This window comes from Nannobrachium achirus (assembly GCF_963921795.1).
Source record: "Nannobrachium achirus genome assembly, chromosome: 2".
Lineage (NCBI taxonomy): Eukaryota > Metazoa > Chordata > Actinopteri > Myctophiformes > Myctophidae > Nannobrachium > Nannobrachium achirus.
In genome coordinates this window covers 28,936,005-29,008,093 of record NC_137811.1, presented here as the reverse complement: position 1 = coordinate 29,008,093, position 72,089 = coordinate 28,936,005, and the positions used below count along the sequence as shown (strand labels likewise).

The 72,089-nt window shown below is 40.6% G+C and overlaps 3 protein-coding genes across 3 annotated transcripts; all 3 read left to right on the top strand.

Annotated features, from left to right (window-relative positions):
- Positions 1–23,239: 23,239 nt before the first annotated feature.
- Positions 23,240–42,520, top strand: LOC308297511 (cell adhesion molecule CEACAM5-like; the record flags this gene model as incomplete). Its single annotated transcript, XM_080740935.1, has 7 exons — positions 23,240–23,276; positions 27,749–28,036; positions 28,509–28,772; positions 34,318–34,593; positions 36,890–36,940; positions 41,809–42,090; positions 42,258–42,520. 7 exons carry the CDS (start codon positions 23,240–23,242, stop codon positions 42,518–42,520), a joined length of 1,461 nt encoding a protein of 486 aa, XP_080597061.1.
- A 12,624-nt stretch (positions 42,521–55,144) lies between these two features.
- On the top strand, positions 55,145–60,419 carry LOC308297508 (cell adhesion molecule CEACAM1-like; the record flags this gene model as incomplete). The annotated part of the gene is made up of 4 exons (XM_080740928.1): positions 55,145–55,391; positions 57,022–57,210; positions 57,852–58,057; positions 60,402–60,419. 4 exons carry the CDS (start codon positions 55,145–55,147, stop codon positions 60,417–60,419), a joined length of 660 nt encoding a protein of 219 aa, XP_080597054.1.
- Positions 60,420–67,271: 6,852 nt separating this feature from the next.
- Positions 67,272–69,405, top strand: LOC308297502 (cell adhesion molecule CEACAM1-like; the record flags this gene model as incomplete). The annotated part of the gene is made up of 4 exons (XM_080740906.1): positions 67,272–67,596; positions 68,013–68,288; positions 68,796–69,044; positions 69,332–69,405. The coding sequence occupies 4 exons, from the start codon at positions 67,272–67,274 to the stop codon at positions 69,403–69,405; spliced, it is 924 nt and encodes a 307-aa protein (XP_080597032.1).
- Between the last annotated feature and the right edge of the window lie 2,684 nt (positions 69,406–72,089).

Sequence of the window (72,089 nt, the reverse complement as noted above, 5' to 3'; positions counted from 1 at the left end):
TCACCCACATGTTCAACCCAGGTTGAAGATGGTGTATAATTGTTTATAGTTTAGAACCGCCTACCTAATAAATGGACATACAGATGTGGAAGGTGAAGAAAATATTGGAAGGATCATGTGAATACTGACCTCTTGGATTTTGTGCATCACTGCTCCTGCTTGGGTCACAGGTCTTGCTTCTGAATAATAAAACGCTGTTAAGATGGCAAATAGCAAAATTGATGATACTCATACATCATAAATCAAGGCAATATTATAATATAGTAGGTAAGCAGACATAATTCACATTACACTCTCGCGCGCGCACACGCACACAAATGCGCGTGTGCGCCCGCACGCACACACGCACGCACGCACGCACGCACGCACGCACGCACGCACGCACGCACACACACACACACACACACACACACACACACACACACACACACACACACACACACACACACACACACACACACACACACACATGTCACGGCTGTGCCAGTGATCTGTTGTTCTGCTAACTTTCATAAATAAAGCAGCTAGCAGCTGCAGTTGTGGGTGAATCAGTAATATTCTATATATCTATTGACAATGTTCAAGTTTGATTAATATCCATATCAGACAGCTCACCAATCAGAACAAGATTATATAATAGAATAGAATATAAGAGAATATAATACTTACCCCCTTGTCCTTACAATGAAGAACCCCAGAACTATCACAGCTATAAAACATGCAGCTGTTATACCAGCAGCCCCAGCAGCTGAAATGCCACCAGTTAGATGTGGATCTGAAAGACCTACAGTAAAAATCCCCATGAAGGAGCTTAATTATAATAAGTACAAAATAAAATAATAATAATAATACGGAAAGGAGGTTTTGAAAGGACAACAATACCTACTGTATACAGTAATTAGTCTCACATACTGTAAGACGATCAGAGATCTCTGCGTACTTACTAATAGGTCTGGTGACATCTAGAGAACATTAAATAAAGTGGAAAGAATTCTGAGATTCGCCAATGCAAAGACTTTAGCTTGGTCCTTCATCAGGTTTGTTTTTCAAAGCAGTAGGCATACTGTAGGTTTGTTAGTGATGGTTTTCTCTGCTGTGCAATCCCATTCCCTCAGACATATCAGGAGGAGATCTCTGATTGTCTGGCTACACAAGACGTTGTTCTGTGTACACCACCGTACAGCAGTAGTTTTCTGTTTTGTCACATACCTGTAACAGTTAACACATGGTCCACTGTTTGGCTGAGTCCTGTGACATAGTTCTTAGCAGTACAGGTATACTTCCCGGAGTCAGCGCTGGTGCCAGATGGTATCACATACACAGCTTCTTGTATGTCGGTCTGAGTTCCATTGAAGAACCAGGTGAAGCTTGCACATGGTACAGACAGAGCAGAACAATAGAGCAATATGAAAGCATCAATATGTGAGGAAGTTGGTCCCACAACAGTCACCCTCTCAGGTCCATCTGCAACAAAACACAACAGTCACTAATTTTTTTTTCTTTTCTGGTGAGACTTACTTAATAAGGTGTTAGAATACGCTAAATCAAGCAGGGAAGATTAATATCTACATTCCATTTTTTGTGTTTTTAGTGTCCCATGAGGTTGAACACATTGGATTATTTACTCACAGCTGATGAAGAGGTGTACTGGTGGACTGATTTCACTACTGGCGGGATTGAACACATGACACCTGAACGGCCCCTGGTCATAGCGGGTCACACTGACTATGGTGAGAGTGGAGCCTCCATCACCAAGGTGAACTCCCTCACTGGGTGTGACCTCAGAGCTGCCATTCAGCCACAGGTAAGAGAGGGAGGAACCAGAGGACACAGAGCAGGTGAGGACTGCTGTGTCATTTAACTCCATGTAGTTTGCTGTGTTGGGAGTTATGACTGCATCGTTGACTGGTGCTATTGATGAAAAAGATAGGGGTTTTCACTGTGCAGCAAAACATAATGCAGAGACCTCTAATTAAACAACATAGAGCCAAAAGCAATTGCAATTCAATTCAATTCAAAAGAGCTCTATTGGCATGAGAACATACGTTTACATTGCCAAAGCAAGTGTCACAAATAAAACTAGAAGCAGTGCTCTTCCGAGCACAGGTCTCCACCAGGCCATGCGTCCTGGTGGTGCTACTGTATAATAGGCCAATGTAAAAAGGCTGGCATATGTTCTTCACCTTAGACCTTTCATGGCAATCGGACACTGCATGCATGATTTGAGGCTCTGTGTTCCAAAAATGTGTTTTGCTAAAGTCTACCTGCTGGTGGCGCTATAACAGGCCAACTTGAAAAGGGTAGCATTTGTTCCTTGACATAGTGGGAACATGTGTGGCAAATTTCACGGTAATCGCAAGCTGCGTTGATGATTTGAAGCAATTTGTTCAAAAACTGAGCAATCCTGCAAACTTTGGAAGTCAATATTAGCCAATTAGGATGGAATATGAAATATCAGACGGATCCGACTTGATCACATGACTATAGAGATACTGTGTACCGATTTGCATGATTTTTGGATACAATCTCAAGGAATAATAGGAAAAATTGTGTTTTACATAAGTCGGCCTCCTGGTGGCGCTATAAAAGGCTGATGTGAAAAATGCAGGGAAAGGGTTTTTCCTTGGCCTCTAGGGAGTGCGCTTACAAAGTTTGAAACTGATCGGTGGAGTTATAGGTAAAACCACAAATCGGCGTGTTATAGCGCCACCATGAGGCTGATTTCAAAAATTTGAAGTGGCATTTCTTCCTCGACCTAGTGGGAACGTGTGTGCGCGATTTCATGATAATTGCACTTTGCGTTTGGGATTTGAGGCATTTTGTTCAAAACGGCTCAATCCTACAAACTTTGGAAGCCAATCTTAGCCAATCAGGATGGAATATGCAAAATCGGACAGATCCGTGTCAATCACATGACTGTCGAGATACTGCCTACCGATTTGTAGGATTTTTGGACAAAATCTGTAAGAGTAGTGCACATTTCCCATTGTTGTTTCTATACGAATACATTACTGACATTACCTTGTCCTCCTCCCATAGGCAACCACGGAGTGCCCATAATGCTGACTACGAGCAAACGAGCAAACAAAGAAATGCATGGCAAGGAGCGAGGACGGAGCTCTGTTTAAATGCCCCGGCGCTGCATGCCCCGTTTCCCCAGCGAAGCCTAAACTAACCCTGCCTCATACCTACTTCGCTGGCCCTAGCCTAAATCCCTAGCCTTAAACTTACCTTACCTGGCTCGGCCCAGGAAGAAGACCTGATACCGAACGGGACATTGTTTATTATTTATTCGTTATATTATTCTCCTTTTCCTCATTATTTATTCATTGTTTACCCTTAAGAAAAAGAAACAAGAAATAACTAACGGTGCTCACCGTTTTTTTTTTTTATTATTTTTATTGAATATCATGACAGTATCTACTTACTATGGCTCTTCAGATTTGTAGATCCATCCATCACTTCGTATGAATTTAGTACAACCCGGAGTCTGTATTCTCCATCGTCATTAACAGTCAGATTTCTGAGCTCCAGTGATGCAGTAGTTGGATTCAAGGTGATCCGGTCTTCATAATCGGGATGTGCATCTCCATCAGGGCTACCAGCTGTTATTACTCTCTGTTCTGTTCCATTAAAATAAGTCCAGTCTATTAGTAAAAATGGTTGGTCTTGTGGACTTATTGTGGTGTTGATCACCACACTCCCTCCCAGTTCTCCATTCAAAGTATCTGGTAGAACTCCTGATCCATGGATTAAACCTGGAGGACATATGTTACAGGTTTAGGCAGGATTGATCATAATTGTGGGACAATCAAGCAGATAAGAAAACGGGCACATCTTGTCAGTACCGGTACGTCCGTGATTCTGTAACGCCTCAATTCTGTTGACATTGTGACATCACGTGACATCACCTCATCAAAGATCAAACCCATGGATATCCATACATGGAGATGACTGGATCATCACCTAGATCTCCATATATGGAGCTGACCTCTACATTTAATTCTCAGATGATGCCGTTTGGGCAACCACACTAATAGAATCCCTTTTATGCCCATGGGGACAAGGACTGAGAGACAGATACTGCAAGCACAGACGTACATGTCTGGGGTCTCACAGCACACTGTTGGTTCTACTTCTTCTTCTTTTGTGTATCATCGTCCTTGATGATTGGTTGAGCGATCTCAATTTATGGGCATAAAAGGAATTGTATGTACAGTATGATGTCAGACGTCATAGGACTTTCACATAATGAGTAATGGAATAAGCATGTCTGGGGTCTCACAGCCCTCTGGGCCGTGAGACATGCCGTTACTTCCCTGGCGTTACAGTACTTATGCAATGTACAGTTGTATGAAACAACATTTTGTTTGTAGAACTGCCAATCCAACCAATATGCCCATATCTCCATATAGGGTATCATATCCATATATGGATAACTGGTCAGATATTATATATATTAATAAAGGATAAAATAAAATAAAAATCCATATATCAGCATTCTCAGATGATGCCCTATTAGGGGAACCACACTAACATAATCCATATATGGCCGCCCTTACTAGTATATATTTCAATATTTGTGTATTTCTGACATGCTATCTTGTAGCTCACTTACAGTGAATTTTTATGACAAGAAAGCAGGTTAACATATTTCTGATATTAAACTTCAGATAAAATACACAAAAACAAATACACAAAAATAGCCTACACAGTAGTTAGATCGTTATTGACACAAAGTAATTGTCAGTTTCCTGCACACTATTAATTCATATTACATTTAATTACTAAAATGTTACAGGCTAAGAGACATTTTGGCAAGTGAAAACAGACAGGGCTTTTTAGTTCAATATTCACTTACCTGTAAAAGCCAAAAGCACAGGGAGCACGAAAATAAAAAGTAAGGAAATCATCTTCCGATCAGCTCTGGTGGCAACAGATGAAAGCGACACAATCCTGTATTGAGGAAATACATAACTGTGCACCTCACTGCCTCACTGCCCCTTCCACACTGTCAAACTCATGCATTATCTCTCCCTCTAGTGGTGAAATAATCTTGTCTTCAGTCTAGAGTCTTCAGAGCAGGTAGGCACTATTTTCTTCCAGACCTGCTGCAGGGGTCTTCAGAGGGTCCTTGAGGGGATTACTTGAGGGGATTACAGGTGGTCCCCAGCTAAATGATGTGTGTAATGAAATGGACTTTAAGGGGATTCCAGACGGTACGCGGTCACCGCCTGCTAGTAATTCATTTTCAATGAGAGGCGGGCGGCTATTTCGTCCGCGCAGCGAAGTTTAGAGGCGGCGAGGCGAGCGGGCGCAGTCCCGTGAAAATCCCCGCGATCGTGCTCGTTTTTTGCATGCGTACGCGGGCGGTGAGAGATGGATTGTGTTCATCTTTGTGAAATACCGCGCAGCGTTTACTCAAAGAGCGAGTGTGTTTGTGTATCACCGCGGCGCGGTCCTCGCAGATCCAAGCGGGAGCCCCGGCGGCAACCGCTGTCCGTCTGTAGAGCGCCATACTGTATATATCTTTAAAGGGGATTCCAAACGGTACGCGGTCACCGCCTGCTAGTAATTCATTTTCAATGAGAGGCGGGCGGCTATTTCGTCCGCGCAGCGAAGTTTAGAGGCGGCGAGGCGAGCGGGCGCAGTCCCGTGAAAATCCCCGCGAGCGTGCTCGTTTGTGCATGCGTACGCGGGCGGTGAGAGATGGATTGTGTTCATCTTTGTGAAATATCTGCGAGGACCGCGCCGCGGTGATACACAAACACACTCGCTCTTTGAGTAAACGCTGCGCGGTATTTCACAAAGATGAACACAATCCATCTCTCACCGCCCGCGTACGCATGCACAAACGAGCACGCTCGCGGGGATTTTCACGGGACTGCGCCCGCTCGCCTCGCCGCCCCAAAACTTCGCTGCGCGGCTGAAAAAGCCGCCCGCCTCCCGTTGAAAATGAATTGCTAGGAGGCGGTGACCGCGTACCGTGTGCAATCCCCTTAACTCTTGAGGGTGTAAATGAAACCAAATGGACCCTTACAGGTCTATTTGGTTTCATTTTACGCTTAGAGAGTTAAATTATTATTTAATTTTTGTTTAACATCTGCATTACTTAATGTATGAGTTTACACTATTAGAGAACATAGAAGAATTATTATTTTGGTCAAATTTGCCTGTTAGCTCTCATAACATCAATACAGCATGTGGGGAAAATCTTATCCAATGATAACAAAATATTAAAATGCAGAATAAATAATGGACCTTGATATGAAACAGGTTGAAAACCACTGACTTAAACATTTAACTTAAATAATTGGATGATATTGTGTTGATGAGTCCTTGCTTTTATTTGTAAATTACTTATACAAATGGATGTATTTAGTGATCCCAATTTGTTTTGGCCCTCACAAGTCACAATATCACCATTCACCCCTTCCATTCAGAACATGGCATATTATCCTCCAATATCACTCATGCCATCCCATCTCTCCTTCAACCAACAAGTAACAAGAGTTGTCCAATCGTGTTACTTTCACAGCTTAGAAATATTGCCAAAATAAAGTCCTTCCATTGTTCATAACTCTACGCAAGATTGTTAACAAATAGGCCTACTAAGAAGCGTGGCTATATCAGTCTGGCTGCCTGCTGTCCACTGGCTGCTTGTGAGCTTCAGAAGCTATTTTAATATTTTACTATCACTTTTAAAGCCCTACAGGCTCCCAAGTATATTATGCTGGAGCCCTTAATAGGGCACAGCCTTAGATCCTCATGGCTCTCTTGGCTCTTGGCTCCTGAAACCTGCCAATCGCTACTGGAGGTGATCTGGCTTTTGCGGCCCGGGCCCTATAGGCTTTGTGAGGATCTGAGACTAGCAAAATTAGTGCTCTCCTTCAAATCTCTCAATCTCAACACACAGTACACCTTTATGTTAAGTGTTTTTCTTAGGACTCCAGTATTTGACTTTAATTGGTACCTCTACTGCAGTAGATCGTTTATTCTGTTGATAATGTTTTGTTTTTTTATTGCTTGGTTGTTTGTTGTGACAATATCATTTTGGCCTTATCAACTGTTCCCTTTTGCGTTACAGATTAACTTCACAATTAGGTCACAATTGGGTCACATTGAATTTTTATAATGCGCTTGCATTATTGCCTGTTATCAGACAATAAATTGACATCCAGAATGTGGTCAGTGTGATTATATCAACACAGCGTCTGATATCTTTTTATATCAATCTGTAAGGGTGGTGGATATCAAAGGATACATGGAACGGCAATTCTGATTTAGTCATCACATGATTCCATCTGTATTATATTTTTATATTGAAATTATGATCAACTCAGTTCTGCGCTCGTAGATTGTCTAGTTTTACTATCCATCATAAAACTAATTTTATTGGGCTTACGTGGATAATTTAAGAGGTAGTAACAAGGGGGAATGTCAGGGCACTCTATACTCCTCACTGTGACCTGGTGCTTTGTGCCTTAACTCTGCATTTGTCATTTTTCATTTTTGTGCAGATTATCTGTACAAGAATCTAAGCTTTCATATGATGTAGTATCATTTGTTGAATTTGGAAAATATTTGAAGACGTTATGGACATATGAAACATATAAAAACCAAAGATGTGAAAAAGCCTTTTGAAAACTAGAAACATTTTGACACCTCTGGCCAGCCAGAAGTGGGTGAGACAATGGGAGGGACAATAGGTACTTATTTACACCCCTAAATCACTCCCTCCAAGTCAAACCACCCCCACAAGTTAGCTGTCAACGACCTAAATTAGATACACTAAATAAACTACATTTAAGTACAGTATTTAAGTAAAATGTTTAGTTATTTGTACTTTAGTTGAGTATTTAAAAATGTCAGTAATTTTACTATACTCCACTGACCACTACATCTCAGAGACAAATATTGTACTTTTACTCCACTACAATTATTTTAAAACTTTACTAGATTTACATTATTATTATTGCAAAACATAGCCTACATTATACCCACTTCAAATTAGCAGATCTACAAGCTCACAATGCGTCAAGCTTGTAGATCTGCTATTTTCAAATGGCCGAATTGTTTTCATTTTAAGCTCTCAGGAGTTAAATTAGTGTTTAGATCTGCATTACTTAATTTGCAATTAGTCAACACAATTAGATAATGTAGAAAATGTGTTCTTTTGATTAACATTAAACGATTATAAAGTACAACAATTACATTTGAAGTTAAACACAAGCCTGTTTTGGTTTCTATTTACTGTGCAAGGCTTATAGCCACCCACTGTATCCGCTACTTTTCTGGCAATTATTGTAGTCTTCACTTGTATAACCCATAAAGAACTGATTTGTATTTTACACTTAACGCCAGAGTAAAATGTACCTTTATTTTGTATTATATAATATGAAAGTGACTATAGACTGCATATCGTTGCTGTCGGGCAAATCTCCATATTTCATCTTTTTGTGTGTTTTGTAAATTAACAGCCTACTTGACTACAGTGCATCAAAAGTAGCAGATCCTTCGAGCTTGTCAATCTGCTACTTTTGCTGTTTTTGAATTAGAATCCTTAAAAGTAACAGTTTTGGACCCGACAGCGACGGTGCTGTACGCAGATGTGACTTATAAGGATTGGAATGTGACCTGAGGGCAGCATTCAATTTCATTGGTCCTCGCGCCTGGCCAATCAGTAACAGTTGGAGGCGGGGCGGGAGGCGGGTTCAATGCAATTTTGAATTGTTCAGCGGCAGCCATCTTTGTATCACAGTCAGTCAGTCAGTCAGTTAGTCTGCTCCTGCTGCCTTCAGTGAAAGCCTGCTACTGCTTCAGTGCAAGCCTACTACTACACTAAACTATTAAAATCTTCACTACTCTCTACACTGCCTAAGTATATTGCTTCATCTGCAAGGTAAGACTTTTAAATATGAATTTGTTGATGTTTGCTAGAACTACATTTCGAAACTTTCATTAGGCTAAGGTTTGCTAGCTGACTAACAAGGTGTTGATTTCATTTAGCTAATGATAGCCACTGTAGCTTAGCCTTGTTACCATAGATAGTCTGCTATGTTGAAACTAGCTGTTCAAACTCTGCCTTGAAATGCAATGTTATTAAATAATTTTCAAATGTAGCAACCTAGCAGGTTGCTAATGTTAACATTTTGAAACATAGCTAGCAAAATACTGTTGTTAGCTAATGCAGCTTGGCCTTGTTACATAGCTACTCTGTTGAAATTAGCTGTTCAAACTGCCTTGAATTGCAATGTTATTTAAATCATTTTGTTGTGTTGAGGCGCCTCAGTGCGGCTGCAGAGTTCATGTGCAACCTCTTCCAGAGAGAGATAGAGACATTAGAAACTAGTGTCTCTATCTCATTGCCCTCAGAGCAGCATTTTAACATTGGTCTATGCATATCATTTAAGCTGCCCTCAGACCAGCATTGAATAACTGCCCTCAGAGCAACATTTTAACATTGGTCTATACATGTCATTTAGGCTGCCCTCAGAGCAGCATTGACAAAGTGCCCTCAGAGCAGCATTTTAACATTGGTCTATGCATGTCATTTAGGCTGCCCTCAGAGCAGCATTGACAAAGTGCCCTCAGAGCAGCATTTTAACATTGGTCTATGCATGTCATTTAGGCTGCCCTCAGAGCAGCATTGACAAAGTGCCCTCAGAGCAGCATTTTAACATTGGTCTATGAATATCATTTAGGCTGCCCTCAGAGCAGCATCTTAACATTGGTCTATGCATGTCATTTAGGCTGCCCCCAGAGCAGCATTGCACTTTGCATATCATTTAAGCTGCCCTCAGGGCAGCATTGACAAAGTGCCCTCAGAGCAGCATGTTAACATTGCTCTTTGCATATTATGTAAGCTGCCCTCAGAGCAGCATTGACCAACTGCCTTCAGAGCAGCATTTTAACATTGGTCTATACATGTAATTTAGGCTGCCCTCAGAGCAGCATCTTAACATTGGTCTATGCATGTCATTTAGGCTGCCCTCAGAGCAGCATTTACAAAGTGCCCTCAGAGCAGCATTTTAACATTGGTCTATGAATATCATTTAGGCTGCCCTCAGAGCAGCATTGACAAAGTGCCCTCAGAGCAGCACCTTAACATTGGTCTATGCATATCGTTTAAGCTGCCCTCAGAGCAGCATTGACAAAGTGCCCACAGAGCAGCATTTCAGCATTGCAATTTGCATATCATTTAAGCTGCCCTCAGACCAGCATTGACTAACTGCCCTCAGAGCAACATTTTAACATTGGTCTATGCATGTCATTTAGGCTGCCCTCAGAGCAGCATCTTAACATTGGTCTATGCATGTCATTTAGGCTGCCCTCAGAGCAGCATTGACAAACTGCCCCCAGAGCAGCATTTTAACATTGCTCTTTGCATATTTTGTAAGCTGCCCTCAGAGCAGCATTGACAAAGTGCCCTCAGAGCAGCATTTTAACATTTGTCTTTGCATTTCATTTAAGCTGCCCTCAGAGCAGCATTGACAAAGTGCCCTCAGAGCAGCAATTTAACATAGCTCTATGCATATCATTTAAGCTGCCCTCAGAGCAGCATTTTAACATTGCTCCTTCCATATCATTTAAGCTGCCCTCAGAGCAGCATTGACTAACTGCCCTCAGTGCAGCATTTTAACCTTGCTCCTTGGATATCATTAAAGCTGCCCTCGGAGCAGCATTGACAAAGTTCCCTCAGAGCAGCAATTTAACATAGGTCTGTAACTTTGACAGTGTACAAATGGAACCAAATGGACCTGTTAGGGTCCATTTGGTTCCATTTGTACATTGGAACCAAATGGTTCCTGAGGTCAGGTTGCAGCGGTTAACAGCAGCAGGCTGTTGCCGTTCTGGTGTGAACAGTTCTTTGCACTTTTGTTTTTGTAAAAATGTTTCGTGTGAACTTAATTCCACTCTCATACATTCATATAGGTTGACGGAGGAGGGGGTTCAAGCATCAGACTGCTGAGGACCTTAATCACCAACAGCAGACTGCAGGGAGAGCATACAAGACCATTCTTGGGCCAAGTCCCATTGTACTGTTTACGGTGCCTGACGAGGTTTAGGGTCCAGCTCCCATATCCTGAGGTCCCCCTACAACTGCATCCTGACGGGTGGAATCATCGTGTGGTACTGGTACGGGAGCTAGTACTGCTCTTCAGTGTGGTCAGCTTAGCGAGCAGTTGGAGGTTAGCTTCCTTCCCTCCAGTCACTATGTGGCCATTTGTCTGTGGCTTATGTTTGGCCAGATTAATTAAACCTTGTTGTCTCTCCAGCCTTACTAGGACACCTGTTGATTGAAGGTTGATACTTCATAATTCCATTGTAATGTAAATAAATAGTGTTTGCCCTGTACATGTATGAATAGTAAAAGAGAATGTTACCATGAAGCAGCAAAGAATGTTTAACATGGGAGAGAAAGACAATGTTACCAGATGCAATAAGACCAGTATCTCTCTCTCTCTCTCTGTGTCTTTCTGTCTATTTGTACACTGTCAAAGTTACAGACGTGTAAGGGTCGATTTAGACCCCCATAAAGGAACATAGAGAGTCCCTGAAATACACTTTGAGAACCACTGTATAGACAAATTTAAGCAGCTTAGTTTTTTTTTTAACCTTGAACCTTGGAAGAGGAAAGAAGACAGCTTGACAATGACAATGTTGTGATATGAGACTATTGTCCGTACTGTAACAAAATGGAATGTTTGAGAACAACTGCTCCAGTGAAGTAAGTGAGGTTTGAGTGTTAATAGATGTTTTAAAACTATAATTGATTTAAAATTGTAATTCTGGTATGACAGTTGATTCTGATGTATTTCTGTGAACACTGTAAATGACCACAATGTTTACAATAAAAAAATGATTTCTATCATTTGCATGCTTTATTGGGTAATTGGGTAAAACTATAACTTTAATATAACTGACTCCTCCTCACACGCATGAGAAACATTGCTACACAAAGCACAAAAAGAGTAATGTACTGTAAACCTTCATTATACCGATAATTATTGATAATGGCTTCATATTTATACTATTTTGCTAGAATACTGATGTTTTATCTATAACATACTGGTCGTGCTACTGATTTATCTCTTTGTTATTATCTTCCACGATAATAGGTATTACAACAATGAGTATATGAGATACTTCAATGGTTTCCTGTGTAAATAAGCCAAGTGCTTTTCTATGATCTCCTTTTAGTTGACCTTGTACCAGTGAACTGTACCTTCATGAAACTGTACCTTTTCCTATGCAAACCTCTAATAATCAGTCCAATAGGACCCCCATAACTCTGAGGAAGATATTATATTATGGTCTGTCTGTCATTCTGTCTCTCTGTAACACTTCATGTTCCATATACTGTATGGGCAATAATAACGTCAATGACAGCCCCACAATATTGGACACTGTCACGGTCCTCAATGCTGTCCTAGTTTAAAACTTTATAAGGACATTAAAGCATTGATCAACCCAATTATGGAAGAGGGATTAAAACTGGGTAGGGTTTAAGGGGTTAGCCAGTTTTGTTCAATATACAGTATTGATGTTTGCTTTATTTACATGAGAAAACATACATTTACATTGCCAAAACTGTTGACAATGGGGAACATACTGTATATACAGTTGTCGGGGGTACAGCAGTGTGTAAACAGAGCTATGTCGCATTGTGTCCTTTAAAGGTAGCAGCTCTATTTCATATTGTGCAGCAGGTCTAGATGATAATCCATGATTTGTAGTCCTTAGGGTGGTTGTGTTCCAGTCTCTAGTCTTCTTTTATCGTCATTGCTAACATGATGGTCGTATTCAAACTGGTTTAGCCTCCATCATTCTATATACTCATACTGTCAGTCAGACAGCTAACAGTCTGACTTTCTAAAGTGTTTAGAAACAAAAAATAACCACATTATCTCTATATAATATGGGCCTGTACAGAAGCATAGGGATGAAGCAGGTCATCCATAGAAAATCTAAATATTTGGCACGGAGAAGGACAGGTCTTTGCCATGGACACATTTGTCCAGGTACGGACATATTGATGACCAGGCCAGCGCATAATCGAGCTTGGTACCCATAAGAACATGACTCACTCATCTGGTCTCAGATAACATATCAGTCTTTGGTAGAACGTATTATGACCTTAGGAGACTACAGTCATTGTTGGCTACACTTGCTTTGCATCCCATCTATAAAGCTTCACAAATATACTTACAATGCATTTAATCTATTTATAATGCTGTATAATTTGAGTAACTAAAATCCAAAACATACTCATGATACTTTATAAGGTAAAGTATCATAATACCTTACTAGTAAGATGCCCTAAGGGCGAGGGCACGTGCAAATGGTCGTGTGCACGCACCCGCCTGGGTGACTGCTCAGACTGCAGACTGCTGGGCACTGGAGCTTTGGCATAGGATCAACTTTGACCGTCTGACATCATAGAGAGATAGAGATTGACACATATGGGCATTCCCAGATATGGGCTCATGTGGTCTATTTGCAAGTGTCTTGCAGTGTGGCCATATATGAAGCATGCAGAATCATTATTTAATGTTTTCAACACTAACTTTAATACAAATGATAGAAATCATTTTTTATTGTAAACATCATTTACAGTGTCATACCAGAATTCCAATTTTAAATCAATTATAGTTTTAAAACAATTATTAACACTGAAAACCTCACTTCACTGGAGCAGTGGTTCTTAAACATTCCATTTTGTTACAGTACAGATAATGGTCTCATATCACAACATCATTGTCAAGCTGTCTTCTTTCCTCTTCCAAGGTTAAAGGTAAAAAATCTGCTTAAATAGTCTATATCAGTGGTTCTCAAAGTGTATTTCAGGGACTCTCTAGGTTCCTTTATGGGGGTCTAAATTGACCTACAAGTCTGTAACTTTGACTGTGTACAAATAGACAGAAAGACAGACAGAGAGAGAGACTCGTCTTATTGCATCTGATAACATTTTGTCTTTCTCTCCCATGTTAAACTTTCATTGCTGCTTCATGGTAACACTCTCTTTTACTATTCATACATGCACAGGGCAAACACTATTTATTTACATTTCAATGGACTTATGAAGTATTTTCAACCTTTAATCAACAGGTTTCCTGTAAGGCTGGAGAGACATTCATTCTTTCATACTTTATTACTAACAAGGTTTAATTAATCTGGCCAAACATAAGCCACAGACAAAAGGCCACATAGCCACCTAGTCCAGGGCATGTAGTGTTCAATGTTTGTCCATTTGGCTGATGGCAGCCAGGAAGAATGTACTTTTGGAGCGGATGGAAAGGCTAAGGTACCGCTTGCCTGAACAGAAGTCCCCCACAATCTGTTCAGCCTTGGCCATGCATCGCCTCTCATATATTCCATGGAGGAAAGGAAGCTAATCTCCAACTGCCCGCTGAGCTGACCGCACTGAAGAGCAGTACAGTTCCCGTACCAGTACCACACGAGGATTCCACCTGTCAGGAAGGATGCAGTTGTAGGAGGACCTCAGGATATGGGAGCTGGACCCTAAACCTCGTCAGGCACCGTAAACAGTACAATGGGACTTGGCCCAAGAATGGTCTTGTATGCTCTCCCTGCAGTCTGCTGTTGGTGATTAAGGTCCTCAGCAGTCTGATGCTTGAACCCCCTCCTCCGTCAACCTATATGAATGTATGAGAGTGGAATTAAGTTCACACCAAACATTTTTACAAAAACAAAAGTGCAAAGATCTGTTCACACCAGAACGGCAACAGCCTGCTGCTGTTAACCGCTGAAACCTGACCTCAGGAACCATTTGGTTCCAATGTACAAATGGAACCAAATGGACCCTAACAGGTCCATTTGGTTCCATTTGTACACTGTCAAAGTTACAGACCTATGTTAAATTGCTGCTCTGAGGGAACTTTGTCAATGCTGCTCTGAGGGCAGCTTAAATGATATGCAAGGAGCAATGTTAAAATGCTGCTTTGAGGGCAGTTTAAATGATATGCATAGACCAATGTTAAGATGCTGCTCTGAGGGCAGCTTAAATGATATGCAAAGAGCAATTCTGCTCTGGGGGCAGTTAGTCAATGCTGCTCTGAGGGCAGCTTAAATGATATGCAAAGAGCAATGTTAAAATGCTGCTCTGTGGGCACTTTGTCAATGCTGCTCTGAGGGCAGCCTAAATGATATGCATAGACCAATGTTAAGATGCTGCTCTGAGGGCAGCTTAAATGATATTCAAAGAGCAATGCTGCTCTGGGGGGCACTTTGTCAATGCTGCTCTGAGGGCAGCCTAAATGATATGCAAATAGCAATGTTAAAATGCTGCTCTGAGGGCAGTTAGTCAATGCTGCTCTGAGGGCAGCTTAAATGAGATGCATAGACCAATCTAAAAATGCTGCTCTGAGGGCAGTTAGTAAATACTGCTCTGAGGGCAGCTTAAATGATATGCAAATAGCATTGCTGAAATGCTGCTCTGAGTGCAGTTAGTCAATGCTGCTTCCGAGGGCAGCATACATAATATGCAAAGAGCAATGTTAAAATGCTGCTCTGGGGGCACTTTGTCAATGCTGCTCTGAGGGCAGCCTAAATTATTTGCATAGACCAAGGTTAAAATGCTGCTCTGAGGGCAGCTTAAATGACATGCATAGACCAATGTTAAGATGCTGCTCTGAGGGCAGCTTAAATTACATGCATAGACCAATGTTAAGATGCTGCTCTGAGGGCAGCCTAAATGACATGCATAGACCAATGTTAAAATGTTGCTCTGAGGGCAGTTAGTCAATGCTGGTCTGAGGGCAGCTTAAATGATATGCAAATTGCAATGCTGAAATGCTGCTCTGTGGGCACTTTGTCAGTGCTGCTCTGAGGGCAGCTTAAACGATAGGCATAGACCAATTTTAAGTTGCTGCTCTGAGGGCACTTTGTCAATGCTGCTCTGAGGGCAGCCTAAATGATATGCAAATAGCAATGTTAAAATGCTGCGCTGAGGGCAGTTAGTCAATGCTGCTCTGAGGGCAGCTTAAATGAGATGCATAGACCAATCTAAAAATGCTGCTCTGAGGGCAGTTAGTCAATGCTGCTCTGAGGGCAGCTTAAATGATATGCAAATAGCATTGCTGAAATGCTGCTCTGAGGGCAGTTGGTCAATGCTGCTCCGAGGGCAGCATACATAATATGCAAAGAGCAATGTTAAAATGCTGCTCTGGGGGCACTTTGTCAATGCTGCTCTGAGGGCAGCCTAAATGATTTGCATAGACCAAGGTTAAAATGCTGCTCTGAGGGCAGCCTAAATGACATGCATAGACCAATGTTAAAATTCTGCTCTGAGGGCACCTTGTCAATGCTGCTCTGAGGGCAGCTTATGTGACATACCAAAGAGCAAGAGCAATGCTGCTCTGGGGTCACTTTGTCAATGCTGCTCTGAGGGCAGCTTATGTGACATACCAAAGAGCAAGAGCAATGCTGCTCTGAGGGCACTTTGTCAATGCTGCTCTGAGGGCAGCTTATGTGACATACCAAAGAGCAAGAGCAAAGCTGCTCTGGGGTCACTTTGTCAATGCTGCTCTGAGGGCAGCCTAAATGACATGCATAGACCAATGTTAAAATGCTGCTCTGAGGGCAGTTGGTCAATGCTGCTCTGAGGGCAGCTTACATAATATGCAAAGAGCAATGTTAAAATGCTGCTCTGGGGGCACTTTGTCAATGCTGCTCTGAGGGCAGCTTAAATGATATGCAAAGAGCAATGCTGCTCTGGGGGCAGCCTAAATGACATGCATAGACCAATGTTAAAATGTTGCTCTGAGGGCAGTTAGTCAATGCTGGTCTGAGGGCAGCTTAAATGATATGCATATACCAATGTTAAAATGCTGCCCTGAGGGCAATGAGATAGAGACACTAGTTTCTAGTGTCTCTATCTCTCTCTGGAAGAGGTTGCACATGAACTCTGCAGCCGCACTGAGGCGCCTCAACACTAAAATGATTTATATAACATTGCAATTCAAGGCAGTTTGAACAGCTAATTTCAACAGAGTAGCTATGTAACAAGGCCAAGCTGCATTAGCTAACAACAGTAGCTTGCTAGCTATGTTTGAAAATGTTAACATTAACAACCTGCTAGGTTGCTACATTTGAAAATGATTTAATTACATTACAATTCAAGGCAGAGTTGGAACAGCTAGTTTCAACATAGCAGACTATCTATGGTAACAAGGCTAAGCTACAGTGGCTAACATTAGCTAAATGAAATCAACACCTTGCTAAGTTAGTCAGCTAGCAAACCTTCTAAATGTAGTTCTAGCAAACATCAACAAATTCATATTTAAAAGTCTTACCTTGCAGATGAAGCAATATGCTTAGGCAGCTTAGCGAGTAGTGAAGATTTTAATAGTTTAGTGTAGTAGTAGACTTGCACTGAAGGCAGCAGGAGCAGACTAACTGACTGACTGACTGTGATACAAAGATGGCTGCCGCTGAACAATTCAAAATTGCATTGAACCCGCCTCCCGCCCCGCCTCCAACTGCTACTGATTGGCCAGGCGCGAGGACCAATGAAATTGAATGCTGCCCTCAGGTCACATTCCAATCCTTATAAGTCACATCTGCGTATTGCACTGTAATTCAGGGAGACAACAATAGATGATTTCTTGAAGTTACCAAGAAATGTATCTACCGGTATATGGGTCAGTGACGTGACGCCCCAAAAAATGTGTTTTTAAAAAAACTTTAAATTGCAGGCATAAAAGTTATTTACTTTTGTTCTACTCTCTCTCAACCTTATGGAAATACATTTTGTTTTTAGATATTTTATTGGAATCAGACTTTATTCAGCAGTTTGTTGTACTTGTGCCTAAAATCGTCATATGGTGTGACATGAAAATAATTGTTCATAAAATGAAAATGGAGTACATCCTTCTTAAGTTACTCACTTTATCAAAGTCCTTTATCATAACTAACCAGTGATCCACTATAGTTTTTTGAAAATTAATTATATCTGTATATTTTTTTCATAATCGACACTCTGTGTGAGGCCCATGTTCATGATCTTACAACATATTTTAAATGTATTCTGTCAAAACTTTCTCTAAAATTACACAAATATTTGTGACTCTTCCTGATAATATTCTCTATGTAATCCATAAACATTTTTTGGTTTAATCATTAATAAAGGTATGATTTTTCACTATTTGGAATGTCACACCAAATGATTTAGTGTCACACCGTATGATCATATCTTCATGTGTCAAAGCAAACTGTGTTTTAACCTACCTATTAGTGAGTACTGAACTTTACTGATTGATTAAACAATTACCCAGGATAACATGGCCTTAATATTTCTGAACAGGATATTATTGTAGGGCTTTAACATGGGATAAGAAAGAATTGTAGTAGTAGATGGATGATGAGGATGTGCACAGGAATGCTACGCACACCTAAGTCTTCTGCCGGCCCACGGCAGAAGGATCCTAAAGAGACAATAAGGCGCATAGCCACACTTGGAGCCAAGGCAACATTTTATTAACACCAATTAGTGGAAACAGAACTCAGCATTCAGGTAAATTGCTTTTTTCCGAAGTCTCCTGAACTTGAACACAGCATTTTGTGTTGAACAAATGTAATTAGGAACCATGACATTACACCACATCTCCACTAGCTAAAGAGTGCTGGGTTGCGCAACTCCGAAAATAGCTGATCTACAAGCTCTCGCAGCACAACGTGTTGAGAGCTTGTAGATCAGCTATTTTCGCTAGTTTTGTCTCGGGTCCTACCTTAACACTGTCCACTGTCCAGTCCAGTGAGTGAAAGTACAAAAGTATTAGATCAGATTAGATTATACATTTAGACTGTATTGTACATCAGCCAGTCGTATTTGGTGAGGGTAGCAAACCGGCTGCCTTGTTGCGGTTCTGCTATGCCACAGACAACCTCCTGCTCTTCGTAGAAAATGCAGTCTCGCCCCTTTGGCTCCTCTCTCCTTGCTGGGTCATTGTTTAGTTTCTCCCTGTACTTTCTCGTTCTCTCAGCACTTGTCATTTTCCAGCTGACAAAAGAAAATGGAATGTATAGTTTAAGACAAAGAGAAAATATTGTTTAGATTGAAACAATATGTTAAGGTTTCTGTGAAGGGGTTTCTGCTCTGTCTGATGAATTTGAAGTATCACTGAATGAAGCTAAATTACATTTTATGTAAAAATGTTTAAAACAAATGTTTAAATGTACAAAAGAAACATGGAACTTTGTTATTTATTGTTATATCTGTAGTTAAATACAGTTTCTACCACTTTTTCTAGTCACATGTTCAAATACTGGATTCTGATTGGCTAAATTCCGGAGGTTATGGCAGAACAACCGCCGCAGTTGTGTGAGGACGAGATCAATGCGCCTCAGTGTACATCCGGGGACTTCAGGAGGTAGTCGGAACACCTTTCCCCCAACCAACATATGACGGTCGTAGCGGTCCTATGTTTACTAACGTGCGTACGACGTCGCCGATTTATTTGGATCCAATGCAATCCGCCAACTTTAAAGCCCCTTTTCTCTGAACCTATGCCTTTCTGGAAGCGAACAGCCTCTATTTACGGCCGGAACGGTCCTTCTAACTGACGTTAGCTTAGCTGTATGCTAGACATCTTTCTCTGCATGGAGTTGGCGTCATCTGGTGGTGAGTAGAAGATGTTGTTTGTGGAACTATTTGCTGTCGTCGCGGAAGTTTTATAGGCAATAATGATTGTAACTTAATATCCTTGCAAGTTACAACTATGTGTTTTCTTTCATGTATACGGAAAAAAGTGGTAGAAAAGCTATTTACCACTCGGGGTCGGACATTATGCTCTGATAATGTCCTGTGTGAGGCTTCGCCTCGTCCGATCACCCCCTCACACAGGACATTATCAGAGCATAATGTCCTCTCACTCGGGGTAAATTGCTTACATAAATCATATGGTGTGACAATCAAGTCATATGGCGTGACAAGCAGACATGTCACACCATTATGATTAAGTGTCACACCATATTACGTTTTCTGCATTTAGGTTTACCTTGAGGCTACTATGTACACATTAGCATGCTAACAGCATGCTAGCTATAACAAAGCAACCTAGATCTACATGGAAATATGACCAAAACTTCAAATAACTTAAGCTTTTTTTAATGAAAAGGTGTCACACCAACAGACATCCAAAGTGGTGAGTTTGTCAAAGTTTCAACAAGATGGCATTTCATGAAAATGTTAAAATAATAACTCACCTCAGACACCTGTCTTGCAGTTGTGCTGGGAGTGCTGAATAGCCTTACAGAAGAAGGACCTCTCTAGCCAATAGGTGTCCAAATAATTGCCTGTTTAATTTGTCCAAACTAGTGTCACACCAAATGATTTTGGTTTGGGGGACAAAATGTTTTTGATCAGAAATGACTGAAAACATTATGCTTTGACTTTGAAAAGATATAGGCTCACAAATAGATTTTTTTTTAGCCTAAATTCATTTTCAAATGATTTTTAGCAATTCTTTTTCTTAGTTTTATTCAAGTTCCCACTTTGAGAAACAAGGTCAGGACAGTCACACCATATGAGTTTTGTCATGTTTGGTTGAAAATTCTGAAGAAATGAGGAATGAAATGTTTTAATCTTGAGTAAGTTCACATAAAGCTTAATGTCCTGCACAATATTCAGAAGGTTTTTGACAAATATATTTTTTATTTATACATGTTTGACACCGAGGACAGCGAAAACGTTACGTCACGTCACCCACCCATATGTTTTCACATACACATACAGGGGTCCACCCTATGTCCCCCAGGTTCTATGTTCTACACAGGTTAAAATGCACCAGGTTAGCATTCACCAGCGTTAGTTTTAGGTTAAGTTTAGGTTTAGGTTTAGGGTTAGGTTTAGGCATGGTTTTACTGAGATTAGGGTTAGGGTTATGTTTAGGTTTAGGTGGTAAATGGGGAACATAGAACCTGGGGAACATAGAACCTGGGGATATAGGTACGGTCCCCACATACATACACGCACATGAAATGTTTCTGTATCCTTTCTCCACCGGATGCAGTGTCCACACACGCCACGTTTTAGTTCTGTGACACTAACCTTTACACACACTGTCTAAAAACCACAAACACTGGTTTCAGGCTGGCTAACATTATTGTCACTGAATATAAGTAGCATTTCCTTGTAGCGATCCCAGGAAATGGCAAATGTAACGCTCTCTGTGTTAACGGCGACTGCTTCTCAAAATGAAACAGCCAGCGCTAGTGCGAAGCTAACGCTATAGCGTATCTCACAGCTCAGCCTCTCGTCTGTAGTAAAAAATAAAGCCCCACCGTTCGCGAAAGCTTCTTAACTTTTGTGAACATTCTATCCAAAAGGTAAAGGTCCTATACCGGTCTCTCATCTGTTTACTTCTCAAGCGTGAAAGAAAATCGAAGCAGCGTGTTGAAATGAAGAGTTTATATCGCTCATTTTGTCAGCCAGTCCCATGTTTTTTAGACATTCCGGAAGTTGCGGACGCACAGAAAACGTTACTACCTCCCCTGGTCACGTGGTATAGACAACAATTAATAGTGGGGAAAATAATGCACTGGCTGGGTCATACCAAAAAATGAGATCCTCCCTGCTTGGCACTCAGCATTAAGGGTTAGACTGGGCACCGGGGGTGAATCCCTGCAGCATGCTAGTGTTGTGTCCAGGGGGTGTACTTTTACATCAAGCTGCTTCACGCTACAGAAACAGGAGATATGGGCTCCTGCCTCATGGCTCGGCAAGGCTTACTTTATTGTTTGGATTGAAATGAAACAAGTTCAAAATTTAATGTATTTGACCAAATACATTTAGAATCGCTATTCGCTATGCATACCATGCACTGTAATACATTATTATAAGCATAAGGTACTTACTTAAAAATACTCACAGCTCTTTATAACAATAACCAGCACATTATAAAGCATCTATATCTACCGGACTATATGGATCAACAATAAATCCACCAGACAAGCCAATTGATGAGGGAAGGCCAACCGCAATGACCAGTGATGCTGCTGGATCCATCCTAACCCAACCTCTGACCCCTAGCAGTGACATCACTCTTCATGACAATAGAGAGTGTTGTCCTTCAGTGCTGTGAAGAATGTGAAGCAATGCATATATTGTTTTGGAGTCAAGTCAAGTTTATTGTAGACCTTTTTCCAGAGACATGCTGTGTAGTTGCGTTGTCGCTGTGACTACTGCAGCTGTGACTACCGCTTGGAGAAATCGGTCTAGGTCTCAAAACTGGACCAAAATCAAACAAACCAAGCCAATAACATGCCTACTGAAAGATTTTCCAAGTATTGAAGTTCACTGCTAACATGCTTGTATTATCTGTCAGCTAAACTCAAGGTTTCCCCTTGAAGGGAACAGAACTTTTGGGTGTAGATATCTCTCTGCATGGGCCATGGCCCACATCGGCTGACAGTAACACAATTGCAAGGCTGCATTTGAGATAGTCTTTACTTCCGAACTTGAGAGTAGACAAAGTGGCCGTTGGCATTGTGCTCGTCGTAGGTAGGAGGGGATGACGTCCCTCCTCTGGTTCTGCTGTTTGCCCTGACCTCGGCATACTCTGTGGATGAGATGCCCAGACACACACACGCACACTGCCTGCAGTCCCCAAACTCTCTGCGGCCTTGATTCTAAAATGGGCCCATGTGTGCAGCCTCTCTGGCTCTGCAGTGCCTACGTTTTAACAGTGGGCAACAGCCGGCGACTCTAACGATAGGGAATGTAGGAGGCCCTTATCACCCTGCCCTTCAACCCTCTACAGTACTCACGCATGCACACAAGAGCAGCTACTGTACATAAGGAAAACAAATGTATTGTCTAATCGCTAATAAGTCATCCATTTTTAGGACACAATAAAAATTTGGCCTTATCACTTATTTTCTTTTTTGTTACTAAATAACTTCACAATTAGGTCACTCATTCTCAGTTCTCAGTTTCTTAAAAACAATGCAAGTGTTCTGCTATCAGACAATAAATAGACTCCCAGAATGTGGTCAGTTTGATCATAGCACAGCAGATGTCTTCTTTGTATCAGGGTGTAAGGATGGTGGATATCAAAGGATATAAGGAATGACAAAACTAATTTAGTCATCACATGATTCAATCGGTATTGTGTATTTTTATATAAAAATATTTTGTGAGGATCAACATCACATTGACACACACATACTCAGTTCTGTGTCACGCATACCTGATACCCACAGAAGAACAATGAAAATGCATGTGGTGACCTTCTTCCTGGCATTGCTTTCAGGTGAGGACTTTTCACTTCATCAATAACAATAACATTATACATGCAGCACTTGCTGATTCTTTCATCCTTGTTTGTAAAGGGTAAAATAAATGAATGCTGTTATATTGTTTGATAGGATGACTTACAGTAGCCTACGACTTCCAATACTTTCAGATTTGTCTTTGTAAATGATTAAATACATGTCCAGCTATACAAAAACAACTTTGTATGTGCACATTTTCAGTTACCTTTAAATGTAATGGTTTGTAATGCAGGAAGATGGTTCCAATAAATAGCTACAGTACATGTAACATGTGCACTTTGTCAGAATCCTGCCTAAAACCTGTCAGTTGTTTTCTACAGGTTTAAGCCATGAAGCAGGAGTTCTGCCAGACAATCTACTGAATGAAACATTTGGAGGCAGTGTGATGTTCAACACAACAATACATACGCCATTTGTATTAGTAGATTGGACTTTTATTAATTATGAAAATGTTGTGACCACAATAATAATCTCAACTAGTACAGATGCAATTGTAATAGGATCAGGCTATGAAGACAGGATTACCTTGAATACAGCTCCTGTATCACTGGTGCTCAGAAAGCTGACATTCAATGACAGTGGAAAATACAGAGTCAGTGTTACTCTGGCTGGAGGAGGAAAACTGGAAGGATCTACCAATATGAATATCTACAGTAAGTATAATATTCAAAGTTCTTGCATCACTGACATTATAAAACTCTTCTTCTGGGCTATACTTTGGCTGTTTTTGCCTACTTTAGATTTTCCTTTAATATACCCACATTAATGTTTGGTATCATTATTTAGAGCACAAGCTAGTCTACTATATATATTTGACCCTCACTTTGACATACACACCATGTTGGACCCCTAAACATACATAAAAACATAAAAACCTTAAACCGATTTGAAAAAGCACAATCATGCTCAGCTTTGAATTGAAGGTGGAAGTAAATATTGGTTGGTTGCACATGTGAACATACAATAGTCAAGTTATAGCATATGTTGGCCTGTACGCATACGTATATGTAAACAAAAACAAAAAAAGTTTTTTTCTCAAATCATCATCACCTATGTGACCTAATTATTCATTTTACTTTGACATACTTTATCAATGTATCGAACTTTAAACACCAAAAGCCATAAAATTATATTTGGAAAATACGATTTTACTTTCATTACTTTTCATTCATATATCTTCCAAATGTATGTACATCTACCTCTTAATGACTGCCTCATGTATGCCTGCATTGCCTAGGGTACATGATTATACATTTTAAAATTATCTCCAGGATATGGATAGCCTCGCATAGCCAGACAATTTCAATCACTGCAATTGTTTTTGCACCGGCAGATTCGTCTGATTTCAGGCTAGGATATAGACACTCTTATGTAGCTGACAGAGATGATTGTCTAGTGTATGATCACGCAATTTGTTCAGCAATGGAAGCCACTTGCTTTCTGAATTTGCATTATCATGCAGATTGTTTTATTTGGATTTCAAACACTGAAGGACTGAATGCTTTGTTACCCACGTTTTGTTAGCTTGTTAACTGTGGAACCACAGTAACAAGTCTTCAACTTTCAATCATTTTTGCGCATCGCAATTATTGTTGCCTTCATTTCAACTTGGAGGAAGAACTTTGGTCTTGGGTGGCTCAAAGTAGCTAACGGAGCAGGGGCGTTTTTATGGGTGGGCCTGGCAGGGAAAAAATTCTCTTTAAATACAATGTTTTTTTTGTTGTGTTTTTTGTGTGATCATCATCTTGCTTAATATGAATAAATGAACAGTACTTCATTTCATCTTTTACACTAGTAGTGGGAGAAATATGTAACAAAAAAAGGCAAATGTGTTCACTTCCGGCAGAAAGCGTGAAAATTTGCACCTAGGGGTATTTTTGTGCGCTGAATTCAAAAATTGACGGTCCCAAGCACTTTTCCCATGGGATCTGGTGGCTCTCATTCACTTACCATACTAGGGAAAAAAGACCCCCCAAAAGATCTTCTTCAAGTAGCATGTGAGGGGTCAAACTAGGTGTTTTTCGGGATTCTGAATCCATTGCAAGCATTTGTTTTGCACGAAAAACATTCCTTTCCGAGAAATGGACACAACAAAACTTTGAAAAGTGATGACTCATCACTAAACCATAGTTTGTGGGGTCCATTTCTTCCCCAAGGAATGTTTTTTGTGCAAAACAAATGCTTGAAATGGTTTCAGAAACATGAAAACCCCCTAGATAGACCCCTAACATGCTACTTAAAGAAGATTTTTGGGGGGTCTTTTTTTCCTAACCCTAACCCTATGGTAAGTGAATGAGAGAATAGTGAATTTGAGAAAAGTGCTTGGGACCGTCAATTTTTGAATTCAGCGCACAAAAATACCCCTAGGTGCAAATTTTCACGCTTTCTGCCGGAAGTGAACACCTTTTTCACATATTTCTCCCACTATAGCAGCAGTTGGCTGCTGTGTGTTTGGAGGGGGAGTGTTTATATTTGTAAATGTGTTGTTGGGATCAGGGTTCGAGTTATGTGGGGGCCAATGGGGGCTTAGCCCCCATAGATAAAGTCTGGGACCCCATAGTCAAAAACCCCTATGGGGTCTCTTTTTTTTTTTTTTTTTTTTCTCCCCTGCGCTCTCTGGCTCTCATCAACACAAACGTAACCTCTCAGTGGCATGTAGGTGCTATTTGGCTACTATTTTCCAGGACAATTTCAAAATAAACATGTTGAATGATCGATTGTATAGATGAAAAAAATAAAATAAAGACTCTTGTTTTGAAATGCGCTTCTGTGCAGAGAGGAAATGGCTTTCATAGGACGAGCCTTTAACGGTCGTCCACTCTGTCGTCAGTGCGTATCTTGCGCCCTGATGGACTCGTGGTGAAATTAACAACACAGGCATAAAGGAATATAACAGAACACCAAGACAAGACCATGTAGGCTATAAAGGCATTAAACATCGTCCTGCTCGTCTCATCGTCACTCAGTCAACAATTGGTGAGTGAGTCGTGGCTTTAGAGTTGGAGTAATGATGGATGCTATGCTGCTAGCTAACACTGTTTTGGCTAGCGTTGTGGACACATTGTATGGGTCCTGAAAATAGCAGATCTAGAAGTTCACAACGCAGCGCGAAGCGACTCCTTGTGAACTTGTAGATCGGCTATTTTCACTTCTACTTGTTTGGGTTTAGTTTCTCTTGGTTCACGGGCTAAAACGTTTGGGAAGCAATACCATAATGCTTGCTGTAGTAGAACAGTGGTGTAAAATTAAGTAGATAACTGAAAAGCTTTTGGAACTGAATGATTATATGATACTGGTGTTGTCTGTCTGTTGGAGTGTTGGTACCAAGAATTCCATCTACTATATAGACTATCTTGCTGGCTGGTGCATGTGGAAAGGGGCAAAGGGAAAGTGTAGTGTGCCGTTCCCGATTGTTTAGCAAAAAAAAACCTGCGGAAACCCGAATAAAATGCGATAAAAACGCGATCAAAACCGCGAAAAACCGCCAATTTTCGCGGGCGCGCTCGCGCACTTCGCGCGCGTGCATGACCCCCCCCATGTAGGGCCCCCATAGCTCTGGGAGTATAACTCGAAAACTGGTTGGGATGAAGTGCAGCAGGGAACTCAATGCTTTGTATTAGCCTGTTAATTATTGTTCATTGATACTGCTGCCCGCACCCGTTTTAACCCCAAAAAACACTAATAATTTACAGAAAAAAATTATAATAATCCAGAAATTTCTCGCGTGCGCAAGAGTCCCACCCTGAGCCCACCCTGAAGTTGCCAGGCCCACCCTATTTCTCTGTTCTGGCTGCACCCCTGTGACAGAGTACAGCATCTAGCAATGGGCCTGGTGTACAAGATACACTACACCTCCAAGATACCCATGTACCTGACAAACTACTTCCTAAAGGTCAAGGATGTTCATGATCACAACACCAGAGGCAGCTCCATTAATCATCATCAACGTAGATTTAACACTAAACAAGGCTCTAATTCGTTTTCCTGCTATACCACCAACATGTGGAACGCCCTTCCGCAAGCCTTAAAGGAGAGAAAATCCCTAGCCTCCTTCAAAATTGGTATGAAAAGTCACCTTCAGGCGGCTGCTACTAATGACTTGTAAATAGACTAAGCCCCCACACTCCCACCCCCCCTTTTTTCTGCCATTGTATTTGATGTTATGCTTTTTCTGCTTTTGAAATTGATGTTATCCTAGATAAAGTGCGATGTTCTATCCATCTGTCTTTCAATGTTATATGAGATACATAAAGTGTGGTTCCTGTGGAAATAAGCCTTTGCTTTCTAGGATCTCCTTTTAGTAGACCTTGTACCTGTGATTTGTGCTGTCATGAAACTGTACTTTTTTCTAATGCAAACTACTAATACATTCTTCAATCAATCAATCAATGCACTATTTTGATTTAATGAGGTGCTTCAAAGTGAAAACCATTATCTTTTTCATCAATAGCACCAGTCTCCAATGCAGTCATAACTCCCAACGCTGCAGACTATGTGGAGTTCAGTGACACAGCAGTCCTCACCTGCTCCGTGTCCTCTGGTTCCTCCCTCTCTTACCTGTGGCTGTGGCTCAATGGCAGCTCTGAGGTCACAGCCAGTGAGGGAGTTCAGCTTGGTGATGGAGGCTCCACTCTCACCATAGTCAGTGTGACCCGCTATGACCAGGGACCGTTCAGGTGTTGTGTGTTCAATCCCATCAGTAGTGAAACCAGTCCACCAGTAGAGCTCAAAATCAACTGTGAGTTAATAACCTGCATGCATGTCTAACTTCATATCATGCCGTTGTTTTCAAACATTTTCATATAAAGGACCCCCAAATGTATATGTATTTGGTCAAGAACCTGCTATACTATAAGCTTTTGTCCCAGGGACCCCATTAAGATGTCTTAAAGAATGTTTGAAATTATTAAAAATCTTTAGCAATCCACAACTTGAACCCCCTCAAGGACCACTGGAGGTTCCTGGAACCTCTTCCACTGTCATACAGTTTATATGCAAAGACACCATAGAGTATGGAGCTTTAATTTACTGTAAACAGATTTAGTTTTTTTGCAGTTGCTTTGAGTTTGTCCTGTTGGTTCTGTCTTTATTTTTAAAAGCTGCATAGTAAATACTTGCCCTTCTACAGCTTCATGTTTGTTTATACTAACTACAAATATAATCTATTGGTGGCTTTTCTTTTGCTGGTTTCTGCTATACACAATCTACAGTTGGCCCAGAAAACACAAAGGTGACGGTTTCCCCTTCAAAAGACTACTATGAAGAAGGGTCAACACTCACTCTGTCCTGCTCAGCTGACTCCAAGCCTGCTGCCCTGTTTTACTGGTTTCTGAATGGAAATCTGTTTCCTCTCACTGGACCTGAACTTATAATGAACATTCAGATCGGTCAGAGTGGTAACTACAGCTGTCAGGCCTTTAATAGCAGAACTCTAAGATATCACATGTCTGAGGTCTCAGTTGTTTCTGTTCTGGGTAAGTGGAAAATAATAATAATAATAATTGAAAATGTACATAACCGTAGGCATTATCTAGATGCTGCCTACTGTTTGATATGTTACCTTTGTTGTTTAACATTGGCCTAGGTCTTTGAAGCCTTTTGAGTTGATTTTTCAGTTATTCAGTGTTTGAACTGGAATACAACGATCCAATCCAATCCCCTTTTTTATAAAGCCGATTTAAACCAAAAGCGCTGAACCAAAGTGCTGTACACTCATTAACAAAAAAATTAAATGAAAAAATACTAAAATACTACGAGCAAAACAATACACAATAGGGTGCAACATAAAGATGACACATTGCTAGTGGAAACAGCAACTCTCAGTCTCAGTCAAGTCATCCAAAGTCAAGGAGCACAAACGAGTTTTCAAACATGATTTAAACACCATAAGTATTTGACTAAAGAAAAACAATAACAACTATTTTACTTTTAAAGAGGACTTGCAGCGATACCTTAAGTCATGCTTTATTGCGACCGTAAGGTCGCAGTTTAGTTGCGACCGTAAGGTCGCAGTTTAGTATGAAAACCTCCACCGGCCGTCCGTCGGTCACACGTGCGGTCGACCGCACGTCACACGTGCGGTCGACGTGTGATGAGGTCACGATGAGTCATCTATGCCCAAATATAGATTTCTAGGTCAGATGGCCCATAGAGTTTGTGATGTCAAACCTAGCAACCCAACCCAAACATCAAACCTGATGTCAGACCTGAAGTATCCTTTTATACCCATATATGGAGATACAGAGATCTCCATATATGGGCATATTAGAAAGCCCATATATGGGCATATACGGATGACATCAGGGATATCCATATATGGGCATAAAAGGGACAAGGGCTTACAGTTAAGAGATCTCCATATATGGGCATATCAGAAAGCCCATATATGTTCATATACTGATGACATCAGGAATATCCATATATGGGCATAAAAGGGACAAGGACTTACAGTTAAGAGATCTCCATATATGGGCATAAAGGGACAAGGACTGTTACAGTAGATATAGAGATGTCCATATATGGGCATAAATGAACAAGGACTGACAAACACTGAGATCTCCATATAACCTATGGGAATATAAGGGACGAGGACTGTCAGCTTGTAGACCTATTTTCTAAATATTGTTGTACATTAAAAACTTGAAATGGGTCGTTCTGCATAGTACTTGGGATTTGTTGATGTAAATGTTCACATAGAGTGTAATAATTGGTAAAACAAACTTTTGGCCTATTTGTGGAGATAAGCGACCAACGGTCGCTTATCTCCCGATTAGGGAGTCTTACTGGTATGAAAACCTCCACCGGCCGTCCGTCGGTCACACGTGCGGTCGACCGCACGTCACACGTGCGGTCGACGTGTGATGAGGTCACGATGAGTCATCTATGCCCAAATATAGATTTCTAGGTCAGATGGCCCATAGAGTTTGTGATGTCAAACCTAGCAACCCAATATAAACAAACCTGATGTCAGACCTGAAGTATCCTTTTATACCCATATATGGAGATACAGAGATCTCCATATATGGGCATATTAGAAAGCCCATATATGGGCATATACGGATGACATCAGGGATATCCATATATGGGCATAAAAGGGACAAGGGCTTACAGTTAAGAGATCTCCATATATGGGCATATCAGAAAGCCCATATATGTTCATATACTGATGACATCAGGAATATCCATATATGGGCATAAAAGGGACAAGGACTTACAGTTAAGAGATCTCCATATATGGGCATAAAGGGACAAGGACTGTTACAGTAGATATAGAGATGTCCATATATGGGCATAAATGAACAAGGACTGACAAACACTGAGATCTCCATATAACCTATGGGAATATAAGGGACGAGGACTGTCAGCTTGTTGCGACCGTCAGGGAGCAGTTTACTATGAAAACCTCCACCGGCCGTCCGTCGGTCACACGTGCGGTCGACCGCACGTCACACGTGCGGTCGACGTGTGAGTCTGACATCACCCCGCATCAGTCTGACATCACTCTGACATCACAGAGTCCACAGCTGATGATGTGGCGTGATGTCATACAATACACAAACAAGCCCTATATAAAGGGGCAATTCTCACCAGGGAAGAGAGCATTCCTCGACTCAGACCTTATCGCCAGGATCAACTAAGCTTATAGCTTATCATCACATCCAACCATCTTAAGATACTCAGCTAGTGGGGAATGCTCTCTTCCCTGGTGAGAATTGCCCCTTTATATAGGGCTTGTTTGTGTATTGTATGACATCACGCCACATCATCAGCTGTGGACTCTGTGATGTCATCGTATCTCCATATATGGCCATCTCCGTATATGGAGATATAAGTTGTCCATGCCCAAGTATGGGCTGGTGAGGTCAGACTTGTCTGTCGTACATTTCGGTCAATTCCAGTGGGGATGCCATTGAAAAGTTAATCTAGTTGTACAAAGTAATCAAAGAATGGGTTGACTGGTAGGCTGGTTGACTGCTTTATCTGTGGAGAGTGTATGTCACTGAGAGTCCTTTTATAGCGATTGAAATCATGATGAGGTCACGATGAGTCATCTATGCCCAAATATAGATTTCTAGGTCAGATGGCCCATGGAGTTTGTGATGTCAAACCTAGCAACCCAATATAAACAAACCTGATGTCAGACCTGAAGTATCCTTTTATACCCATATATGGAGATACAGAGATCTCCATATATGGGCATATTAGAAAGCCCATATATGGGCATATACGGATGACATCAGGGATATCCATATATGGGCATAAAAGGGACAAGGGCTTACAGTTAAGAGATCTCCATATATGGGCATATCAGAAAGCCCATATATGTTCATATACTGATGACATCAGGAATATCCATATATGGGCATAAAAGGGACAAGGACTTACAGTTAAGAGATCTCCATATATGGGCATAAAGGGACAAGGACTGTTACAGTAGATATAGAGATGTCCATATATGGGCATAAATGAACAAGGACTGACAAACACTGAGATCTCCATATAACCTATGGGAATATAAGGGATGAGGACAATGCGTAGCATTGTGAGCTTGTAGACCTATTTTCTAAATATTGTTGTACATTAAAAACTTGAAATGGGTCGTTCTGCATAGTACTTGGGATTTGTTGATGTAAATGTTCACATAGAGTGTAATAATTGGTAAAACAAACTTTTGGCCTATTTGTGGAGATAAGCGACCAACGGTCGCTTATCTCCCGATTAGGGAGTCTTACTGGTATAAACCCTGCACAAACTGTGAGTGAGTCCGTCAGTCCGTCAGTCTGTCTGTCACACCTCACACGTCACACTCTTGCCCTGCTCATATCTCCGCAACCGTTGCCCCGATCCATGCCAAATTTTGCACACACACTCCTTACCTGCCAAACTACAACCTCCAAGGACCCCCGGAGCTCCAGGGACCCCCAGGTCCCTGGGGGACCCCCAGATGTAAAAAATGACCAAATGTGCTAAACTGACCAAATGACCACCCCAACGGGACTGCTCACGGGGAATTCCCGGGGACCACCGACTCCTGGTGCTCCAGAACGGATGCAAAAGTGGTGGCACCCCCAGTGGAGGACCCCCTACACTGCAGCTCACATAAAATGCCGTAACTCCGGCTAGGAGCGACCGGGACAGCCGGGGCCGGTACCTATTCGTCCACCTTGCCGGCGCGGAGACCCCACCCCTCATTTCTCACATGGCCCTCTTCTAGCGCCACCATGAGGCCGATTCTTGCAAAACACATTTTTGGACACTGCTCCTACAATTTTTTCCCTAAAATCACGTAAATCGGTACACAGTATGTCTACACTCATCCCATCAACATGAATCTCTCCCATATAGCGCCACCTCCATGGCCGATTTTTAAAAACACATTTTTGGACACTGCTCCTACAGATTTTGCCCTAAAATCACGAAAATCACTACACAGTATGTCTACACTCATGTCATCAACATGGATCAGGAAGATTTTGGCAAAACACATTTTTGCCCTATTTGTGGAGATAAGTGACCTACGGTCGCTTATCTCCAAAGATGACACATTGCTAGTGGAAACAGCAACTCTCAGTCTCAGTCAAGTCATCCAAAGTCAAGGAGCACAAACGAGTTTTCAAACATGATTTAAACACCATAAGTATTTGACTAAAGTAAAGAAAAACAATAACAACTATTTTACTTTTAAAGAGGACTTGCAGCGATACCTTAAGTCATGCTTTATACTACAGTGCCTGTGGAATTGTTGATAATGACTATTGTAATGTACTTAACTTGAACAAAAAAACAAGAGTAATCACAATATTATTTCCATATTATTGCGACCGTTAGGGAGCAGTTTACTACCAAAACCTCCACCGGCCGTCCGTCCGTCACACGTCACACCTTTGTTTGTGTACGGTGTGATGTCATATATCTTCAGTATGACATCACACCACATGTGTACACAAACCTTTGTGTACGTTGCTGTGGCAACAGTCTGTTGTTGCTGGTCTGTTAGTGTACCTTAGCAACCACCTTAGCAACCATGGTTTTACCCTAGCAACCAACTGTTTACCCTAGCAACCAACTGTTTACCATAGCAACCATGTTTTTTTTACCCTAGCAACCAACTGGGCATAAAAGGGATTCTGTTAGGGATCTCCATATATGGGCATAAAAGGGATTCTGTTAGGGATCTCCATATATGGGCATAAAAGGGATTCTGTTAGGGATCTCCATATATGGGCATAAAAGGGATTCTGTTAGCTGTTAGTGATCTCCATATATGGGCATAAAAGGGATGCTGTTAGGGATCTCCATATATGGGCATAAACGGGATTCTGTTAGGGATCTCCATATATGGGCATGAAAGGGATTATGTTAGGGATCTCCATATATGGGCATAAAAGGGATTGTATCCCAGATGATGCCCTGTTAGGAGATCCACACTAACAGAATCCATATATGGTCCTACCGACAGCTGCTATAAGCCAACCCTGGCGATAAGGTCTGAGTCGAAGAAATGCTTCTTTCCTGGCAAGAATTGCCCCTTTATACTGTAGGGCTCGTTTGTGTATTGTATGACATCACGCCACATCATCGGCTGAGGACTGTGTGATGTCATCATATCTCCATATATGGAGACATAAGTTGCTCATGCCCAAATATGGGCTGGTGAGGTCAGACTTAGTGTGATGCGTAGGTTATCTCCATATATGGAGATTCAACTTCAATGAGTAACCATGGCAAACTGTCAACTGCCCGTATGTCTTGATAATTGGTAAAACAAACTTTTGGCCTATTTGTGGAGATAAGCCACCAACGGTCGCTTATCTCCCGATTAGGGAGTCTTACTGGTATGTATAGTTGTTGACTCCTACTACTACTAGCCTACTCATACCTTACATACAATACTTAATAAAGAATAACAAATTAATACAGTAACATTTATTTTTTACAGGGCCTGTCCATGAGCTTAGTTAATTAATAGTTTTACAACACACAAAAAAGCCTAAAAGCATATTTGTGTTTTACCAACAGAGAAGATATCTGGTACAATTATCAAACCATCATCAACAATCCAACCTCATGAGGGCGAATCAGTCAACATGACCTGTGATGCTGATGGAACCATCTATAGCAGAGAATGGAAGAAGGATGGCCAACCTCTGACCCCTAGCAGTGATGTTACTCTTCAGGACAATAACAGAGTGTTGTCCTTCAGTGCTGTGAAGAGAACAGACAGCGGAGAATATTCTTGCAGAGTCAGTAACTCTATCAGCTTTCAGGAGGCTAAATACCCCATGAAGGTGATCTGTAAGTGTCACCAGTGATTAATGTATTAATTAATTCATGAATTTGTTTATTTGTTTGTTTGTTTTTGTTTGTTTATTTTGTTAATTGTCTATCAATCTTTCTGTCTTTTTTTCACCCCTGTCTGTGTGTCCTTGAGTATGTCTGTCTATGTCTGTATACTCTCCTTTTTTTTTTTACACCTCTACTATTTTCTTGTCTAATGATTACACTGTAGTTTGTAGATTCGTGTTGATTATTCATGTTTAGTGTATTATCCTGAAACTTTGACCATAACATAGAATAATTAAATGATGAGCCTAATGTGTTTCAGATGGACCGGACAATGTTCAAATCGAGGGTGCTACTGTAATAGAGGAGACAAATCAGTTCATATTAACCTGTTCTGCTGAGTCAGAACCAATTCCATGTTACCAATGGATACACAATGAAACAGAGTTGGATGAGCATTCTCATGAGCTCAAGAAGACAGCTCAATTTTCTGACAGTGGGAAGTACATCTGCAGAGCCAAGAATAATGTTACTGGAAAAGAAAATGAATCCAGTGTCCACCAGCTGTCTGTTAATGGTAAGGTTCAATTGGATTACTTGGTATTGCATAATAGGGAACAGATTCATAATATGTCTATATAAAAGATAGAGTAATGTCAGTTATCGGTACTGAGACTGGGTTGCAGTACTGGGACTCATTCTATATTATACAATGTGTTGTTTTTGGCCAATTAAAGGCTGCAGTTGGTGTGCTTTATATTAGTCACTATGTCACCTATTTATGTAATGTTTATTTAAATGGATGAATGGAGATGAAAGTTTGATTGTCACATCCGTACTCATTCAGATTCTAAAATGTAGTAGTATAATTGTGTGTTTTTTTTTTCCCCCCCTGGATATCAGTCATGAGCATTGTTCGGTTGCATTGTACCTCAAAATTAGAAATCTACTGCTTCTGAGGTGGTTTGCTTCGCTGCCATGTGCGCGTGCACCGCTCGTGTGTGTGTGTGTGTGTGTGTGTGTGTGTGTGTGTGTGTGTGTGTGTGTGTGTGTGTGTGTGTGTGTGTGTGTGTGTGCGCGCGCGCGTGTGCGTGTGCGTGTGGTGTGTGTGTGTGTGTGTGTGTGTGTGTGTGTGTGTGTGTGTGTGTGTGTGTGTGTGTGTGTGTGTGTGTGTGTGTGTGTGTGAGAGAGAGAGAGAGAGAGAGAGAGAGAGAGAGACCCTTCTGCACTATCTATATGAAATATAAATAACAAAACAATTGTAACAATTCTCTTTTCTTCTCCTGTTCCTTGTTCCTTGCTCGTTTGTTTTTTGTCACACGTTCCAGAGGAAGGATCTACAACACCACTGGAGGTTTACCAGCTTGGGCCATTGCCGTGTGTTAATGGTAAGGCTCAATTGGATTTCTTGGTATTGCATAATAGGGAACAGATATGTGAGTAATGTCAGTTATCGGTACTGAGACTGGGTTGCAGTATTGGACTCATTCTATTCTATATTATACAATGTGTTGTTTTTGGCCAATTAAAGGCTGCAGTTGGTGTGCTTTATATTAGTCACTATGTCACCTATTTATGTAACGTTTATTTAAATGGATGAATGGAGATGAAAGTTTGATTGTTTTAATTATTCATTTCCTGCCATTTTGAATGCCATTTTTTCAGGATATCCTGCCAGAAGTCTCCATAGACTTCCATGTAATTTATAGTGCACGGATCATGCACGCCTATGCACATATCATGCACCATGTGTGTGCAGGATGTTCACAGCTTTCAAACCAAAAAATCCGATTGGAAATCCGTTCAGGCATTCATGAGAAAACAGCCATTATGTTTTACATGTTATGTAAACAAAGATGGCTGCCCTGTTTGAAATAAAATAGAAGTGGCCTAACTTTTAAATAAATGTGAATAATGTTGTTGATGGCATCCACATGGGAACTGCATGGCTCTGGCTCCAATGTGAATCTCTGATCAGAGCCCATTTGACTTCCGTTATTAAATGAATGTTAAATATTTCAAAAGGTGGAGGTGGATCAGGTGCTTCTGTGGCTTTCATACAAAGTTTGGTGCCGATTTGTCCAGCAGCTCTAGTCTAGGCACGCACGCGCGCGCGCACACACACACACACACACACACACACACACACACACACACACACACACACACACACACACACACACACACACACACACACACACACACACACACACGGTTAGCTGTGATTATTAATCGGTTCTTCTCTTCTTATCTGGTGCAGGGGTTTCATCTCCACACTGTGACGTTCTGCGTCCATGATGGTGACCAGCGTTCTGCACCCTGCAGCCCTACAGCGCCTGTAAGGACTACGCTGCAGCATGTAGATGTTGATATGATGTACTGTAGGCCTACTGTAGGTTAACAGACCTGCATGGCATGTTTGGCTAATGTTTAATTGGTATATATATTTTCCTGTTCAAAGTTTTCAATCGTTAAAAAAGGGAAAAAAATCAAGTCTATGATATGTTTCTTTTTATGTTTCTTCTCAAATCTTTTCAATAATACAATGTTGCTGTTTTGTGTATGAATTATTGATTTGTAACCTCAAGGGACAATTGGTGTAAAGACAATTAACCACATTGCTGATAACTTATCAAACTATTTATGATAAGATGCTGTTATCACTTTATAACAGAGGTGAGGGTCGGAACTGTGTACTATGGTCAAACTTATCAGTAATGTAAAAAAAAAAAGACAGATATCTTGGTATAGTTATGGACTGACCTGAATTTTAACAGCTACATTTACACAATTACAAAGTCAGCCTTCATATCACCTTGAGAATAAAGGATTAATTATGTCCCAGCAGGATTTGGGGGGGAAAAAAACTCAAAACATTACTTACTTCAACTGGGAAACCATCTGTTCTTTTCATCTGTTCTTTTAAATCAAAGCTAAACACTTTCTGTTTGCTGTTGCCTTTTATTTTGTTTTTTAATCATTCTTCTGAACATAAATGTTATGTTTACTTCTTTTAATTTGTATTGTCTAGGGCCTTTTATAATGTGTTTATTTTTGCACTCTCTTAATTCTCTGTGTCTTGATGTCTTAATCCCTAATATTTTATGTAAAGCTCTTTGAATAGCCTGGTTGTTGAAATATAATAAACTTGCCTTGCTTGTATAGTCTGGCCTTTGATATTTTTTGGAATGATAGTGAGCTCAGCCGATTAAAATCTCATCTGATATATTTGTACATAAGTAATCTGTAGATGTTCTATGCTTTGTTAAACTGCAGGAAATTCATAGTCACAGTATCAGGATAGCATACAATCAGTATAATCAGATGTGCCGTTTCAAGTCTTTGGGCTTTACTGCTCTTTTCCTGAACATTTCCTGCAAATGCATTGTTTCTTACCCTGTTTTGCATTTAATATCTTTATGAAAAATGGGGCATATTTTTGCAGTAACCCACAAATGGCAAGAAACCACTCCATTCCCAAGGAAAGCAGAATCCACCATCATAGGTATATTTAAACTTCAAAGAAGGTCATAAAAATAGCAAACATACTGATCTACAAGCTCAACGTTCTGCAAATCCGCTGGAAATCTACTGTCTTGCCAATGGTAGGACATATGGCACATGTGTATACTATATCAATGCAGATATGTTTGATCTGTGTTGAGAGTGGGTGTGAAGGGAAGTGGTTCTAGAATTATCCCTTTTTGATGTGCTCACTTCACTAGTTCCAATACAGATTTGGAACTTGGCTCCTATCTGCAAAAAAAAAAAAACAACAACAATGCAATGTAGCTACATTAATCACTATTGTGACCAGAAGGAGTTACAGTACTTATTTATTGTCTCATAAATCTTATAGGGGAGTGCCCTAGATGAAAATTCCCAGATAGGGAACTTCAAATGTGACACATTTGTAGACCTTGAGGTGTTTTTGGAGGCATTTATATTTTTAGGGGGCATTTGCAGTTTGTTATGGCAACTTTACAGCAGACATTAGATTTGACTAACCCTGGAAGCCCTAGTTGAGGGTCTATTATGCAAACATGCATTTTGTTATATAGCCCATACAAAAATGTATTGTAGTCTAGTCTGTCTTATTATGACTATCACAAGTACCCGGTAAATACTAAATGGGTTTTGTCCATTTATGTAGTGGATTGAATATATTTGTATTTGACTTGATGTCAATTGATATTGTATGGCCTTATCAATAGATAGTGTTGATGGAATTAGGTGAAATATTATTTATTTTATTTTGCTGATAAGGAACTTGGAAAACTTGTTTTATAATATTAGTATATGATTGGATGTGGACAACGATCATTTTCATACTGTACATAACAAAGATTAAAGAAAAGATTAACAGACCATAAAGACTCAAATATGAGCCGCTACATTGGCAGCACATTTTATTGTCTGATTTGCCATAATTTTTTAGGACACAATATAACTTTGGCCTTATCACCTGTTCTGTTTTGTGTTACTAATTAACTTCACAATTTGGTCACTTTTAGTGAGTTGAGTAAACAAGTATGCAAGTGCCTGCCATACTATCAGACAATTCAGTAAATAGGCTATGTGACCACTGTCCAGTTGTGTGATCATATCAACAGCACAACAGCAGGTGTCTTCTTTGAATCAATGTTTTGAACATATAAAAAATTACATGAAATAAAAACACATAATTCTATCTGCGTAGTGTATTATTAACTATGATGAGCTTCTGAGCCTTTAGATGAACTAGTTTCACTTGCGTGCACACACACGCGCGCACGCACACACATGGCAGAGTGAAGGCCAATCATAACACATCCTTTCTGGGACTTGGCACTACACTGCTGTTGACTGTAATAACGTGGAAACACTTCTTCCTCTTATACTTGCTTATATTACATTATTTTAAAATATTTTGTGAGGATCTACATCCCATTGACACACAGCTTACTCCTTGCTACATCAAACATACATACCTGATACTACAGAAGAACAATGGAAATGTATGTGGTAATCTTCTTCCTGGCATTGCTCTCAGGTGAGGATTTTCACTTCAACCATAACCTAAAGCGTACAGTAGCTACAGTACACTGATTGTTTGTCCTTAATTGTAAAAATAAATGACCTACAGTACTTCTAATAATTTTAGATTTCTCTTTTATAATTCATTAAATAAATGGCCAGCAATGGATTTGTGAACAACACATTTTCAGCTGCCGGTACTGTATCTTTAAGAAATGGTTTGTAATGCAGGGGGAAAAAATGTTCCAATAGCTTATATTAGCCTTTATGTTCTATGTGCTCTTTGTCAGAATCCTGTCTAAACCTGTACATTTGTTTCTCCAGGTTTAAGCCATGGAGCAGGAGTTCTGCCACACAATCTACTTAATGGAACACTGGGAGGGAGTGTGATGTTCACCACAACAATACATACACCATTTGTATTTGTAGATTGGACTTTTATTAATGATGAAGGTATTTTGATTGTAGTAATACAGTCAACCAGTACAGATGTAATTCTAACTGGACCAGGATATGAAAACAGGACCACCTTGAACACATCTCCTGTATCACTGGAGCTCAGAAATTTGACGTTTAATGACAGTGGAGAATACAGAGTCAGTGTTGTTATAGCTGGAGGAGGAAGGTTGGAAGGATTGACCAATCTGAAGATCTACAGTAAGTATGTTATTTACTGTATGCTGTCATATGGAAAATCTATGCTGAGATATTAAGTTGTTAATATTTGATAATATTCCCCGGACCACCATTATATATACATTTTCTTTTTTACCAAAATAATAGTTAAAGCCTGATCGAAATATCAATACTTGTATGGTCTCTATGTGTATTTACTTGTGTAATATTGGGGGCACTCTGGAAGTCCTTCAAGGATTTCTGGGTGTCTCCGTATCTCGCATCAATCAGTAGAATACAGTGAAATGTGACACTTATACTCTTACTTAAGATTACTGATGGCAGAAAGGATATTGCTAATGTATGGCTTTATGGCTCTTTTGCCTTTGTACATAGGTGAGCTAGTAATGATTTTCTTCAAAAGTTATAACATAACATGGCATACTGGAAAAGGTGCTGTTTTTGTCTCACAGGAAAAATCCCAAATACAATTGAATTAACATCACAGGTGATTAATATGGTCTTGGACATTTCAGTCAATCTGTTTTGAAGATATGTCCTTGTATAGGCCTACACAATAGCACATGATGATGATACAGTGTAAACAGTATGTATTGCAGTATGTACACTAGGCATACAGTACAACTTTTCCAAGGGTACAAACACAGTACCAGCCTCATGTAGCTTAAAGCTGCAATTGGTAGCGTACATAGTCCAATCTAGGATTTAAACCAAGGATGAGCGCAGATTGCTCACCCAATGCTGTGTCACTTGTGGGATGCAGCATGTGGTGTCTAACATGTGGGTCTTATGCAAGTGCCATCTAGACCTACTGCACATACAGTATGAAACAGAGCTTTAAATGCATTTTGAGAAAAAAATAATGCTTTTATTTGTTCCAAAAGCTTTATACCCTGTATATATGTATGTCAAATGTCACAATGCGACAGCTCTGTTTACACAATGCTGTACCCCCTCCAACTGTATATATGTTCCCCATTTTCAACTGTTTTTATTGTCTCCACCAGCCGAAGGCAGGGGGAGAGTATGTTTTCGCCCCTGTCCGTCCGTCCGTCCGTCCGTCCGTCCGTCCTCCAAGTTTGTTACCAGCTAATCTCCGGCACCGTTGGCCCGGTCGCTGCCAAAATGAGCACACACACTCCTTGGATGCCAATTCAGAACCTCTGCCCCACATTTTTCAAATGGCCCTGTTCTAGCGCCACCATGAGGCCGATGTTTGCAAAACACATTTCTGTACACTACTCCTACAGATTTTGTCCAAAAATCACGCAAATCGGTAGACAGTATCTCTACAGTCATGTGATCGACACAGATCTGTCTTATTGTCCATATTCCATCCTGATTGGCTATTCCATGTAAGATTGGTCCACAGGTGGAGACCTGTGCTCGGAAGAGCACTTCTTCTAGTTTTATTTGTGACACTTGCTTTGGCAATGTAAACGTATGTTCTCATGCCAATAGAGCTCCTTTGAATTGAATTGAATTGCAATTGCTTTTGGCTCTATGTTGTTTAATTAGAGGTCTCTGCATTATGTTTTGCTGCACAGTGAAAACCACTATCCTTTTCATCAATAGCACCAGTCAACGATGCAGTCATAACTCCCAACACAGCAAACTACATGGAGTTAAATGACACAGCAGTCCTCACCTGCTCAGTATCCTCTGGTTCCTCCCTCTCTTACCTGTGGCTGAATGGCAGCTCTGAGGTCACACCCAGTGAGGGAGTTCACCTTAGTGATGGAGGCTCCACTCTCACCATAGTCAGTGTGACCCGCTATAACCAGGGGCCGTTCAGGTGTCATGTGTTCAATCCCGCCAGTAGTGAAATCAGTCCACCAGTACACCTCTTCATCAGCTGTGAGTAAATAATCCAATGTGTTCAACCGCATGGGACACTAAAAACACAAAAAATGGAATGTAGAGATTAATCTTCCCTGCTTGATTTAGCGTATTCTAACACCTTAAGTAAGTCTCACAAAAAAAAAGAAAAAAGAAAAACGAGTGACTGTTGTGTTTTGTTGCAGATGGACCGGAGAGGGTGACTGTTGTGGGACCAACTTCCTCACATATTGATGCTTTCATATTGCTCTATTGTTCTGCTCTGTCTGTACCATGTGCAAGCTTCACCTGGTTCTTCAATGGAACTCAGACCGACATACAGGAAGCTGTGTATGTGATACCATCTGGCACCAGCGCTGACTCCGGGAAGTATACCTGTACTGCTAAGAACTATGTCACAGGACTCAGCCAAACAGTGGACCATGTGTTAACTGTTACAGGTATGTGACAAAACAGAAAACTACTGCTGTACGGTGGTGTACAGTCTTGTGTAGCCAGACAATCAGAGATCTCCTCCTGATATGTCTGGGGGAATGGGATTGCACAGCAGGGAAAACCAGCACTAACAAACCTACAGTATGCCTACTGCTTTGAAAACCAAACCTGATGTAGTATGAAGGACCAAGCTAAAGTCTTTGCATTGGCGAATCTCAGAATTCTTTCCACTTAATTTAATGTTCTCTAGATGTCACCAGACCTATTAGTAAGTACGCAGAGATCTCTGATCGTCTTACAGTATGTGAGACTAATTACTGTATTGTTGTCCTGTCAAAACCTACATTCCGTATTATTATTTTATTTTGTACTTATTATAATTAAGCTCCTTCATGGGCATTATTACTGTAGGTCTTTCAGATCCACATCTAACTGGTGGCATCTCAGCTGCTGGGGCTGCTGGTATAACAGCTGCATGTTTTATAGCTGTGATAATTCTGGGGTTCTTCATTGTGAGAACAAGGGGGTAAGTATTATATTCTCTTATATTCTATTCTATTATATAATCTTGTTCTGATTGGTGAGCTGTCTGATATGGATATTAATCAAACTTGCACATTGTCAATAGAATACTGATTCACCCACAACTGCAGCTGCTAGCTGCTTTATTTATGAAAGTTAGCAGAACAACAGATCACTGGCACAGCCGTGACATTGTGTGTGTGTGTGTGTGTGTGTGTGTGTGTGTGTGTGTGTGTGTGTGTGTGTGTGTGTGTGTGTGTGTGTGTGTGTGTGTGTGTGTGTGTGTGTGTGTAATGTAATGTGAATTATGTCTGCTTACCTACTATGTTATAATATTGCCTTGATTTATGATGTATGAGTATCATCAATTTTGCTATTTGCCATCTCAACAGCGTTTTATTATTCAGAAGCAAGACCTGTGACCCAAGCAGGAGCAGTGATGCACAAAATCCAAGAGGTCAGTATTCACATGATCCATCCAATATTTTCTTCACCTTCCACATTGTATGTCTATTTATAAGGTAGGCGGTTCTAAACTATAAACAATTATACACCATCTTCAACCTGGGTTGAACATGTGGGTGAGTCATCCTGGTGTCAACCCAGGGGGAGCGGCCCTGGGTTGAGGTGATCGAGTATGAAAGCTCCTTTTAAAGTGTCTTCTGATTTGTAGTTGAACAGAGAAACAAACTATTGGTGATTCAGCTATAATCCATTGCAGGTGGCAGGTCTGTCTCCAATGTGCTATAGGCCTATGTTAAATAGCTCTAGCAATCATTGCTATATAGAGAGTTTATTCAATAGCAGGAAACAGAACATTCTTTTTCAGGTCGGAATACCAATTTAATTCACCCTTTGTTAGCCTTCTGGTTGGTCCCTGACTGATCAACCAGCAGGCTCTATCTGCCTTGTCCCGCCCTGATTCCGCCTTTTTTATGTTGAATTTTCTAAAACATAATCTTTGGAGAAATATAAACATTTAAAAACATGCTGAGTCACTATACAGCCACTGAGCAGCTTCATTTTACTGAAACCAAGTTTTAAATTAGAATTGAACACACAAAATAATAATACGAAGCAACTGAATTAAAATAGTAGTGGATGGAGTGTCCCACCGAATGTCCCACCAAGACACAGCAACCAATGGGTGTGAAGAGGGGCGGGACAACGGGCGGGACTTGGCAAAGGGTGAATTGAATCAGGAGTGAGAACTCATACAGGATACAGGATAAAAAGGGAAATTGCACATGATCAAACACATACATGAGTTGACAAAATTGTAACTGGAACACAAGCTGACAAATGATCTTTCTGGTGTTGTCACTCTGTCACTGCTGATTGGATAAAACCCCCAAGTGAAACCCATCTGAAAATGTGAAATTATGTTTACTTAAGAGCTGGAGCCATGGGAGACCCCTACTGAAGAAACACTTGCAATAATTACGTAATGTTCGGCAGAGCTTTAAGTTGCTTCAACCTAGTTGCTTTTACACAGCACCTTTAACATGTGAAACAGTTCTGTATATTAACAAATATGTGATACGAATTTAATTTCATCACATCAAATTATGAATTCATAATCTATTGTTCTATTTTTAGATGAATTTGAAAGTCTGACTAACACTTCCCAATGTGTTCCATGTGTGAGAGTTTGCATATAATACCAGCAAAGCTGTTGCTTTTTGGTTCCTTATTTGTGTACACAAAGGGGATTATATATTATTAAAAACTATATATCAATTATGACAAGGCATTGTATCCTGTGTCTAGAATCTGAAGATGTACATGTATATGAGAACGAATGTACACATATACCTGTATATGAGAACTATTCAGAAATGCAAGAGGAAACAGGACAACGTTGATCTCCAGCTGTTCACAAGGTGAGTATTTGGCCTATAAATGAAGGAACTGGTGAGCAATCTAAAGATCAAAGGGCGAGCATTCAACACTTTTTACACACTATAATAAAGGACACCAATTAATGGTTAATTAATCATTACTAAATGCCAAGGTTGTCACCTGGTGTTGGACCATTGGGCTCCTTACACAATATTTATCCTAATGGTGGAGCTAGATGAAAGGTCATTATGGCCAAATTAGCCACTAGATTTTGAGATCCAGTCCAGTGTGCAATTCTATATTTTGGCCTATGGGTGGTGCTAGATGAGCAATGTTGTCACTGAATCACCATGTCACTGATAAGTTGATTCATGTACACTCAAGTCCATACAGTAATAATATTAGAAGCAAGACATGGAAATTATTCACTTTACTTTGAAAACAAGGTATGGTAATGAAGTACATACAGTACACCAATTCACAAAACATTAATATTCACATCAATGCAAACAAGTAATTAGTCCCACCTCTAGTGAGGCTAAAATAATTCTTCTCTATGCCAACAAATTCTAGTAAGAAGAAGGTTCACAATTTTGCATAATTTAAGCATGAGGTATCAATTCAAATGGTTAAAAGATATTTGTAAGTGCTACTGTACCACTTGTCTGGTGCCAATGATTGTCAATAATAAGTCAGCCTATTATCAAAAACATTATAAGGAATTAGAGGATTCATTGCAAACAAGACTTACAAAAAATGTACCGTATCCATGCCTTTGTCTCCAGTATAGATAACTGTCAATAATGGTCTATTTTCAGGTCTCCCCCAAAAATGGTCACCTATTCACCATATTCCTGGCCCCGCCCCCAGCTTCCTTTTCATATCCTGAAAGAGGCGGAGCCTGAAAAAGCTGGCCTGAAAAACATCATTTGGTTTCCAGTGTCCTTGCATTAAAGTGTCAGTAGTTGGCGTTCTGGGCTCTGAATTAACCTGTGTTGCCATGTCTGCTTATAATAAGCAATTTGTGTCTTTTAAAAAAATTGTGTAGTTGCTTACTGGGCTGCCTTACTTTCTAATATATTTAAAACCAGTGGTTCCCAAATCCTTTCATATCAAGGACCCCAGATTAACATCATTTGTCCACAGTCCCAGTCCCCCACCTGAAAAAAATTTGGTGCCAGGGACCTCCACACAGATTTATGTTGTTAAAATGTTTCAAAAATATTCAAAATATTTTAGTCCACACAGAGAAAAACTCTCTAGCGCCCCCTGTAAAAGGCAATGGCAGCCTCCATAGAGAGGGCCAGGAATAATAGCGGAGCGGCTAACTGCTTTTTTTCACCAGAATCTTTCAGTTCATGATAAAAGCGTGAAAATTGGCATGGACAGTCTCCATGGATCACTTGACAAGAAAATTGGCCGAGGCAATTGAAATTTCAAGATGGCGGCCATTTTTCAAGATGGACACCACCGTAGTGAAGCAATTAAGTGATATAAGGAGATACTTGTTTGCACTAACTAGCATTGACTGCTATGGTCTCTTTTGCAAGACACTTTATGTATATATACTTATATATTATTCGCCCCCTCTATTGATGCACCTTCTCCTTATTGGTACTGTACTGCTCTTGTCTTTGTTTTGTTTTTTGTTTTTTTGTTTTTTTTTCCCCCCTCTTATCTATCTTTCTTACGTCTCTGTAACTTTGTAAATAACTGTATACTGCTGTGCTACTACTGGTCAACTAAATTTCCCCCTTGGGATAATAAAGGTATCTATCTATCTATCTATCTATTTGATGATGCAAGCATGAAAATTGGCATGAACAGTCTCTGTGGGTCACTTGACAATAAGCAACCCACAGCTATTTGAAATTTCAAGATGGTGGCCATTTTTCAAGATGGCCACCACCTTAGGGAGCACTGAAGTGATATAATCGTTTATTTGGTGATACAAGCATGAAAATTGCCATGAGCTGTCTCAAAGGCTCATTTGACAAGAAAATGCCCACAGTCACTTTAAATTTCAAGATGGCGGACATTTTTTAAGACCTAAATGGAGCATTAGGCAATATAATTGTTTAGTTAGTGACACAAGCATGCTAATTGTTATGATCAGTCTCTGACAAGAAATTAGACGCGCTACGGCCCTGTTACCAGGGCACAAACCGGATGGTGTACAGATCACACAGGATTTAAATGGCATTGGATGAACGATCGGACTAAGTGTAGGGTTACGGCATGAACTTAGTTGTATCCCATACATCAAAGTGCTTGGTAAAAGGTGGTAAAAGGATAAACTACTGCTGCTGAAGACACAGAAGATACCAAATATATCCATATTAAGAGGCCAAGAAGATCCCAGCACTCAAAAGCTTTGTGCTTTATCTGTGAAGATGAGAATGTAACGTCCCCTATACAGGACGCGATGATAAGCTTTGCAAGGAGCTTCTTGTCACTTAGATTCCTGGCACATTCATTAACCCTTTCATTAAGTTTCATTGTCATTGCGTCCTGTAAGGGGGACGTTGCACTGTCATCTTCACAGATAAAGCACAAAGCTTTTGAGGGCTGGGATCTTCTTGGCCTCTTGACATGATATCTTTGGTGTCTTCAGCAGCAGTAGATGCTCTCTTTTGGGCCCTTTCCAGCTCTGTGTTGTTTACAGCTTGAATGATATTTTGCCGTGTGTCTTGTCAATGTGCTTTCTATACCATCACCTTCATCTAGTCTGGACCTGGTGAGACGTAGGAGGGGCCCGGACAGGAGTCAATCCACAAAGCCTAGTCCCTCCATGCATGCGCAAGATTTTCCTCTCCCAGTCTCGGCCGAGTAGTTCCAGAGCGGTGGAGTGAATGGTCCTGTCTTTCTCTAATGGGACTGATGGTGGGTAGCTACCGGGACATAAATCGGGACTTAATCAACCCCGGCTGGGTCAACCAAGTGAGGGGCATGATGTTGCGAGACCCGAAATCCTGATGAGCTTGGGCTACATCACTGAGGTGCATCCATGCAATGTTTTTTTGTTCTGAAATAATGGAACATTTCTTGCAATGGTATCATAACCAATATATGATCGTGCTCTCTGCTGAATTGTTTTTCCTCTGTGACCTGCTGACAAATGAAACATCTGTCCCAGTTAGTTTTCTCAACTGTTATGATGGCTTCTGTCATGTCTTAGGCAGAGGCCGGGGGTTTATCCTTGAACCACATTTTACCAAGCACTTTGATGTATGGGATACAACTAAGTTCATGCCTTAACCCTACACTTGGTCCAATCGTTCTTCCAATGCCATTTAAATACTGTTTAACCTTGGCTCGGCTCTCCCGTGCTGGCACAACCTGTCAATTCAGGTGCAGCTATCTAACTGTTTTGGCGTAATTAGACAGCATTTGGGATACTAACTTTCAATTAGCTGACATTGAACCCCATTCTGAGTTTAACAGCAGTGATATATCACCAGCGTGTCCTGGTAGTGCAGATAATCACTCTTTTCTAATCTATCTATGATCCACACAGTTGTATTTTGATGTGTTAAAAGTTGTTCTTTAACATAATCTAAAATGGAATGACACCAAATCGCTCTTAATGAAAAATACATACATTTATATGAGAAAATGTACCTTTTGAGGATCCAGGGGGCCATCTTGAAAATAGAAATTTCAAGTGGCTGGAAGTGATTTCTTGTCATAAAGACTGCTCATATCAATTTGCGTACTTGTGTCACTAACTAAACAATTCTATTGCTTAATGCTCCATTTAGGTGGTGGCAATCTTGAAAAACGGCCGCCATCTTGAAAATTCAAGTGGCTGTGGGTGGCTTATTGTCAAGTGACCCACAGAGACTGCTCATGTAAATTTTCATGCTTGTATCACCAAATAAACCCTTATATCACTTGATTGCTTCACTACAGTGGTGGCCATCTTGAAAAATGCCCGCCATCTTGAAATTTCAAGTGACTGTGGGTGGCTTATTGTCAAGTGACCCACAGAGACTGTGCTCATGCCAATTCTCATGCTTGTATCACCAAATATACCATTACATTACTTAAATGCTGCACTAAGGTATTGGCCATCTTGAAAAATGGCCGCCATATTGAAATTTCAATTGCCTCGGACAATTTTCTTGTCAAGTGACCAATGGAGACTGCTCATGCCAATTTTCACGCTTTTATCATAAAATGAAAGATCGTAGCACTTAACCGCTCCGCTATAAGGTGAATAGTCAGATAACACTACTATAGAAGGTATGTGGAAGCGTCAAGCTGGTGGAGAACTCTCAGGAGAACAGCAGGCCAGGGCCTGTGATGATGACATCCACAGTGAGATGAGGTTTGACCTGCCACCTGTCCCTCAGTCTGACCCTCCATCTGGCCCTCCATCTGACCCCCATTCTGGCCCTCAGTCTGACCCACCGCCTCGCCCTCAGTCGGACCTGCCGTCTGTTTCTAAAGGTCGCCATCGGACAGACTCTCGAGTATCCCAGCAGATGCCTCCTGTCCGTCGGAAAAATCAGTGAATGATATATATTTATCGCATGATGTTGAACAATTTGTCTACGTTTATGACAAAACAGGTTGGAGTAGTGTGTTTTTGAAGAAAGAATTGTGTCAAGTGGAAATGTGCATGGCCCTGGATACGGCCACCATGAGACCGTTTTAAAAAATGTGTCTTCCTTCCTACCAGGAGTGGGCATGCAAAGTAGAGCTCTCTCAAACCCTAATCGACCTTTGAAATTTGTTCCAAGAGCCAAATGGTTTCAACAAAATAAAAAGGCCTGAACCCTATGGACACATTACATTAGCTAGTTGGAAGATGGTTCGATTATATATTATATTATAATTTTATATACAGTATATATATATATATATATATATATATATTCAACCATTTTTTTTTTATTATTATTATTATTTTTATGACAGACCCCCCGTTTCTTTTTTTTTTAATGCTTGGACCCATGAGATTTGTTCGGAGAACTTTAAACATTTTAAAGAAATGAGAGACCCCTGTCCCCCTGTGTCTGTTTCACCAACCAACCTGTTCCTTGTCAAGTACATTAAAATATGTATCTGAAAACATTTGAGGTGCGAAATAAGCAAATCATAATCACTACATGAACGAAACACGTGTCAGTAGTGCCTATCGCTCTCTCTCTCTCTCTCTCTCTCTCTCTCTCTCTCTCTCTCTCTCTCTCTCTCTCTCTCTCTCTTTCTCTCTCTCTCTCTCTCTGCTTCATAGCACAACATATGTCTGGGTGTAACGCCCTCCATCCCATAGATAGCCCAGATCAGCATATTACTACACAATATGAAATAAACAAAATATAAATACATGAAATAGAATATGAGACATAAGTACAAACGTATTAGACACAAAACCAAACCAAACCAAACCAACCAACCAAAAAAAAGTACAGTTGCATAGACTATATGACGGAAGCATTTGAAAATGGTCTTATATGGTCTTAGTAGTCCGTTTTGAGAGACTAGCATGGTGACTGCCTCATGCTTGGCACCAATCAGACTCTCCCTCCTACACGCACACATGCACGCACGCACGCACGCACGCACACACACACACATACTCACAAACACACACACGCACACACGCACGCACGCGCACCCGGGCACACACGCACACGCACACGCACACACACACACACACACACACACACACACACACACACACACACACACACACACACACACACACACACACACACACACACACACACACAGATGTAACAGAGAAATATATCTGTATACCTAACCTTCGGCCTGGTGGTTACAGAGGTTAAGAAAATAAAAGTGAAAGCATAATATGTTGATTAATGTTTAAACGTATAAAACATAGCAATATTATGATCAAACAGATTACAGGTGAACTTTGCAGAGAGAAAATGAGGGGGTAATGAGCTGAAGAATTGCTCTCCCAGACCAATAAAAGTATACAATACTTTTGTGAATGTGAAAGCAGAAGAATGTATAGCCGAAACCTTTGTTCTTGATGTAAAGATACAATAAAGAAAAGATAAAACACACCATGTTCCCTGTGTCTCGTTCACCAAACAACTCTGTCCCTGACAAGTACATTAAAATATGTATGTATGCGAAATAAGCAAATCAGATTCACTACGTGTCAGTATGCCTATCGCTCGAGTAGCTAACGGCTGCAGCCTGTGGAAAGTCTGCAGACCCGGGTCTGCAGACCCCATCCTGCAGGTTGCAGTCGTTACTTGAAAATTGTGGACTCTGTAAAACCGCTCCACTCCCATCTGACTCTGACACATCACATTCTGACTTCACTGTATGTCAGGGGAACCACACTAACAGAATCCCTTTTATGCCCATACATGGAGATCACTGATGTCATGGAATGCCCATATATGGAGGCCACATACCACACTAACAGAATCCATATGTGGCCAAGACAGCCCATATCTGTGTGGCTGGTTCTACAGACAGGGATCTCCATGTATGGGCATAAAAGGGATGTATGTATGTACCGGTATGATGTCAGATGTCATAGACGTCAGGACTTTCACATAACGAATAACTGTGTAAACATGTTTGGGCTCTCACAGCATATCTCCATATACAGTGTATGTCAGTCGGTCGGTCTGTCTGTCTGTCTGACTGACTAAGTGTGTGCGTGTGTGCGTAAAAGAGTAGTGACACTGGTAGAGAATATACAGTATGTAAAATATACATACATTCAGAACTCTATGATGTCCATTGGACATCTGACCACTGTCTTGGTGTACAGTACCGGTACCTCATATTGTCTTGCAGTTTGTCTAGTTCACTGATAGCCGTGAGGATATTGCAAGTGGACTCCCAAAACTCTCTCTCTATACTGTGTATAAATATGTCACCGTCTTTTTAAGATTCTGTAAGATTGAGACCAGGAGCGCTCGTTTTTGGGCACAAGGTGGAGCAAGCGGTGCTTCCTTCGGGAACTACCCATAATTAGTCCTACAGGGTTATAGATTTAGGAATAGTTTTAGTTTTTGTACGCTCCATTGATACTGGTTTAGGTATAGTTTTACTGAGGTTAGGGTTAGGATTAGGGTTAGGTTTAGGCATAGTTTTACTGAGGTTAGGGTTAGGTTTAGGCATAGTTTTACTGAGTTTAGGGTTAGTATTAGGGTTAGGTTTAGGCATACTAGCATTCATCAGCGTGGGACTAATGCAGTCTAATGCTCTACCACTGAGCAGCTCCCCAATAGCCGGGGACCCAGTCACCAAAATGGGAGGGGACCTGTGATTTTCTGCCGTACTTTTTATTTCTGTTTTATCTATTAGTTTGGTTTTAAGGTCCACAGAACGAGAGGCCTGCTCTGCTGGAAACATCGCGAAAAAAGGTTATGGCCATTTGTATATTCACTGTCCCATTGACTCCACTAGAAATGTATAAAAAAAGAAAAAAAGTCTGCTTTAATTCCATGCGAGGATTCCATATTTTAAAAAAATATATATTTCTAGTGGAGTCAATGGTACAGTGAATATACGAATGGCCATAACTTTTTTTCGCAATGTTTCCGGCAAAGCAGGCCTCTCATTCTGTGGACCTTAATGACCAAACTAATAGATAAAACAGAAATAAAAAGTACGGCAGAAAATCACAGGTCCTACCCTGAGGGACAGCGAATGCATTTTCCGGCAGCGGCAGCAAATCCGGAAGGTCGGCAAGCGACCACCAGAGAGAGCAGACATGACTGTTTTAATACGTCATTCATTTTTTTATACATAATTGACTATATGAGCACGTTGGTCCACTGCTGATCATGGTGCCTGCCTGTGTGCATGCATGCGTGCCTGCGTGCGTGCGTGCGTGTGTGTGTGTGTGTGTGTGTGGGGGGGGGGTAGGTTCGGCAACAGCGGCTGACGCAGCTCGATTGTCGGTCTGTCCGGCGTTGCCACGGATTAGGTATAATTGCCACGGCATAGGAATCATTGCCCCGGCTGTTGTCGGCAAGTCCGGCGACGCCGCGGCAGGTGCCGCTGCCGGGAAGTGTATTCGCCCCACGGCAGAGGAATCATTGCCGCGGCTGTTGTCGGCAAGTCCGGCGACGCCGCGGCAGGTGCCGCTGCCGGGAAGTGTATTCGCTCCTTCTGCCTACCCTATTCCTTGAGCTTTTGGGCTTGTGGGTCCCCGGCTACAATGACATCGGCTTCTTCCGGGGACTGCCCATAAGGTGAAGTAAAACAAGCAAGCGCTCTGGTCCAATCTTAAGTTACTGGTAACTCAAACAAACTGTAGCTGTTAACACACACACATATATATATATATATATATATATATATATATATATATATACTCACACAATTATAAAAGGCCAGATGATTGGGCCGCGAACAATTGAGATTTTCAAGTGGGACCCTGCCCCAGAAAAGGTTGAGGCACACGTGAAGGTGACATGTCTGAGTGTCATGTATGTGAGTGTTCATTTGAAACCAAAAGGTTGTACACATAATTGACTTGACGATACACTTTCTGCACAATGAACAGTGTAGCTGATAATTCTGTGCTTGGATGACCAAAGCTGCTTCAAGGCAAACATAAGTTGGACCTCCCTCAAAAGTCATCTGCCTGCATACACCTTCATAAAAGTGTACTATTTTGTGAATGATGGCTATAAAAAAATATATATAGCCATATAGGAACTTTACAGTGAGATACTGAGGAGCAAATGCTTTCACTTGCATTTCATATGAGTGTTGATGTTTAAAGATAACGCAACGGGTTGTTCATCATACATGTCTGATTCTACAGCAGAAATGAAAACAAGAATGATACCGTTATTTATCCTGACATTGCTCTCAGGTGAGGTTATAATATTATTTTATAATATTTTTATATTTTAACATTACAGCTGAGATGTGTCTACACATTAGATATGGAAGGAGTACACGTTTACAAAAAAGAATGTATTTTCAAGTAAACCATCTCTCTTTTGTCATATTGCATTTAATTTTGTTCAAAAGTGTTTTATATAATCTATTACAATGTTTAATGTTTTGCACTTTTTTTAGCACTACCTGTAACTACTGTATCTCCTCCAGGTTTAAGAGGAGAACTGATGGAAGGACATACCATACGAAAGATCGACAGTGAGTTGATCCTGTATTATATTCAATGAAGAGTATTCACTAAAGTAATGAGAGATTCATTTAAATATAAGGTGTCATAATACTGTAGTACCCTGTGAAATGTGACATACTGTAGGCTGACACTCATTCTTGGGTATGTTTGGCGTTAATTTGTCAAACTGTTTGCAAGATTATATATAGCTCAGGACTCTCGCTCACTTTCACACACGCACACGCACGCATACATTACACACACACTAACCCTAACACACGTGAACGAGAACGGCTACCATCTTCTTTTCTGTTTTGAATGGCGTTCTTGATAGAGGGCCCTCAACATGCAGTTTAAATTTGATTCAAAATCAAATAGGTTCCTCTGAGAAAACATACTCGATTACTTTTACAATACTTTTACATTACAAGGACAATTTTTTTTTTAAAGAGAGAGAGTAGGCTACTCATTGAGCCTATTGTACATTTATGACCTATATTGTCGTTGCATAACCAAGTCTCGTATAACAGGAATGACAGGAATAACCTAGAATAGGATACATATTTTAATTTACAGTTTTAAACGAGTTAGATAAAGAATGTAGCAGCCCAAGAGTGTCTCCCTAATTAAAAGCATGGTGCGAGTGGAGGAACGTACGTGAGCTATGGGAATCATACTTTTGCAAACGTTTACTTTTAGGGACTTTTGACATAGGAATATACAAAAATGTATTAAAAATGGTATGTAATGATAGATATGTCCTCATTATGACTGTGGGTATAGGCCTACTCTAAAAGTGTGAATTTGTTCATTTTCATTGTTTCCTTGTTATTCACTTAAATAACATAAACATCAAGCCCATTGAACCACAGAGTCACCACAGCTCTCTCTTTATTCATGATAGTGTGAGTTTTGCCAAAGCAGTTTTTCAGACCTGTCAAAGGCCAGAACGTCGTAATGCGTTTGTTTCTGTTTGACTTTTTCATGAGTGCATATGTTTCCTTTAATGTTATGGTTGGGAAAATAGTAAGCAGTAATGTCAAGTATACCTTCACCTAAACATGCCAAGCAGTATAGTCCTTTAATCATGAATAATTTCAGAAAATGTCTTTTTACTTTTTTTATTTTTTTTATTTTTGTACCCCGACAGTACCAGTCTCCAATGCAGTCTTAATTCCCATCACCGGCATGGACTATGTGGAGTTCAATGACACAGCAGTCCTCACTTGCTCTGTGTCCTCTGGTACCTCACTCTCTTTCCTCTGGCTGAATGGCAGCTCTGAGATCACGCCTAGTGAGGGAGTTCAGCTTGGTGATGGAGGCTCCACTCTCACCATAGTAAATGTGACCCGCTATGACCAGGGACCGTTCAGCTGTCATGTGTTCAATCCCATCAGTAATGTCACCAGTGAAGCAGTGAAGTTCAACATCAGCTGTGAGTTATTAAACTGCATGTTCCAACAGTATGCCTATCTTATAGTATACAATATTATGCAAAGATACCAGATCTAGATTAACTTACAATGATTCATAAAACCTTTTAATTATTTCAGTTATTCTGAACAATAATTGCTTTGCTTTGTTTTCTTGCCTTTTGGTTCTGTCTGACGTCTGTGTCTGACAAAGCTTGTGTTAAAACATTGTGTCATTTTGAATTTTGTTAAAGCGTCATATTTGCTGTTGTACTGCTGCATGATTTTAGGCTATATGCACAGCAGCCATTTTGCAGAGAAGACGGGTCTCTTCTCGCTTCCTTCAGGTGTTACCAGTACTTCTAATGAAGGGTTCCATTCTGGTCAAACAGAGACAGGGTGCTGATATTGTGCATGTTGGCTCACTGGAAACACTCTGCTATACCAGTGGGTCTCAAACTGTGGTCCAGGGACCCTCATGGTGCTTTTCAGGGGTTCCAAATGACCCCTTTAAAGTTGTTTACACTCTCAGAGTTATGGGGGTCCTTGAAATAAAAGGTTTGATAACCAATATGCTACATGAAATGGAACAGAGCCTTCATTGCGACTGTAGGTTGCTACTTAAAGCTTCCATCTCCTGTCTGTCACTAGCTATAGTAAACGACCAACTTCCGCTATGGTTTCCGGAAGAGGGCGGGTACGAGGCTAGTCTGTCACTCTTCTGACATCACAATGACATCACCATATAGCTGACCTGTTCTGACATCACAATGATGTTGCAAATGAATTCCGTCCTTGTCCCTTTTATGCCCATACTGTATAAGGAGATCCCTGATGTCATCAATATCATCCCAGCTCAGCAGAAGGATATAGCTGACCTGTTGTGACATCACAATAATGTTGCAAATTAATTCCGTCCTTGTCCCTTTATGCCCATATATGGAGATCCCTGATGTCATCAATATTAAGCCCATATGCATCACAGTGTGTGACACCGCATCCCAGCTCATCCATATTTGGGAAAATATGGCCACATTTTATCCAACGTAAACAACCAACCACAACGCACGTCACACTTGCAAATGAATTCCATCCTTGTCCATTTTATGCCCTGATCCCTGATGTCATCAATATTAAACCCATATCTGGGAATTTCCATATATTATGGACATATTGTGTCAGTCTCATGTGGTCTATGACATCAAACATCTATGATGTCACGTCAGACGTCACTCATCTCGATATTTGGCAAAATATGGCAACATTTTGGCTACATTCTTTGCAACTTAAACAACCAACCAGGTCTGTGCTTTTTTTTGGTCAAATGTTGTCCCATTAATAGTCTTTAAAAGACAAAGAAGTGGCCGCACACACTGTAGCCAAAGTGCCAATAATTATTTTAGGACGCAAAGGGAAAGTTAATTCCATGCGCAAGTGCTCGTCCAGCAGTCTGCTGTCACCCAGATGGATGCGTGCGTGTGCCCATGTGCACGCGCCCATGTGCGCAAGGTCGAGGCCGCTTCTCGCCCTTAGGGCGTCTTACTGGTTTGGTAAAATCCTGAAGGAAGTGAGAAGAGACCCAGTATGACTGCTGTGCATATGGCGTATGCTGTCATTTTGTTTGCTGTTGTCTGTATTGCATGTAATCTACAGTTGGCCCAGAAAACACTACGGTGAAGGTGTCCCCTTCAAAAGACTACTTTGAAGAAGGATCAGATCTCACCCTGTCCTGCTCAGCTGTCTCCAGTCCTACTGCTGTGTTTCAGTGGTTTCTGAATGGGAATCCGCCTCTTGCTAATGGACCAGAACTCAAATTACTGAACATTCAGATTGGGCAGAGTGGTAACTACATTTGTCAGGCCTTTAATAACAAGACTCTGAGATATCAAAACTCTGGTGCCAAAGTCACTGTTCTAGGTAAGTGTGAATGGAGATCTTTGAAGTTTGTGGTTTGAGTAGACTTTCTATTTCAGTTATTCAGTGTTTGGTATAGATTTATAATATGGAGATCCCTGATATCATCAATATGAACCGGCTTCCAAATAACAATGTGTGCTGCACTCATTTGAACAGTTCTTGAGATCACATCAGAGATAGTGTCCAACACTGCACTCCCTCAGGTCCTCTGAGATACACATACATATTTGAAGTCAACCAATTGGACGGTTCTTGAGATATGCAGGTGACAGACTTATACACAGAGATTTGTGGGGACCACCTTCCCACCCGACATAGCACTCCCTCATGTCCTGGAGATACACACGCCAAATTTAGAAAGGATCGGTCGGATGGTTCTTGCAATACGCAGGGAACACACGTTTCTGTGCATTCATTTATTCAGCGCTGCACAAGTAATGCAATATTCCTGTTATTAAACCATGTTGCTTTGCGCCGCCACCACTACATTTCTTTTCCATACTTTAAGGTTTTACAAAGATAAAACACAATACCTACAAGTTAAAAAATTTGTGTTTAATTGACAGAGAAGATATCAGGTGCGGTTATCACACCATCGACACTTCAACCAGTTGATGGGAAGTCAATCAACATGACCTGTGATGCTGCTGGATCCATCTCTACCAGAGAGTGGATGAAGGATGGCCGACCTCTGACCCCTAGCGATGGCATCAACAGAGTGTTGTCCTTCAGTGCTGTGAAGAGAACAGACAGTGGAGAATACTTGTGCAGAGTCAGTAACCCTATCAGCTCTGATGAGGCCAGATACAACATGACTGTGTACTGTAAGTGTCACCCAGTGATATCTTTTCCTTACAAAGCATGATTTCGGTGATGATTAAATTATAGTTGATGATATGTCATATGTGCGTTTCAGATGGACCAGACAATGTTCAAATCAGGGGTGTGATTCAAGTAGCGGTTGGAGAGCTGTTCACATTAAGCTGTTCTGCTGAGTCAAATCCAAGTCCAAGTTACCGTTGGATATTGAATGGAGAAGAGCTGGATGAGTTTTCCCATATACTTAATAGGTCAGCTGCCAAAATATCTGACAGTGGAGATTACGTCTGCAGGGCTATGAATAACGTGACTGGAAAAACATCTTATTCCAATGTCCACCGGGTATCTGTAGGTGAGGTTCAATTGTATTTGGACCGTATGTAGGCCTTACTGCGCATTATGTAGTAGATTTATTTGAAGGTCAAGCCTTTTGAGATGACAGTGCTAGTGCTCATTCTAAATGATATTCAATGTGTAGTTTCAGACAAGCTTTGCTAAATGGCAGATATTGTAGGTGTTCTTTATATTGTTCACTATTATAAGTAGATTGGTTTATTTTAGGTCTCGCTCTCGGCCAAGAACGAGGGTGTCTATCCCCTTTGGAATGTGCTATAGACCCCTGGGAGATGTAATGCTGAGGTGGAGCACAATACCTAATTTGATTATGATATATTTATTTACAGTGTAAATTATGTAAAATAATACACATTGACCTACCATTGTCAAAAGGGTCAAACTTAATGAAGTCAATGGCTTATTTCCTTTGCGGTCCATGTATGTGTGACTTATGTAATGAGGAATGAATGAACAGACACATGGTTCATGAAAGAATAATTATAATCGTTTCCTTTATTTTATTTTATTATTACCCTTATTATTTTTTTCACTCTCAGGATCCAGAAGTTTATCACTTGGTGGCATCATTGGAACAATCATCGGTGCACTTGCAGCCATTGGAGCAGCAGGTTTTGCCATCAAGTTCAAGTTCTGTTGTATATGTTTTACCAACTCATCGGGTAACTATGTAACTATGTGAGATCAGACCTTACCTTCACTGAGCTACCAGATTTAGGAATCAACACAGAATCTGTTTGGGTAAAGATCATTTATCCAAGAGCTAAACCCCCAGACCAAAATGCATTTTATAATTTAATTGAGAAGCATGTAATCGGCTTAGGAAGCTCGGAGGAACATCTCTTGAGAAAATGGATTGAAAATGGATAGCTATTTCCCCTATTGTTACTGTACTTGCATGATATACAGTTGTACAAAAGATTTTTTTTTTTCAGTAGAACCGCCGATCCAACCAAAGTTTTCATTGTGGATAATGACAAGGGCATTACTGACAATTATCATTCCTGAGTATGCCGGTCTCCAACCTAGACGCTCGGCCCAGTTTTTTTTTTAATATGTATGGGGTGTTCCTTTTAGGCAGGGTGTTTAACTGTACTTGTACTGTACTCATTTTGTATTGTTTTGACTATACTTGTACTGTTCTTCATTTTTGTCTAATACAATCAATAGTGTAATGAATGTGTATAGTGCTGTTTAGACTGTGGTGTAACTTTTAGTAATGGGTACATTTTAACACCGATTATGAGAGAAGGGGCGGCAGTGGGGGTAGAGAAACCGTCATTAGAACACAGAGAGTTGCCGAAGGGTTCCCAGTTCAATCCCGGGCTCCCCCAGAGTTAGTGTCAAAGAGTCCTTGAGCAAGACTCTGAACCCCTAGTTGCTCCCGGTGAGTTGGTTGGTGCCTTGGATGGTTTCCTCTGCCATCGGTGTATGAATGTGTGTGTGAATGGGTGAATGTAATGCACAATCTCTGTAAAGTGCCTCGGATAACGGCGCTATATAAATGCATCATTTACCATTTAAGCTGTATATTAGTACAGTACATGGCAATGTAACTGAACCATGGATTCACTCACATGATTTATGAGGAGTGATTTAAAATGTAATCTTTTAAATATGTCACCTGCAAGATTATATTGGTGGAACCAGATTATGAGATTATGATTTTTCTTTTTTTTACTAGTAAAGAACACAAATTCAAACAACAAAATCAATTTGAGTTGTTTATTTATTGAAGAATGAAAAGTTGATGTTGAGATGACTTGAATAGAGTGAAATGGGGTGAGTGATGAGAAGGGTGTCGGGGGATGAAGGGTGTAATGATGAAAGGATGAGGGAACAATGAGACATGAGGGCAGGGGTTAAAAGGGTTAGAGGATGACGGGATGGGAGACAACATAATGTTTAATTACCATAGATGTGACTGTTGTGTTTTGTTGCAGATGGACCTGAGAGGGTGACCGTTGTAGGATCGACTTCCTCACATATTGATGCTTTCATATTGCTCTATTGTTCTGCTCTGTCTGTACCATGCAGGCATGGAATTTCGTCATTTTAGGGGCAAGGCCACTTGGCCTTTGGTGTTGTCCATTTTTTGAGTATTCAGTATTGACCTGTGAAAACAAAATGGTACAGTGACAATCTGTAGCAATATGTAGCTTATTTGCCTTAGTATATAGCTTGGCCCGATTATCGCTACTTGCAGCTATATTTAGCATATATGTTTGTCATTTCATAACTCTCAGATCATGTTATTGTTATTGATGTTATGAAATATGTTGGCATAAAAACTGCATGTTTCATAGGTGTGATAGTTCTGTTTGGAACAGTTGGTTGCATCATCATGAGGAGGCAGAGAAAAGCCAAAGAGCTTCTGATTAAGGTACAAATAAGGACAAATACTGAGAGTAGACCACTGCACTAACACTAAACCAATGTATTACACTTAATACTTAATATTATCATTATTACTCTATATACAAAGTGGTCTCACACCAAACCTGTCACATTTTGACATTCATCCAAACCACAAATACATAATGTAATAAAAAAATTCGATAATCCTGAAATGCAGACCTTGTTGACTCAACCCACCAGTGTTTATATTGTTTGGTTAAGGTTCTTTTGGTTAAGGTCAGGTGAAACTTCATGACTGTGACACGAGTGATGTGCTCTCATTGAGAGTTTGATTCAGAATCATTACCAAATAAACAAAATAGCAAAATATTGCTTTCTCTAAAATGTAAAATGCATGGGTAGACTTAATTTGTTATCCTTTATTGAGTAAAGATACAGGGCAACTTACCATAACTCACCAACCACCCTAATGGTTATTACTCCAGACTCCTTAAACTGTTTCTGTGTGATCTAGATCATTTTAGTGTTGATGTGTAAAGATAATCATTGCCCAGAGAACCAATTTTATTCATCATTGGCAACAGAATCATAAACAAATAAACATTTGGTTCAACAAAACATTGCTTTACAGTTTTTTTGTTTAATCTCCTCGTTACAACATGCGTTTATTGGGCATCTGGGTGGCACAGAGGTCAATTTCTTGCCCACCACTGTTTCAATTCCTCCACAGTGCCTTTGGATTATGTCTCAGTGCACTAGTGACTCCTACAGGTTGTGCAGGGTGGCTGTTCAGCTGGGAGTGGAACAAATCCCTATTTGAAAATTGCTACAAATAGTGGATCTACAAGCTCACAACGTATCAATATACAATGCGCTGTGAGCTTGTACAGGTAGATGCACTCTATGGATGTCCATGGTTTGTGAAGCAGATTCATCAGCAAAAACTGAGTAGAAAATAACCTTAAAAAAAGAACTGAATTTGACAGTGAGATATAATCAATCAAACTTAACATGTTGCAATACAGTAAATAACCGATGCCAGAAAAGGGAATTAAAAGGAACAACAATCGTATTCTCACTTATGTTAAGCTAATGATTTTTAGATACTGTACTTACTTTCTTGTATTACGTGTAATACTGTATATTGATAACTGTTGAATTTGCCTGAGATGTCACCTACAGATGATCATCATCGCCTACTTTTGATTAGGATTCACGATCAGTTATCAATCACATTTTCCCTTTAAATGTATTTAAATAATGAAGACAAACCAAAAGAATGAATGTCAAAACAGAATAAATATACATTAATTACGAAAAAATATTTTTTTTTCTTTGTATATTTTATTTATAAATAAACGTAATTCATTTTCAAGTGGATTTTCAAACATTTGTTCCTTATCTGAGAACAGATAAGAGAAAAGAAAGAAAATACAAAAGGGATAATTCCAGTGTACTTTGATATTATGTGGACAAATACCTGGTTGCCTGGATAAGAGATAAGGATAATCATTAATATAACACCAATAAAACCATAATGATACACCATTTACAATATAAAACTGCAGCCAAAAACCTTTGCTGTTTTAGTACAAAGGTCTTATGCATTTTTCCAGTGTCTGTCTATACGCACATGTCAGAATTGCATTATCTGCCGGTGTATTTTTCAGAATAAATGTTTTTATTTTATTTTTTTAATGACTCTGTTTTAATTCTAGACATGACCCATCCCAGTATATACATCATCTTATAACTAATTCTTAAGCTGTACAATCTAGCTAACATTTGTGTACAGTATGTATCTTTCTTTAGCATATGCACTCTATTCCCAGCATATAGTCTGTACTGCATTGTTTCATGTCCTGTCCTATCCGGCTTACCTGACTCATATCTTACGGCCACGTGTATGTGACTAAATACATGTATAATTCTCTTTACTCTAGGTGCTTAATAAACTTTAGTATATCGAATGCTGTCATATTGTTTTGTGTGTTTATTTTTTAAATATTCTTTAAACAAATTGATCGCCCCACCACCAAAATGTTATTAAAAACAGCAATGGATACATATTTTATTTAGGTGATTGACTCAGCTCTTGACAGAAAGACTACAATACCATCGACTATTCTGTGTGTGTGTGTGTGTGTGTGTGTGTGTGTGTGTGTGTGTGTGTGTGTGTGTGTGTGTGTGTGCGTGTGCGTGCGTGTGCGCGCGCGTGTATATGTGCGTGTGCGTGTGTGTGTGTGTGTGTGTGTGTGTGTGTGTGTGTGTGTGTGTGTGTGTGTGTGTGTGTGTGTGTGTGTGTGTGTGTGTGTGCGCGAGTATGTGTGTGTGTGTGTGCGAGTATGTGTGTGTGTGTGCGAGTATGTGTGTTAAACTGAATAGCTGTGGCTTTAATGTTTTGTTTATGTTGGTATTTTTTAAGAACACTGGTGTAAAATAGATTTCTGTAAGAAAGTTCCAAATACTGTACTATGTCTAAGAATATTTGGGTATGTATTTACAAAACACTTGTGTAATTACAGTAGCCTACGCCCTACGGTTTCCATATGTTCTGCAACGATTATGGACTCATGTTCAGGGCAGGGACTAAACTTAACTGTGACAGAAAAAACTAAACAAAAAACATTGTTTGTTCTTTGTCTGTGTCTACAGTATTGCAGTAGGACACTGTTTATTGTGGCCTCAGGTTATATGAATCACTCTACCTTTATTGGTTGAACATACAGAGACTTAAGTTTAATCTCCTATATATGGAGCCATGGTTGGCCAATACAACACAGCGTTAACAATACCACATTGTATTTGGCCTATGTTATAGTCTTACATCACAGCATTCCTAAAGGTATGTCTGTTTGCTGTAGATACTATAGATCAGGGGTGGGCAATTATTTTTTCCATGGGGCCGCATGAACAACAGAAAATTTGTGGAGGGCCGGGTCAAAAGGCAGTGCTCCCTGCAAGATGAACACCCCACAAACTAAACACACGACCTTGGCTCCGACTTCAGTAAATAAATACTTAGCAGTCCAATTTTTTGTTTAAAACCCGGCATTCAGTATCGACTTTTCTTTTTTTTTGCAACTTTAGCCATGTTTGAGGGGTAATGTCGTCTTGACTTGTGACCAGTCTGACCACCTGCTTGTTAATGAGACAACGATCCAATGATCATGCGCATAATGCTGATGTACCGGTACGCATTGCGTCCATGTATACGTGAATAAAAAACTACTAAATAAAAGCAATGCAGCTTTAGTTGATGCATGAGGTAAAATTAGAAAATATGTTTATTTTGTCATTTGCCATTAACCCTACACGGGCCGGTCAGAGTGAACCAAAGGGCGGTATACGGCCCCTGGGCCGCACAATGCCCAGCAGGTCTGCTATAGATCATGCACAGCTATGGTGCAGGCTTATTTTAAAGAAATAACTAGGCCTACATATATTTACCGGTATCTGTATTCATATATATGAAAAAGGAAAGAAATAGCAAACATTAACTGATTATTATTATTACCAGTAAGACTCCCTAATCGGGAGATAAGCGACCGTAGGTCACATGTATACACAAAGAGTAGGGAGCAGTGTCCCCAAAAAATGTGGACGGATCCATGTTGATGACATGAGTGTAGACATACTGTGTACCGAGTTGAGTGATTTTAGGGCAAAAATTGGAGGAGCAGTGTCCAAAAATGTGTTTAGCAAGAATCGGCCTCATGGTGGCGCTAGAAGAGGGCCATGTGAGAAATGAGGGGTGGGGTCTCCGCGCCGCCGAGGCGGACGAATAGGTACCGGCCCCGGCTCTCCCGGTGGCTCCTAGGCCAAGTTAGGGCATTTTATGTGCGCTGCAGTGGCAGGGGGTCCTCCACTGGGGGCGCCACCACTTTTGCATCCGTTCTGGAGCACAAGGAGTCGGTGGTCCCCGGGAATTCCCCATGAGCAGCCCCGTTGGGGTGGTCATTTGGTCATTTTTGCACATTTGGTCATTTTTTACATCTGGGGGTCCCCCAGGGACCTGGGGGTCCCTGGAGCTCCGGGGGTCCTTGGAGGTTGTAGTTTGGCAGGCAAGGAGTGTGTGTGCAAAATCTGGCATGGATCGGGGCAACGGTTGCGGAGATATGAGCAGGGCAAAAGTGTGACGTGTGACGTGTGACGGACTGACTGACGGACGCACGGACACCTGGTGGAGCTTTCTGTAGTAAGTGCGACCTACAGTCGCAATTATTTATTTATTTATTTTCAATATCTTTACATTCATCAGAAATATGTGATCGTTTAAGTGAAATCTTGATACTCAGACATATTAAAACCAGTGGGCAGTTTCTGAGAATCTGTCTGGCAGAGGCAGAGTGTCTCCAACCTGCTCATACCTTTACCTGTAAAGTGCTTTGAACCTGCTCTTGGAATGCTACGGGTGACTGCCTCTTCCCAAACACAACTCCATAAGAGGGCCCAATACATACCCACTTAAGAGCTCGTAAACATGACGCACAATACCCTTGTAAGAGCCAATGCTAAATCTCTTCTGACTCCACTATTTATTTTACAGTGTGTTGGGAGTTAGTCACAAGTATTTTCTTGTGATGTTTACTATAAGGAAATGTATGGTTATTCTGCCGTTGCAATCATTGTGAGTTACATTTCAATATACTATTACTTCAGGCTTGAATTGTAAACAGAGGTGGCTTCCTGGATGTAATGGCCAATAAGCCTGTACTGTATGTATAGAATGCTGAAATTAGGGGAAAGCATCATCAAACCCCAGACTGTATATTGGGCTAATTGACACAATGTCTATCGTTTCATTCTTTAATTATTACTTATCTTGTTACTTTCGATTATCATAGGGGTTATGTGGATCAAGAAAGTCAAGAATGTATGTTCATGTTTATGCGCCTGTAAGTGAGTGAGAATTTATCCATTTCACCCATTCTGCATCTCCTAAAACAAGAAAGACCACCTCCTTTGATCCCAGGGCATTTCCCCACAAACCCAATTATCCCAGCAGAGTTCCTCAACCTGAACCTCGGCAACTCTCTGGTTGGAGATAAACAAACCCACGGGCATTCCGCATTTCAGTGTATGTACACAGTAGCATCGTAAACCTTGTTTGGGCTCCTCAGTATCAGTATTGAGAAGAGGGGTTGGACCAGGGCCCCCAGAGGAACTTTTGGACAATAAAAGAAGAAGGGTCACCCACGAGCCACCACCTTTCATCCCTGAAAAGTACACAGAACACAAGCAACCTCTGCCAGGCATCACACACTACCAAGACTGCAAGATGATTAGAACTGCTATAATTCTCTTTTTGTCAGGTACAGTATGCTTGTTATTTTTCAAATTCTTTCGATTGTAAATAATTAATTTAATAGGGTTTCTGAAAATGTGGTCTACAGTATAGTATTGCATTTCACGTTATATTTATGTTTTCCCTTTCTTTCTTTTTTGTTGTATGAAGACAAAATCCCTGAAATACAGGTTACTTCTGCTTGAATATAATTATTTGCTTTCATTAGTCTAACAGTAGTTTGTTATTACAATTGCTATTAATTATTGTCAGGATGAATATGTTTGAATATGTTTTAGTTTTAGTTTCTTTGTTTGTTTTCTTGTTTCTTTCATCAAAATAACAATGGCTGGCTAAACTGAGGAGGCCAGGTTGAAAGGGGTCAACACCCAGAAGCCAACAAACAGTACTCTGGCAGGCGAACTGCTGCTGGTTGTCCCCAGGTCTAAGCTTATATAGACAGGATCGATCGAGACTTCTCTGTGGCTTAAGCTCTGGAATGAACTCCCCCTCCATGTCAAGCTGGCAACCTCACCCTCTGCTTTTAAAACTGTTTTATTATTGCTTTTAATCAAAGAAGTGTGAGTTATGAGTTTTACTTTGTTGCAAGAGTTGCTATTTTATGCTTATTTGTTTTCAAAACCTCCTCCGGCTGTCAGTCTGTCTGTCTGTCCGTCACGTTACACTTTTGCCCTACTCATATCTCCGCCACCGTTGCCCCTATCCATGCCGAACATTGCACACACACTCCTTGGCTGCCAAACCACAACCTCCACCCATCATCTCTCACAAGGCACATTTTTGGACACTGCTCCTACAGATTTTGCCCTAAAATTACGCAAAGTGGTACACAGTATCTCTAAAGTCATGTCATCAACATGGATCAGTCCCATTCCCCATATTCCCTCCTGATTGGCTACCATTGTCTTCTTAAGTTTTGTATGCGACCTGACAGTCACTTATCTCCCGATTAGGGAGTCTTACTGGTATTATGATTCTCTCTGGTTCATTGTGTTTCTTGTACTTTTGTGTCTCTTTGACATTTTCTGTAAAGCGCTTTGGTTAAAAATAATGGTTTTTAAATATGCTCTGTAAATAAAGTTGGATTGATTGGAAAAGTACAAAAGGCAAAACTATTCTTTTCTCTCATTCCTCTCTCTCTTTAGGTATGTGTGTGGGTGAGAGCATCCTACCAGTGGGACCTCTGAGCGGGGCTGTGGGAGCCAGGGTGAAGTTCACCACCACCCTCAGCCCTCCGGCAAGGCCCTTCCTGTCCGTCAGCTGGAACTTCACAGACGTGAACATCATTAAATCCACCAGTGTCAACGACACGGGGGCCGCTTACGCCAACAGGATCACGCTGGACCGAACCACTGGCTCCTTGGAGCTCAGGAACCTGGCGGTGAGGGACAGTGGACAGTACAGCGTCCGCATCATAACAGACGGCGCACAGCAGGTCTTACAGGGAACGGTCACTCTCAATGTGTTCTACGGTGGGTCTGCTACGGTACAAGTGTCGCTTTCGGCCAGAAAACTTGTATCTCCATGATACAATCCAAGCTATAAGCCACATGCAGTGCAACGTGCTGTGAGCCTGTAGAGCTGCTATTTCTGAAACATAAGGGTTACCTGATGAAAGTAGTTAAGTCTGTCTGGTTTTTATTTTACCAATGAAAAGTATTAATAAGACCTTGTGTGAGGAAATTTGACAGTGATAATAATATGTTAATAATATGTTAAATTCGAATCATGTCCAACCTTTATGTATATTTTCCATTTGTATTGTGCAGTAGGCCTATAAGTTAATGGATATTGTTAATGTAATTCAAATAGGTATTAAACATTATATCATTATTATTTTGTATTGAGAGTTTGTTGTCAAACTAAGTGCCCATGCATCTCCTTGCAGCCATGATATCACATGTCTCAGTCAGCAGCCCTGCAGCCACTCTCATAGAAGACAGGAGCTCCACCAACCTGACGTGTGATGCCACAGGCTCCATCAGCACCAGAGAGTGGCTGAAGGATGGTCAGCCTCTTCATCCCAGTGGCAGTGTCACCTTCTCCATGGACAACCAGACGGTCTTCATGAACCCTGTTCACAGTGGCAACCACGGCTACTATCAGTGTCGAGTCAGCAACCCAGTCAGCACCATGACCGCAGGCCATAACCTCACCGTCAACTGTGAGTATGAGCCATGCATTGCTGGCTGAAACACACTCCCTGCATTACGTTTCCTGACTTAACACAAAAAATACTTATCTTCCATCTATTACACTGTGTAATAGATGGAAATAGATGGAAATATAAAATAAGAAATACATTGACAGTGAATAATTTGATGACCGGTCATCAAATTATTGGTTTGGAATGCGACAAAAACTTGAACATTTTGTCATATTTGCTTCTAAATCCAGATGTTCCCTATGTGTGGCTACAGCTTGGAATGAAATAGTGGCATATCCTACTGTGACTGGGCATTATAAGAAATATATCCTTCTAAATAGTTCTGTAGTGTGTGTTTGTGTATAGGTTACTGAGATATTTCTCTATTGTTTAATGTGAGCTCACCAAATCATTTCCCACTCAACCTCAATGTTGACTTGGCAATAAAGTATTGACAGTTGAATGTTGATAAGGAAAGGACTCTCATACCACTAACTCCTAACAAAGTTCCTCTTTGCTGTGCAGTTGGACCACACAACCTGTCAATAATTGGGCCGAGAGCATCCCCACCTGGCCAGAGCGTGACCCTGCACTGCACAACAGACTCTGTCCCAGCTGCCACCTTCAGCTGGATGTTCAATGGAAACGAGACCCATGTTAATGAATCCTTGTATGTCATAGAGAGAATGGAAGAAGAAAACATTGGAAACTATACCTGCACAGCCAGGAACCAGGTCACCAAGCTGGAAAACTCCACTGTCATGAGTCTGAGAGGTGAGATTAAATGTATATATTAAAATACACTAGTTTATCATTGAACCTGCTTTACTCCTGCATTGTTACATTGTAATGCATGACACATAATAAACCTCTCAAGATACATGATAAACAGTCAAATGAATGCCTACCAAATTCTTCTTCTTCTTTGTCTTCTTCTTCTTATTATTTTATTATTATTACCCATAATACTTATTTTATTAATAATGTTTTTTATCTTTAATATTATCCTGTTCTCCCTCCCCATTAAGCATCATGTGATGCCCCCTGCTGGTCTTTTGCAGTATTGGTGATCAATGCACTGACAGTTGGCAGACTGCTGCCAGTGTGGATGCTGGGCAATCACAGAACCTGGTGAGTTTAATCACCAGGCTTGATCTACTTCTTGTTCCTGTTCCCATTGATCTGATGTTCCTGCTTCTCACACTCAGTGAAAGTAAAACATAACAAGCAGGTTAAACACAGATGTTACCACTTGATAACTAATTATACTAATTGATCTTGTTCCATAAAGGGGAAAAAAAGAATAAAGTTGTCATCAGTCCTATGATGAAGACACACAGACATTTCTGTTTCTGCCTATACACCTCAGTCTTTGTTAGCAGCCCTATAGCCCAAATGAGCAAAAATCCGTTTCCATGTTTCTTTTTTTTTTTTTTTTCTTCTTCTTTTTTTTTTTTTTTTTTTCATTCAGACTAAACCAATCTAATTCCAATCTGGTTATGCAACACCTTTTATTTAGGCTGACAGTCTAGTGTAATTCAATGTATGTCATGAAAGACTGGATGGCCATAAATGTTTTACAGCTAAACAATGAGAAAACAGATTATTTTAGTGGGCCCCAAAGCTTATCAGTGACATCAAATTCAACTGTATTCACCACTGTCTGTAAAAACCTGAGCATGTCATCAGTCATCTTTGAGGAAGCTGTTCATGCTTTTATTTCCACTGTTGTACTATTGTAATGCACTTTTTTGCTGGACTGAAAAAGCAGGGATTACATACTGTAACCATCGTTCAGAAGATGCTGCAAACTCAAAACAAAATGTTTGCATACTGTATCACTATTTTAACTTTCCCAGGGAAACAAATAATTGATTTTAAAGTATGTCTAATAGTTTGTGAATGGCTAAACTTGAATACACACCGGTGGAGCCTATGGTGCCTTCAGTCATTATGGGCCTCTGGAACTCTCTACATTTTAAGGTCCATTACTACAGCGTCTTTCTTTCGGAATGAAAACCTCTTTTCACAAACTTGTGAGAACATGACCCATTGTCATTTTAATAAGAACATTTTGTATTTTCATCTCTCACTGCTACTTACTGTACTGTAAATACATAAAACATCACTTACTACTGTGCATTATCTCTCTGATACTTTACATTCATTAAGTAGCCTAATTTTCTCATGACAGAGAACCATGAAGTGGATCCAACAAGAGCATAAAGCAGCGGGAGGATCAAGTATTGTGTCAAAACCATTTCTGTGACAATGTTGTAAGCCACACAAATGAAATAAACAGAATGTTTATGATGATGTTTGAAGAATGAAGATTCTCATTGTGTTTGCTTTTGTTTTGTATGTACATTTTGTATGTCTGTGTTAAAATAAAGGTGTGTTGGCCTACACAACATGATTGTGGTTTTCCAGTAAGTGCACTCGCAGCTTGATAGCGGACCATAAAAACCTTTCCCAACTGCTGCCATACACCATTAATTATTCACCTGAACCAAAGGTCACATGGCCTTACAGTAAAGAGGAAGTTGTTCCTGCATGTGTAGGTAAATCGGTCCTAGGTCTATGCTGATGGAAGCAGATGGCCACTGATGACCAGAGGTGACAGACATGGACATTTATGCCGTCTATATTATTCTGTCCACGCTCACAGGTACTGTAAACACACCATGTGTATGTACAACATGTATGTGTGTGTGTGTGTGTGTGTGTGTGTGTGTGTGTGTGTGTGTGTGTGTGTGTGTGTGTGTGTGTGTGTGTGTGTGTGTGTGTGTGTGTGTATTTATGTATGTACAGTAGAAGGTAACTAATAACAATATGTTTATTTTTGGTTTAGTTGTTGACATTTACTGTAACTGGTACCTATTAGTGTTTCATTAATGCTGTTGCTGAAGTCACATGAATTTCTATCTTGGGATCAATAAAGGTTCATCTTATCTCATGTATGTAAATAATCTTTGAATGAATATTGAAAATAGTTTACATTGAGCATAAAAATGATTGATTATGTGCCTGTAAAATAGCAATCTTAATCATTTTATGTACAGTAAGATGACATGAACTTGAAACTGTATGATGATTTGATTAGTTTGAACTAAGGTCATTGTTATTATGTCCTTATAAGTTTTAAGCAAAATTAATGTAACATTGACATGAGCTCTAGTTGTTCAGGTATATTGAATAAATACACAAGGTGGACTTTTAATCACATGTTGGAAAATAAACCACATTCCCGTCAATGACACCCTACTATTTTCCGGCGCATTCACGTTAATGACGCCCTGTAGATGACAGTTACTGTACATTCCTTGTTTGAGATTTCTTGGATCATGGTTTACTGCTGGTGGGAAAGTTCAAAGTGATTATATGAATCACCTTGTTGTTTTTGTGGCAACAGTATAGGCCTACCCCAGAAGTTAAAGCCCACGGTCGGTGAATTCACATTATGATGATGTGTCTTCTGCAGACCGGCTGGCCCCAAGTGCTGGGTGGGCGTTTTGCAGAAACCAAAAAGTGGAAGAGGCAATCTGTCAATCACAGGGCCCTGAGCGCAGACAGACGCTGTTTGGTTTCTGCAAAACGCCCTCCCAGCACTTGGGGCAAGACTGCAGAAAGTCTGCAGATGACACATATGTGAATTCACATGGCCGGGATTGTTCACCAGGCTACACGCTTGGTGCCCCGGGCTGCAGTCCCTGTACAACCCATATGGTATATTATAAGCAGGGCCTGAAAGTATTGTATTTCAGCTTTAAATAGTCCCCCCCCCCATCAGCAATTACTATCAAGCTTCCCATGAGCAAG